General features: G+C 44.0%; 1 protein-coding gene and 1 long non-coding RNA gene across 3 annotated transcripts; one reads left to right on the top strand and one right to left on the bottom strand.

Annotated features, from left to right (window-relative positions):
- Window positions 1–22,247: 22,247 nt before the first annotated feature.
- Window positions 22,248–23,990, bottom strand: LOC310826347. 2 transcript variants are annotated; one of them, XR_014555775.1, is made up of 3 exons: window positions 23,680–23,990; window positions 22,359–23,606; window positions 22,248–22,282 (listed from the first exon to the last, which is right to left on the bottom strand). It is a non-coding gene; the product is annotated as an uncharacterized lncRNA (long non-coding RNA). The 2 variants fall into 2 exon arrangements; XR_014555776.1 differs by having other exon boundaries at window positions 22,258–22,282; window positions 22,365–23,606.
- A 3,115-nt stretch (window positions 23,991–27,105) lies between these two features.
- Window positions 27,106–45,683, top strand: MTPN (myotrophin). Its single transcript, XM_083700994.1, has 4 exons — window positions 27,106–27,761; window positions 35,717–35,830; window positions 37,188–37,271; window positions 42,759–45,683. The coding sequence occupies exons 1-4, from the start codon at window positions 27,465–27,467 to the stop codon at window positions 42,843–42,845; spliced, it is 582 nt and encodes a 193-aa protein (XP_083557120.1). The 5' UTR covers window positions 27,106–27,464; the 3' UTR covers window positions 42,846–45,683.
- Window positions 45,684–72,089: the final 26,406 nt, after the last annotated feature.

Raw genomic sequence — 72,089 nt, 5'->3', positions numbered from 1 at the left:
AACTCTGGATGGCATCCACCCAAGACGACTCATATGTGAAATTGCTTCTTCTCAGAAAAGATGCAGCTTGTCACTAAAACCAGCTTCTGTGCTGGAGGATTGGAAAGTAGCCAATGTGGTGCTGATCTCTTAACACGATGCTGATTTCTTTATATAGGTATTCAGGGAAGTGTGGCGTCAAGAATGTAGGGGTCACTTAGCTTAACATCAATTATGTTTAAATCAGTGGACGTTATTGTTATTAAATTCATCAAACGTAGAAGAACAAGGTGTGCTGAGGAATGCTCAGCATGGCTTCCACAAATTCTGGCTAAACTTACCAACCTTGTGGGCTTTGTTGGATGTGTCAACAGATATGTGGATAAGAATGTTTTGATAGATGAGGAGTAGGGAGTCTTTGGCCCTTCAGATATTGCTGGACTACAACTCCCATCAATCCTAGCAAGCATGGCCAGTAGCCAGGGATGAGAGGAGTTCTAGCTCAGCAACATCTGGAAGACCAAAGGTTTCCCATACCTGTGGTAGATGATATATACTTAAGAATTCCCAACAAAGTGCCTCACCTGAGTGGGTAAACACAGCAATTTAAACTTGGTGCCTGCATAAAGTTAGCAATCGTGGAGCAAGAAAAAAAGTCGTATAATAATAATAATAATAATAATAATAATAATAATAATAATACCCCACCCATCTGACTGCATTCCCCAACCACTCTGGGTGGCTTACAGCATATATAAAACATAATCAAACATTAAAAACTTCCCAATACAGGGATGCCTTCAGATGTCTTCTAAAAATTATGTAGTTCTTTATCTCCTTGACATCTGAAGGGAGGGTGCTCCACTACCAAGAAGGCCTCCTGCCTGGATTAGAAACTAGATACAGGAAGCAGAATGTAGGATATTTGGACAATTTTCACAATGAGGGGAATCAATTTCCATTTTTATATATTGGGACTAGAGATGAACCAACCTATTAATCTGCTTGTACACCGTCTTTGTAGCTCTTTAACCTCCTGACTTGCTGACACACAGTTGATCTTCCACACAATCCCCATGCTAATGACAAACACTATTGACCTGGAAATCCTTCTGCCTGATCCCAGATAGTTGCAGATGCTGAGGGGGGAGGGGCAAGGTTGTTAGGGGATCCCCTCAGAGAGCTAGAATTTCCAACACCCTTAACAAATTACAGTTCCCAAGATTCTTTGGGGGAAGCCATGACTGTTAAATGGGGGTAAGAGTATTTTAAGTGTACTGAGCCTCTTGGGCTTGCCAGTCGGAAGGTTGGTAGTTTGAATCCCCACAATGGGGTAAGCTCCCATTGCACGGTCCCAGCTCCTGCCAACCTAGCAGTTCGAAAGCACACCAGTGCAAGTAGATAAATAGGTACCACTGTGGCGGGAAGGTAAACAGCATTTCCATGCGCTGCTCTGGTTTCACCAGAAGCAGCTTAGTCATGCTGGCCACATGACCCGGAAGCTGTATGCTGGCTCCCTTGGCCAATAAAGCGAGATGAGCGCTACAACCCCAGAGTAGTCGCGACTGGACTTAACTGACAGGGGTCCTTTACCTTTACCGTAAATAAGAGACTTGCACTTAGAATGCTTTGCCTGCGCTGGTGTTATTGATGTCTTGGCTACAGAGCATTTGTGATGCACGGTGTGGAATCTAAGCTAGCAATTGAAAAGATCAAAGATCAAAACCATATACAAAATACTGCACAGGAATTGTAGAACCTGTCAAATCCAAAGGGCTTTATGCAAATAGCTCTTCCTTAAAAGCCTTGGCATTTCCCACTCTCATCTGAAATTCTCGGCCTTTCTTCTGTTGTGAAAGCATGCCTTCCAGCCACAATTCATGAAATCATGAAGGAAAAGCACTCTGAAATATAAAATTCAGCAAGGAAGTTTTGTTTCGGAGTAGTTAATGTGGTACCTTCCAGATGTCGTTGGACTACAATGCCAATCATCTCTGACCATTGGCCATGCTGGCTTGGACAGATGGGAATTGGAGTTCAGCAACCTGCAGAGTACACTGCATTGATTATCCCATTGCAGAATCATGAGAGAAGCAAGAAATAAAGATTCTTGAGATCTAACCTTTATTTATGCAGGTTAACAGCATTTGGGAAAATATTTATTCACCCTAATTTCTCATTTCACCTCACCACGAGCTGAACTGTGAGTTCCAAGTATATTTTTGTACTTTTACTTCTCCCTCTCTGGAAGAGTGAAGGATATTGAACATCATTGTCTAGCTTCCGGCAATCATTCATTGAGAAACAACATATTATTCCTACTTGTAGCTCAAATTCATTCCATACCTGCCTCCCAAAAGCAGGTACAGTCTCCAGAAAGCTGAAAGTATTTTAAATGTATCCCAACCGACAAAAGGAGATTTTGGAGAAAGCAAGAGTGTTCAGATTTGCACTCGGGCAATGGACCTTGCACCAGCTACTTATTAACTGACTATGAAGAGTTACCTGGGAAACCAAGACAGTAATAATAATAGCAATCCTCATTTAAGGGCCTGTGGCACAGGTTCCTCAAGAGCTAGGCCATTAATTTGGCAAGACATCGCCTGATCTACCAAGATCTAATTCACAGTTTTGTTCGTTTCGTAGCACATTGTGGTTTCTAATGAGAAGACTGTATTTTAACACTTATTTCTATTGGCAAGTCTGAAAGCATAGTTCCTTTTCTCCAAGGCTATGCTCCCGAGCAACCTATTTTTGGCAGACAGCTCACACTTGACGAGCAGGAAAATTGAAATGTACCCATGCTTAGTCCGTGGGCAAGGATGGAGAGCCTGTGGCTCTCCAAAAGTTACACTGTCTCCTATGACTGACCAAGCTGTTTGGGTGTCGTGACCCTTTAGTCCAGCATGGAGTCAGAAGCTGAAGAGGCACCAGCTTAGGGAGTTGGACCAGGTTCAGACCTCTCAGCCTGCTGCTGAAGTTCAGGAGACCCCTCGGCCTGCCAGTTGACAGATAAGCCACAGGACAACCTCCTATAGAACCAAAGTATAGGAGTCATCAAAACCCTCACAGAAGTTTCCCTCTGACTCTGAAGAACCTAGAGCTTCCCACATCATCTCACCAGTTCAATGGTGCAAGGCAGGAGGCCACAGAGTGTAGGAGACATGTAGGGTTTCATCCCAGGAAGTCAGCCCTTTAAAGATCTAATTGTTCCATAAGAGGGTAGAACCTGGGAGAGGATGTGTGGGCAGCTGAGGCTTTAAAAGGTCCAGTCTGCTTTCAAGTTCTGTCAGAGGCAGTTGCTCCCTTGAGGCTTTGCAACTCCTGGCCTGCCTTGCCCTGTAAGATCTGACATCAGACAATAAATCAGAGCTTAAAGGGATGGAAGTCCAACAACATCGGGAGAGGCACTAGTTCCCCATCCCTGATCATATGGATGACACACAAAATAGAAGTAGTCTCCCCCCAACCAGAACAATTTATTGATCTTATCAAATCTCTTGGCTTCCTTTGAAAATTCTTATTCTCCAAGAGGCATATTATCTCAGTTTCTTTCCCATTTCAGTTTAGGTGAAACCTGGTGGCAAACCTAGGAATGCATGAAATCTATTAAAACATTTTAATATTTATGAAATGTTCATTTCATAATCATAAAAATGGGGGATGCATTCAAATGTATCAGGTGTTTTGCCAGAAGAAGGGACCTCCCATTCATTTTTACTTTTGAATGGCAACTCTAGTTTCATTTAAATCTAAATAAAAGCTTCATTTATTTGTCTCAACGGTTTGTATGCCGCTTACAGTTGTCACAGAGAGGCTTAACAATCAATCCTTCTTCACGGTGAACTCTGGGAATTGTAGCCCTGTGAGGAGAACAGGGGTCTCCAAATAACTCTTTGCATCCTTAACAAACTAGAGTTCCCAGGATTCTTTTGTGGAAGCCATTGAAAGTTGTATCACAGTACTTTAAATGTATGGAGTTATTGTGACCAAAGCTGGAATTCTTTCAAACAGGGGAACCCATTTGGCCAATGGATTGGATTTTTACCTTCTCTGCAGGTCATGTGATAGATGGCTGGGCCACCCAACTGTTAATTCCCCCAATGCCACAATGACATCAGGTGACTGCAAGTGTGAGACTTCCTGATAGTCAGAAGGGTTATGACGCCAAAACTAGTCAGAAGTGCAATATGGTAAGACCCAAGGCCAGGCCAGTTGCAGGTAGTTCCAAGGGTGGAACGGGTGATACAGGGGTATACTGTGTGTATGACATCTGTATGGTTGTTGCAGTTACACTGATGACTGCAACACAGTGCATGAATCAGGGGAGGATACTGGAGATTCATTCCTTGTGCCTGCAGTCTTGGGATTGCTGTCTATCACATGATGGTGTATGTTTTCATTCCACAGTGTGGGAACTGACGGAGACAGGATGTTTGTGTTACTGTGTTACTGTGTTCCATGAAATGGGACTATTGTCCTTTGTTCTCTCTCTTAGCTGTCTGATGAAAAAGAGGAAGGAGCTAAGTCAGAATGCTCCAAGTGTTTTATATGTAAATAAATGTAGATTAGCCTAAATGCTGAGGTCTGTTACGCATACTGGAATACTCTGTGGATCTCTGAGTGTGCTGATGTCTGTTGGCATCAGTCACTGTGATGTTCAGGGCAGAAAAACGCTTTTGACGCTCCCAAACTATCGACCAGGAGGGAGAGAACATGCCAGTTGGGCATGTGTCTCTGCCAGGGTCCTACACGAGAGTAGGACAATCCTAACACTGCCTAGTGCTGTTCACAGAAGCCCCAGTGATCAGCTGTCAGGGCTTGCAAAGGCTTCCTTTGTTGTGATTGCTGTGATGCCAGATGGAGAATAGGAGGGTTCCAAGATGTCATCAGGTGTAGGGCAGGTGGGTGTGGCTTGGCCAAAATGAAAAACCAGGTGGGCTAATTAGGTTCAGAGGCCAGAGGTTCCCCACTGCTGCTCTGCAGGACCCAAACCAGCTGAAGCTGAATATTCTCACAGAAAAACTAATGCAGAAACTATACTTTCAATGTACATTTACTCCACTAAAAATGATGGCGGTACATAAACAGAAAAACAAAACAAGCATGGTGCCCTTGCACACAGGATCAGAACATTGTTCCCACCTTTTCCCTAAAACTGCTCAAGACGTCTTAAAATGCAAATGAACATGAAAATGCCAGTTTGTTGGTTTGTTTTAAATCAGCTAATAACAAATAATACAAGCAATGAAAGGTTATGTCCATTTATAAACTCACATGCCAGCAAAGGAAATAAAATCTAGCCAAATGCCTGTTGAAGGAGGAAGGCTTACATTTCCCTCCTTTGTAAAAAGGGGGTACTGGATGGAGGCTTTGAAAGGTTATAGTTTGAGAAGCCATAGAGAACAGACTTTGGATTTGAGGGTTGTTCCCAATTAATGTGGCTGCATTGCCCCTGCATTACATTTAATTTTTCCAGATCAAATATACACAAATGGGTAACAGTTATGCAGAATGATAATTTTAAGGCTATACCGTGGTTTACTTCAAACTGCCAGCAGAGGTCAGATGAGATGGCTTCAGCGAGAAGCATTACATGGTGAACCCATATTGCAAAAGAAGGGAATAATTAGAAGAAAAATCTTACATATTGCTCAGTTGTGAACTATGGCATCTTGCATAAAAACACCTTTTCTTTTTTACTAACACAAAAGCATGTTATTGATGCCTGCTATAGCATTTAATGACAAATCACACTTTATCAGGTAGTGAAAAATGACTGCTGAGCAAAATTGTGGTTGCAAAGAGATTTGTCTATGTAAAATAATAAAGATTGTGGCTCTGCATTTTTCTTTCTTTCCAAAATAGCATACATTGGTAAATACCTTTCAGGGGAAATTTAGGCATTAATCTAAATGAGGTAACTAGAAAGAAAATGGAAAGTTGCAGATAGCTCTTGAACATACTTTTGTTGACCAGGTTTTCATTTATTTACTATGCTGCTTAGTATAATAAAAATCTAAGGGGTTCACATAATAAAAACGTTACATGCAACAAAACTTCATAAAAACTAAGATGCATCTGCACAGCACAAATAAAACTGAGTCATGTGAAAAAATTAAGAGTCAGAGTCCAGGGAACCTTGGGTAAAGAGATACATTATCCAGTGCTGGATTTTGGGTGGTGTGGGTCGTTTTTCCACACAGGGGGTCGAGCAATGCACACAGAAAATAATAATAATAATAATAATAATAATAATAATAATAATAATGCTGAAAAGATCCATACAAATGGAAACTGCACCAATAGGAATTATTGTGAAAATAAATAATATTGGAGAGAGGGGTGTGTGTGCCAAATTTTGTCCTCACTCGGGGCAGTGTATTGTCTGAGGTGGTCAGCTAGCTTTCCTAGTCCCAAGTTGTTTAGATGTCTTAAATCTTAACAACAAAACTTGAAGCTGACTTAGTAGCTATAATAGCATGACAAGCATTAAGGGGGAAAACCATAACAGAATTGGAAGCAACTCCAAGGGCCATCTGGCCCGACCCCTTGCAATGCAGTGGTTTGGGCCCTACCTTCTAGAGCAGAAGAAAACAAGTTGCTTGTGACAGCCCTTAAGATATTTGAGGATGGCTATCATACTGCCTCTCAGTCTTCTCCAGGCTAAACATACCCAACGCCCTCATAAGGCTTGGTTTCCAGACCATTGATCATCTTGGTTGCCCTCCATGGCACACGTTCCAGCTTGTCAACATCCTTCTTAAACAGTGGTACCCAGAACTGGACACTGTATTCCAGGTGTGGACTGACTAAGGCTTGCCAATGTTTTGCTTTTCATTGCAAGCAATTCCAGAGTGAGTTACAAGTTCAAAGATAAATATGCCCACATAAAACAACAATACCAGTAGTAGAGAGGTGGCAGCACTTAATCTGACATTAAACTCCAGCAAAGACCTGGGCAAAAAGCCAGGTCTTTAGCTGATGCAGAAAGCTCAACAGCATCAACACCACTCAAAATTCAGAGGGGATGATGTTCCAGAGCTGGGACACTGAAAAGGCTCTCTTCCATGTTACCATTAAGCAAACCTCAGAAAACAGTGAGGCCATAGTTAGAAAGGTATATCCTGTTTTTCTTTTTGAAAAATAAACTCAAAGTGGTTCACACCATAAAAATTCATACATTAAAAACCCCCAATAAATCTGCAGACAGTGACTCTAAGAGAAGTTTAGAGCAATGTGAGCATGCAAGCAAAATAGAAAAAGTCTATAACTCAAACTAAATGCTAGAAATTGAAACAAAAAGTTTGAAAAAGTTTTAACAGGTCTTTTTTCTTTTGCTCATCTAAGAGAAAGAGACAGTAAAACTGAAAAGCTTCTTCATCTTATTTTTGCAGAGGGATCTCAAATAATTCAGTGTGTTCTCCACCTGGCACCCTAGGGTGAAGGGCTTTTTATTTTTGGATAAAGATGCTCCTTCTCCAAATACAAAATCAGTGATGTCAACACTACACTCAAACTTCTAAAAACAGTAAGAAATGACCTTCAAAAAACAGTAGAAACAGTAAAAATCCTAAAAACAATCCTAAAACTTATAATTTCAGGGTCGCCAGGGGCAGATGTTTCCACCAGCAAATGCCTGGGTAAAAAGGAATGTTTCCCCTAGACGACAATAGTGAGGGAGACTGAGACACTTCACGAGGTTGGGCATTTCACAGATGGGGGACCAATACTGAGAAAGCCTCGTCACAGGTTTCTGCCAACTGGGCAACCCCTAGTGACAGCGCCACCAACAGAGCCTCCCCTGCTGGTCGAAGGCCTGAGATAGTTGATAATAATAATAATAAATGATATTGGGGAAGGTGCTTGTGGTGATCACACAGGGTCCCCGGACGGTCTATTGATCCCTGTGCCACCCCTATGATCACTTCCCCGCTGCCACCAACCCATTTCTCTCGGGTACACACTGAGTCCAGACAGTTGTTAACATTAAAACAAATAATTGGTTTATTTTATAAGCATGAACAAGTTTATGGTTTCAGATAATTTTTCTTGTCAGTTTCTTATCCTTAGTTTCTATACCGGCCTATACCTTCCTAATACTTCTGATTATCCCAACTGTCTATCTGCCTCCTCCTAACAGTTACATTCACTCTCTCACATCAAAACTCGACCAACCCACAGACTTATCCTCCCTCTTCCTTCTCCAACTTCCAACTGACTTCCCAACAACTCCAACTCTAACTCCTCCCCTTGGGTTCCCACTGGCCAATCACGTCACACTCATTTAACCCTTTCCTCCACCTAGGAGGGTAAATGCCACGGTGCTCTTTGTGGAACTTCAGTCCCAGGCCATTTAGGGCCTTGTTTGCTGATACTAGTACAGCACCTTGGCACCTTCAGGTTCACCATGGAAGTCTGGAGGATACATATGATGACACCTTGATCATGCAGGGATCCCACTCACATGGGAGCGCTTAAATACCCCTCAAGGGGTGGGAGCAGTGGTACCGCTCTGCTTTACCTTAGACATGAGAACATTATATGTGAAAGGGTTTTGCATATTAAGCAAGAGAGATATAAATATCAATCTTTCAAAGCTTTATTTAAATAAATAAACAAATAAATAATCCAGGTATGTTTTATGAGATGTGTATGAAATTTCAGTTTTCTATCAGTCAAAGAACCATCCTCTTCACTTTTATTCCCTCTCCCACTTTAATGAGCGGCAGGGTGAGTGTCCTACCTCTTCTCTAGTTAAGAGCTGCCCACTTTCTTGAGCAGTGGGAAAATTCAGGAACAGCCTCTCTTCAGTTTCCTTTGTGAGGCTGGAGAACCACAGCTGTATCGCTAAGGAAGGACAAATATGTCAGTTTCAGTTTCTCCACACTTCTGCAGAAAGTTGTAGGGGTTTCGGGTGTTGCTGTTTAAAGTTCATCAGTACAGTATTGTACTGTGAATTTCTTCAAAAGGCATTTCTTCAAAAGGCATCGTTGTACGCTTGATTGAGTTACATATTTCTGCAAGCGGTTTCCCCTCGTTTCAATGCATATTTGCCATTTGCACCAACATATGCATTTTTGTGCACTCATGTCCCTAATATATACATCCTTATACACACTGCTTGGGTTGTGGAACTGCACTACTAAATATGGAAGTACAAATTGCAAGGATAGCTGTGTTTCTTTCACATATTGGTTTGAGCAGTGTGGATTGGATAGTTTTCCATTAAAATGCAAACAAAACCGTATTTCTCCCCCATCTCCTTGCATGTAAGTGTGTGTGAGAGAGAGAGTGTGGAGAGAGAGAGAGAGAGAGAGAGAAAGAGAGAGAGAGAGAGAGAGAGAGAGAGAGAGAGAGAGAGAGAGAATGGGAAAGCAGGCCAATATGTAGGCACTGCTCATCTTAAGATGAACATTAGGTTTTCCCCAGAGGAAAGTGTTCCCTTAGATGCCCTCAGTCAGCTGCAAAAACTTCTCTCTCCTTCACATTTCCCCCAACCCAGGAGGTAAGACGTAAAACTACCTATGGGCCACCAGCCAGCAATGCTTATTGAGCAAGCATCTCCTAGTCATCTGTACCCTTTGAAAGAAAACATCTTTAGCTGTTAGCTAAACAAGGCCAGAGAAGAGGTCACCTCTTCACTTGACACAACACACACACACACCCCTTTCACAGAATCAGCTCATGCACACAGACAAATGGTTGACCAGAGTTAACACCTTCCGATGAAACAAACCGGAAAGGGGTAAAGATGATTGGCACATTCCTTGCAGAGATTGAGGCAGGTGTCAAACCATGGCGACAAGTGAAATTTGACATTTACCTTTGTCTCTGCTGAGAAACGGTATTGAGTTTGACACAGCACTGCAGTTTCCAGTGGGAAAGGTACCTCGTGGCAAGCACAGCGCTAAGTACATGCTCAGAAACTGGGCATCTGACAATTGGTGTGCTCTTAAGAACTTATTAAAATCAAGAGCAAATCATTCTTGACTCGGAGCAGCATCTGCCTCCAATATTCTGAGAGCAACTCTTTAAAAATTAACTGGGATGAGCGCCAGCATGTTCAAGAAAGGCAGAAGACATGTAGTGAGACATATTGGTTAAAGGATATGCAGCAAGATATGTATATGAACACAGAATATTCAACGGAAGGTTAACACAAGAGGACGTCTGGATTACTTCTGTAGCCTTCAGGGCTGATCTACATTTTCAACAGCACCAGTCTTAAAACATCTCTGCTGCAGCACTAGAAGGGAACTTGTAGGAATAATGCAGTTGCAAAACCCTTGCAAAACCCTAGTTCTGTCCCTCAAAATAACCCAGCATAAAACCTGGTGAGGAACTAGCTATGAAAGTTGAAGTTCTGCTGGGTTAACAGCTCCCTTTCAAGCTAACCATTCTCCTGAAACTCTTTCAGGTGAACCTTGCACAGCAGGTGATAGGCATGTCCCACAGAGGTGTGCTTGTTGGCAGCACATTCCTGCCTGACCTTGTCAATGACAGGTGTATCCATGAGAACGGTCAAGTAAAATATGTATTTTTTATTACTGTGGGGTTTTTTAAGTACAAAAACTTTTTGGCATTACAGAAGCTCAGCATGGCTTCCCTGCGAGTGGTCATATTATATTCCATAGAGAGAGAGAGAGAGAGAGAGAGAGAGAGAGAGAGAGTTTTTTAAAAAACCTAGACACATTCAGCGACACCCAAAAACCTTTTGGAATCAAAGTATCATTGCACTGGGGGCCCTATGAGAACAGTTAAAATGACTTTAAAATATGTGCTACAAAAAACCTCCAAGGGGCTGGATATTGACCACAGGGTGCAGGTGAGTCACCCCTATCCTATGCTAAAGGTATTTTTGGCCATCTGCATACTATCCCTTGCTTTTTCCTGTAGGACTAATTGCAGTTGTTAACAGTCGTCAACAGGTTTACCATACCCATTGAGTCAATCACCCATATCCTACTAGCCTTCTGAGAAAAAACCCACCCCACCCTCCCACTATATATAAGGGTCTGGTGACTTCTGTTTCAGTGTATCTGAAGAAGTGTGCATGCACATGAAAGCTTATACCCAGAACAAACTTAGTTGGTCTCTAAGGTCCTACTGGACAAATTTTTTTATTATTTATTTATTTCGACTGCGTCAGACCAACACGGATACCTACCTGAATCTAGACCCCTGTCCTATGTTCACCTTGTATGTCAGGACTGAGCCATGAACAGCGATCTGAGCTGAGACAGGCACCAAGACTTGTAGGTCCAACCAGGAACAAAGAGCAAGATAGAAAGAGAATATAAACCATGGGTAGGCAAACTAAGGCCCGGGGGCCGGATCCGGCCCAATCGCCTTCTAAATCTGGCCTGCAGATGGTCCGGGAATCAGCATGTTTTTACACAAGTAGAATGTGCCCTTTTATTTCAAATGCACCTCTGGGTTATTTGTGGGGCCTGCCTGTTGTTTTTACATGAGTAGAATGTGTTCGTTTATTTAAAATGTATCTCTGGGTTATTTGTGGGGAATAGGAATTCGTTCCTTCCCCCCCCCAAAAAAAATATAGTCCGGCCCCCCACAAGATCTGAGGGACAGTGGACTGTCTCCCTGCTGAAAAAGTTTGCTGACCCCTGACATAAACAGTGAGGAACGAATCAGGACCAAAAAAACCCCCATTAACTAAGCTTTCAGGCAATTTCCTGGAACTCAGGTAGACCTTGTTGCTCAAGCATGGCTCAGCTGGAACAGGAAGTCTTTTATACTCTTTCTTGTCCAGGACATAACTGTACAGTACTTTATTCAGAAGTTGCCACCTGCAATGCAACTGTCCACCACATGGTGGGGTTGCTTGCAGAGCCAGTAGCTCCTTACACACTGCCTGACGCTATCAAAAACATGATCTAGAATGGAGTGTAGATGTACCTAGCCCCGGACCAGCTAAGAAATGTATCCACCTGGGACATCAGAATTATTTTTCAATGTAAGCACAGCATAAAGTCCTAGAAGTGTGCAGGGTTATCAAGGGACAGCTGAAAGTCATTAAAAAACAGCAATAAAAGAAATTTATCAGAATGGTGACATTCACTTCAAAGGATGTAAACACTGAAGCAATGCACGAAGTAGCATTAGCTATTTTCTTGCAGCAACGAATTCTTTAAATACTCCCCCCCCCCCGAATGAATATGGATTCCTCCCCCTTGTCACCATGCTGAGCAATCAATATCCCGGGCTCTGCTGAGAAATTAAAACATGGCATGAATAAATCATTACAGGCATGGGAAAGTAGCATTGGATACCAATTGCTTGGCAGGAGGAGGAAAGAGATAGCAATGATTAACAGTAAGAAGGTATCATGCACCCTGATCAAAAGAGACATTCCCCTATTTGACAATTTTCAAGGCTTAGAAAAAAAGTTAAGAAAGATAAATGACCTGATCAGGGACTCCCTTTTGGCTTTATAAGCTGACAGGACGCAAAAAGAGGCCCTGTATTCTTTCAAGCACTGCAGCAAGGCAAAACTTGTCCTTGCCCCAACCGTGCAGGGATGAGAAACACTTATTAGGTTCCTTTCCGTGCCTTCCGGGAGGCACACGGAGGATAAGGCTATCAATGGCTGCTAGCCATGATGGCTATGCTCTGAAACCCATGGAGTGGGGAGTGCTCTTGTGCTTGGGTCTAGCTTGTGGGTTTCCTACTGACATCTGGTTGGCCACTGTGAGAATAGGATGGTGGACTAGATGGACCACTGGCCTCATCCAGCAGGCTCTTCTAGGTGGGGCAGTAGGAGAAATGTGAATTCTACCTTTCTGCAGTGCAGTCGTACCTTGGTTCTTGAACGGCTTAGTTGCCAAACAAATCAGCTCCCGAACACTGCAAACCCAGAAATAAGTGTTTTGGTTTGCGGAAGTTTTTCAAAAGACGAACGTTCAGTGCGGGTTCCGCTTGGCTGCAGGAAGTGCCTGCAGCCAATCGGAAGCCACACCTTGGTTTTCATACAGTTTCGGGACTCCCAAACAGATTAAGTTCGAGAACCAAGGTACCACTGTAGCTTGCAAATCTGACTTAAGATGTTAGCTGAACTCTAACCTGCACTAAGGCAAACCATTGCTTAACTCCTGGCAGTGTATGGCAGGAAAGGGACAAGTGTCCACAGTTTGAGTCTCATGCACCAACATGGGTGCTCTTTAAACCACAGTTAAGCTTTAATGATGGTCTAAAGTGATGTGCAAATGGGGCCAGCATATGGCAGCCAACTCAAGGCTAAAGCCGTTTTGTTTGACATGGCAGATGCTATAGCTGTGCTTCCTTTTCTTGCCACTCTACCTCTTTTAAATCCTTTTTACCCATCACATCATGCACTAGCAAAGCCAGCTTTGCTGACAAACCAACACCCGACAAGGAGCCACAGACAACCCTTGCTTCCTAATGAACGAACGAACCACCGGTTTGCAAACACAAGCTTGTGCACTTTGTATTTTCAAGTTATCTTCAGGAGTCCCTGGAGTTGTTATTGCTGCTGCTGCTTGTCACTTCTAGGACAATGTTGTGGTGGTTCCTCTTCACATTCCCTCCAGGCTCCTGCAAGCAGCCCAGATTCTCTGACTACCTTTCGGCACTTAAGGTAGTAGCGGGGGTGGGGGGTGGGGTTGGGAATTGCTTATCTTATTCTGTTGCAAAGTGACTTATCTCCCCAGAACAACTATTCAATAACTGCTTCACCATGTAGTCTGCTAAAATCACATGAAATGAACATGTGTATTTTTTTTCTTTCATTCACTCTGGACACCCAGGCACTTTGTTCTACAGAAACGATATACCGGTAGTGTGAAGAAGTCATCCAGGATCATTAGTTGGATGGTCTCAACCAGGAACTTTGCATGGAAGATGTAAAGAACTCCCAAGCATCCATCTCTATGTACTGTAGTCTTGGGATCTAACAGTGGTGGGTTCTATTGACTAAGGATTCGGTATAAGACAGGGTATAAGATATTGCTGAACTTCATGTCCCATCAGCCCTCATTGCCAGACATGCTGGCTGAAACCAATTGCTCTTGGGCCAGAACCATATGGTCTTGTCAGATAATATACCGTACTAGTTTGGACTGATGTCACAAGTGTGGAACTTACCTGTGTGCTTGTTTCTGCACAACCTTTACATTCTGGAAATAGAAAGATCACTGCAAAGACAATGGTCATCTGACTCCAGTGGCAATGCTTTTTATTATTTGAAAAATATTTACTGTGTAGTTAGTCCATTGAGCTCTTCAATCCTTTTCAAGAAGCTGCAGGGTCTATAAGATTATACAGAGACCTACCCTTATGATTTCAGTGAAGATGAGCCTTAACTGTTGTTTCCATACAGAAAAGGCAAGCTCCTCATCAGGATAAATTGCAGTCCCGGGGAGACTGGCGAGCTAAACTGCTGCAGCAGCAAATCTCATAAGTGAAAGGAGGGCAGCTATGCAACTGACCAGCAGCCGAAGTCATTAGCAATCACAGTAAGGCACCTCTTCACATTGCCGCCCCACATGAATTCACATTCTTTGGGAGGCACAGCAGGTGTAATTAAGGCTGCGATATCTGGCTGCAGCATGGCAAGGCTTTCGCAGGGAAAGGAGCAAGAGCAGAGCAATGCAACACTCCCCCCATCTGGATCCGCGTCGAGCTTCTCATCAGACACAATGCAGGAAGCTGCACAAAGCATATTAGGGAAACCAAGATGCACACACTGGGGGTGGAGTGAGATGTACCCTGCTTTGAAACATGGGGGAGGAAAACACAGCCCATACCACACATATATGTATAAATAGCTGTCACTGAAAGGATTGCACCGGCTTGGGCTCTGCATTCAGGGGAAGCAACGAGTTGCCGCATTAATTATCAAGTAATTTAGAAGCTGCTCAAATAAGGAATAGAGCAAAAACATACCCCAAAAAGAGATAAAAATAACAAGGCTAACATATGAAGCAATGCAAAGCCGCTGATTAAAACCTACCACCTGCCACCTAGAGTGGCACCTGGTATTGAGGGGGACCAGAATAGAAGCCTCGTGCTCAGTGTAATAAATGTCACAGCAACGCGCCTGCTCCCACCGCCTGTCTGGGTTATGTAAGACTTGTGGCACATGTGAACAGAAGCAGCTTCTGAATATATATATGAGAGAATATGGAGGTTTGGGTGAAAACATCACCCTGAAATTAAAAAAAAAACTGTGCTAGATTAAACAAAACACGGCAATCTAACAAGAGTAAAGTGCTGAAATGAAATATGTTATCAATGCAGAAATGTAGACAGCCACTCTGCACATGTGGAGAGTATAGGAGCTGGGCTTTCCTCAGGGGCAGCAGCAACACAGGAAGCTGCCTTATTCCAGGTCAAGCTATTTGTGTGTTTGGCCCAATATTGCCTACACTAGTAGTGGGGAAACTATTTCAGCCTGAGGGCCACATTTTTTTCCTGGATGACCTTCCAGGGGCCACGCACCAGTAGTGGACAGGGCCAGAAGCAAAAGTGGCAGAGCAACTTTTGTACCTTTGTACAACACTACATTCCAGACAAGTCATATTTGAGAGAGGAAAACACACAAAAATACACAAGCACTTGAGGAAGATATGGTGAGATTTACACTTTCAGCATCAAGAAAGTCAGAGAACGAGAGGAAAAGCAATCAAGCATGGGCTAGATTCTTCTCTCCTTTTCTTTCCTAGTGTTCCTACTTCAAACTAGCTGTTTAAATGTTGTTGTTGTTTTTGCCAGCCTAGTTGTTTTTTTGAAAGCCTATCTGCATTTCTAATGGAAAACTAAAGGTTGCAATTCAGCAGGCTGAAGAGCTTTTGTTAACCTTCCACCTGTTGTACATCTCAAACTTGTACAGTCAGAAGAAGCACTGAGTTCAATGGAGCTTACTCCCCAATACTTGATGAACAAAAGCACAGACAATGAATCTAATTAAACTGGGTATAATGCTGTATATTGCTGCTCTGTTTATGTGTGTTTTAATGGATCAGCACATCTGCCTGAATTTTTGGACTTTCCTTGGAGGCATGCTTAAGGACTTTAGGGGCTACAATGATGAGTTCTCGTACTTCAAAATTTACTCCATGATTACAGTATTCAATACAAAGGTAATATCTTCTTTTTCTCCCAGCATGAGCTCTAGAAAATGTGTTCCACAAATTGGCAGCGTGATTCATTCTTAACCAAAGAAGAGCTGGCTATGAAGGGCACTGGTTGGCTATTCCATTACATCATCTACAATCCCCAAGAGCATCTTTTAAACACGTTTGTGGGTTTGTTCTTTACTAAGATGAAGGATGAAAGTATAAATGAATAAATCTTCACGTGCCTGACTGAAGCAAGGGGTGCGGGTTAAACCCAGTGGCTGAACCATTGTACTAGCACATATGCTTCTTATGCAAATTTTGCAGAGGGTCTCATGCAAGGGTGAAGAATCCGCTGTGACCGCTCCTTAAATATTGCATCTGTCTTCACTAGTACAAAAAAGGATTAGAAAAAGTCATGGTGGATAGGTCTATCAAGGGCTATTAGTCATGACAGTTAAGTGTGACAAATGGATTAATGAAACAAAACAAAGACGACGAAGGAGGGGCAAGAAAGAGGGTTTATAAATTTATGAACTGTGTGGAGAGAGAAACTGCTTCTCTCTCTCTCTCTCTCTCTCTCTCTCACACACACACACACACAATAGAAGTCAGTGAAAGTAATCAGCAGTAGTTTCTGGACAGAAAAGAAAATTCTTCATGAAATGTATAATAACCTTACAGGATGTATTACAAGATGTAGGGATGACATAGATGTGCAGTTAGACAACTGTAGACTCCTGCTTGTATCCAGCTACCTACTACTCAGAGGTAGACCCATTGAAGTGAATGGATCTACGTTAGCCATGTGCATTAACTCCAATATGTCTACTCTTGACTAATATTGCATAAGGTAAATGTTATGTAGTGAAGTTTCACCCTGGGCCAGCAGGGGGATACTGTATATAGTTTTCACTCAGGTCTGTAGATAGTTTTCCCTCAGGTCCGCGTCAGTTATTTTAGGCGGGAACTCTGGGCTGTTGTTGTTACAATGTTGACAGCCGGCTGCCTATAAAAGCAGGCCGGCTGAGCTGTTTGCAGTCAGTTCTATTCCAGCTTACGAAATAAAGAGCTATTTGGAGAAATCGCTGGTCGTCGGCTATGTCAACCCACAACTTAACTTTGGCGACGAAGGTGGGATCGATGGACATCAGAGCACAGCCAGATGCGGCCAGCCTCTGAACTGAGCTGAATCACTGAGCTGAATCACAGAGCGAAATCACTGAGCGAAATCACTGGACAGAACCAATTCAGAGCTGACTGTTCTGGCTAGAGCACTGTGTTCCATCCATCGCCCTTCACGCCGGCATCGGAATCATGGCTTCACTTGTGCCTCTACCGCCGTTTGCGCCAGCCTCTGAATCATGGGATTCCTACCTCGCTCGGTTCGACTGCTACCTCCAAGCCAACGAGCTGACAGCAGTATCAAAGGATCGTAAGTGGGGCCTATTCCTCAGCCTCTGTGGGCCTGAGGTGTTTGAGACGGCCCAAGCATTGGTTGCGCCCGAAGCAGTCCAGGCAACACCATGGGACACGATCCAAGAGAAGCTCCGCAACCACTACACACCAAAGCCGTCCAAGATTGCTGCCCGCCATGCGTTCTACCACCGGAACCAGGCAGAGGGGGAGTCAATCAACAACTACACCACCGCCCTGCGACAGGCTGCAATGCACTGTGAGTTCCAAGACTTAGACGATGCCCTGATGCATCGAATCGTCTGCGGGGTCCGGGACATCCATCTGCAACGGCGTCTCCTCGCCAAGCCAGACCTCACGCTGCAGAAAGCCATTGAGGAGGCTGTGGCCTTAGAAGCTGCTAAACGCTCCGCCCAGGAGATCCGCAAGTCCAGCAGCCAGCGTCTTGCTAGGGAGCCAGTTCCGGTGCATCATGAAGAGGCCAGCAGTGATGAGGCATCCTCCAGTGAAGGCGATGACGTGCACCAGACAAAGCGGGAGCACAGGAAGTTCCAACAGAAGTCCAAGGGCCAACCGGAATGTGCCGGCTGCGGAGGCAACCATTCCCGTGCCAAGTGTCGATTCAGAGACGCCATCTGTAGGAAGTGTTCCAGAAGGGGCCACATCGCTAAGGTCTGCCGATCGGCTCCGTCTGACACCCCCCCTTCATTGACTCGCAAGTCCAAGCCTTCACTCCAGTCTGCCAAGGAAAGTTGTTTCGCTCTCACCAACTGCCGCTGCCCGTCTGGAACCACGATTGGCCAAACCGACTCGCCTACACGACGCAAGCTGAATGTCACGGTGCTCATTGAAGGAGCTCCATGTGACATGGAGATCGACACCGGGTCTGCCCTGTCCATCGTGTCGTGGAGCACCATCAAAAGACTGGTACCCAGAGTGTCCAAAAGGCAACTCGACTCTCACCGCATACACCTGAGAGACTACCAGGGAAACGACATTCCCGTGGTAGGCGTTGGCCGGTTCCGGATTGCCTTCAAGGATTTTTCGGGCCTGCTCCGGTTGGTGGTGGTCGAAGGTCAGCGGCCAAGCCTCCTAGGGCTAGACTGGTTTGATGCCCTCGGCCTGGAAGTCACCGGCATCAACTGCATCTCTAACGCAAAGACTGAGGGTCTGGTCAAAGACTTTGCCGAGGTTTTTGACGGCACCTTGGGGCAATATACAGGTACGCCCATCTCCTTTAGCCTTGATCCACAAGTCGCCCCCATCAAGCTAAAGCCACGCCGGGTTCCCTTTGCTCTCAAGGCTAAGGTGGACGAACAACTGGACAAACTGATCGCCCAAGGAGTTTTGGAGCCGGTTGACCACGCCAAGTGGGAAACCCCCATCGTCACGCCTGTCAAGCCAGATGGGTCGGTGAGAATCTGTGCTGACTACAAGTGCACGATCAACAAGGCACTTCAGCAGCACGCTTATCCGGTTCCTGTTGTCCAACACCTGCTGCATTCCCTGGGTGAGAGTAAGGTCTTCGCTAAGCTGGACCTTGCCCAAGCCTATCAACAACTGCCAGTCGATGATGTCACTGCTGAAGCCCAGACGATCGTCACCCACCGGGGGGCATTCCGTTGCCGCCGGTTGCAGTTCGGGGTGAGTGTGGCTCCTGGCATCTTCCAAAGCCTTATGGAGCGTCTCCTGCAAGGGCTTCCGGGCGTGGTACCATATTTTGATGACGTCTTAGTGTCTGCAGACTCACACCAGCAGCTGTTCGAGTGCCTCCGTGCCGTGCTGACCAGGTTCCAAGAGGCCGGGCTCAAGGTAAAGAGGGAGAAGTGCCAGATCGCCGTTCCACAGGTAGAGTTCCTGGGCTATCTTATCGATGCCTCCGGCCTTCACCCGACCACATCCAAGATCCGCGCTATCCAGCAGGCCCCCACCCCAAAGAACAAGATGGAGTTGCAGGCATTCCTGGGGCTGCTGAACTTTTATAACATGTTCCTGCCCCACAAAGCCACAGTGGCTGAGCCTCTTCACCGACTCCTTAGTACAAAGACGCCTTGGGCCTGGGGTCATCGGGAGACGGCGGCCTTCAACGCGGTCAAGGCTCTCCTTTCATCAGACAGTGTGCTGGTACAGTACAGTGAATCCAGGCCGCTGGTCCTTGCCTGCGATGCCTCACCTTTTGGCATCGGTGCTGTCCTTAGTCACCGTTTTCCAGATGGAAGAGAAGCACCACTCGCCTACTTTTCCAGGACACTATCTCCGACGGAATGGAATTACAGCCAGCTTGACAAGGAGGCATTGGCACTTGTGGCTGGAGTGAAGAGGTTCCATGAATACCTCTATGGCAGGACTTTTGACCTCATCACTGACCACAAGCCACTCCTGGGCCTCCTCGCCGGTGATCGTCCAACTCCACCGGTCCTCTCGCCACGCATGCTGCGATGGACTGTTTTCCTGGCTGCCTACCACTACCGGCTCATCCATCGCCCGGGGAAATCGATGGGCCATGCCGACGCCCTCAGCCGTTGCCCTCTTCCAGCATTTGTGGAAGACCCGGCTCCAGCTTCATCGCTCCTTCTGATTGAGGATCTTCCGGCAGCGCCTGTATCAGCTGCCACTGTGGCCTCCGCGTCTGCCCAGGATCGCACCATGAGCCGGGTGCTCAACTGGGTGTGGAGGGGGTGGCCACAAGGGCCTTTTGCATCGGAGTTCCAGCCCTTCGCAACCAGACAACATGAACTCTCAGCTCATCGCGGCCGTCTGCTGTGGGGAGACCGCGTCGTGATTCCCCAGGGACTCCGTCAGCGCGTCCTGGAGGCTCTGCACGTTGGCCACCCGGGAATTGTCAAAATGAAGGCGTTGGCTCGGTGTTACGTCTGGTGGCCTAATATGAACGATGCCATCACTGCCTGGGTGTCCGCCTGTCAAGCGTGCCAAGAGTCGAGGCCTGCACCACCGGCAGCTAAGGGACACACCTGGGAGACGCCAAAGACACCCTGGTCGAGGGTGCACATTGATCTGGCTGGCCCCTTTCACGGCCGGACCTTTATGGTAGTGGTGGACGCCTATTCCAAATGGCTGGAGGTCGCCCTGATGCCCTCCACCACTACCGAAGCTGTCATCCGGGTGCTGCGAGGCCTGTTTGCAACGCATGGGTGTCCTGATGTCCTTGTCTCTGACAATGGACCAAAGTTCACGTCAGGCACGTTTGAGAGGTATCTTTTGGGACTGGGCATCCGCCATGCCCTAACGGCACCCTTTCATCCATCCAGCAACGGGCAAGCGGAAAGTGGTGCGCTCGGCAAAAGAGGCACTGGCGCGCCTGGACCGGGGAGACTGGCATGAGCGGGTCGCCGAATACTTGTTCGTGCAACACATCACCCCTCATGCGGCCACAGGGAGGAGTCCTGCTGAACTGCTTATGGGCCGCCGCCTCAGGTCACCGCTCGACCGGCTACACCCGGACTTTGCCGTGGCTGAACCCCCAGGCTGTGCCAACGCGCCACGGTCATTTGTCCCAGGAAACCAGGTCTTTGCCCGGAACTATGTGGGGGACATTCCTTGGGTGCCAGCCACAGTAGTGGGAGTCACTGGACCTCGCTCGTACCAGGTGGCACTCGAAGACGGACGCTTGTGGCGACGGCACATAGACCAGCTTAGGCGCAGGGTTGGGGACTTGGACACTACCGAGGTGCCCCCAACTGCGCTTGCGGCTCCAGAAGAGACACGTACAGATGGTGAGGCCCCACCTACACCTCCCTCGCAAACTGCCAGCGTGGAGCCAAACCAAGCCGCTTCAGAGGGTCTGCCAGACTTACCACAGACTCAGACCACTCCACTTGCGGAGGCTCCACCCACAGCAGCGGATCCAGGGGATTTTGTTCCAACGCCACCTAGGGTCGCACCACAGCCTCAGCAAGAACTGTGTGGCCCTCCGGACTTGGCTACCAGTCCCCGGCGGTCTGGCAGAGTTTCCAAGCGCCCAACTTATTTAAAGGACTATGTCGTTGGACATGTATCACTGTTGGTCTAAGTATGGGAAATGTAACCAATATGCTTTTGTGCCTAATTGAACCATTACGCGTAGTGCTGTATATGAGGAAACCTTTACGATTGTAACTAACGCCTTATCTCGGTGGGGAGGGGTGTTATGTAGTGAAGTTTCACCCTGGGCCAGCAGGGGGATACTGTATATAGTTTTCACTCAGGTCTGTAGATAGTTTTCCCTCAGGTCCGCGTCAGTTATTTTAGGCGGGAACTCTGGGCTGTTGTTGTTACAATGTTGACAGCCGGCTGCCTATAAAAGCAGGCCGGCTGAGCAGTTTGCAGTCAGTTCTATTCCAGCTTACGAAATAAAGAGCTATTTGGAGAAATCGCTGGTCGTCGGCTATGTCAACCCACAACTTAACATTAAAGGTAAAGGGACCCCTGACCATTAGGTTCAGTCATGGCCGACTCTGGGGTTGCGGCGCTCATCTCGCTTTATTGGCCGAGGGAGCTGGCATACAGCTTCTGGGTCATGTGGCCAGCATGACTAAGCCGCTTCTGGTGAACCAAAGCAGCACACAGAAACGCCGTTTACCTTCCCACCGGAGCGGTACCTATTTATCTACTAGCACTTTGACGTGCTTTTGAACTGCTAGGTTGGCTGGAGCAGGGACTGAGCTACGGGAGCTCACCCCATTGCGGGGATTCGAACCGCCGATCTTCTGATTGGGAAGTCCTAGGCTCTGTGGTTTAACCTACAGTGCCACCCGCATCCAACCCTCTAAATATAATGGGGGGAGAGCTCTCTAAATGCAAATGTGTATTACTTCAAAATGTGCTACTGGAAGGAATTTTTTTGTTTTGACTATGGCAGACCAACACGGCTACCTATCTGTAATTCAAAATGTAGTAAGTCAACCCTGCTGCATTTCCCTGCTCCAAAGACCTTCCACTAACAGCTTTCCCAAGAATTTGGACTACAAGTTTCATCATCCCTGACCATGGGTCATAGTGACTAGGGCTGATGAGGGATGCAGTCCAACAACTTCTGGCAGGCATCAGGTTGGGGAAGGTTGCTATATGGTTATATTTTAAAGACAATCCTTCTATGGGATTTTTTTTAAAAAAAATGAAAGCCTGTAAGTACAGCGCAATGAAAGATGCAAATAACAATGCATCCAAGTTATTTAGCTGTGAATTTACATGATTTTTAGGGGTTGGATCCAAAACTGAGCTCACTTCCATTCCATAATGGCACTGGGCCCGATGAAACTTCCTACCCACCTTCTGCCCTGGCTACCATCTCTGGCCAAGCTGCAGATGTGGAAGTCTCCCCTGTACTCCATAAAGCCCCACTGGGCTGGGTGGATGGGAGTCATGATTGTGCCCTTCTTTATTTGGAAGATTTTTTTACCTTGCCTTTTAGCTCAAAAACATTCCAGAGCAGCTTACAAAAATCAGAAGTGAAACATATTCAGATATCTTGTACAGTTTTTGACAGATCCTACTCAGAAGAAAAACATCTGCTACTTCCTGTCTCAATTCTGCAAGTGGACAAGCCCCGTTTGCTCACTGGCAAAAGATTTTGCCGCTGTCAGCACAGTCAAAGTCAGTAATGGTATGAAAGTGCACACTGGATTTGAGTCAGAGCTATTCAGCAGCAGAAGCAGCACCCAAGTTGAGATTGCCCTGGTGCTTATCAACTGCACTGCAAACATAGCAATATTAATACATTAGACAGGGACATTAGCTGCATCGTGTTTGATGCCTGCTAAAAAGTTTTGTTAGACAACCCTATACCCAAACCAGTAATTTTATTCTATTTCATTGTTTTTAGAACTGTTGATTTTATTGGTAAATTCTTATGAAAGTTCTAGATTATTTTATGCAAATCGCTGAGCGGATTCTTTTTAATTATGCAGTATAACATTTTGCTAAATAAAACAAATATTTCCTATCCACCGGACAATATGTTTGTGCTGTCTTTCTGATACACAGTAGTATTCAAGGCAGCTCATGCAAAGAAAAACCATTTTCAAACAAAAACAAAAATGACCATCACCAGATTAGGAACAATGTCTCAAAAAGAGCAATAAAAGCAATACAAAAAGCTGTTCCAGCATAAGCAAACTGCTTCTCTCTCTCTCTCTCTCTCTCTCTCTCTCTCTCTCACACACACACACACACACACACACACACACACAATAGAAGTCAGATATGCCCTCTAAGTAATGCAGAACAGAGTAATCAAAAAGTTAACTACTGCTAAAGGCAGTGCTTTAGATGCTAAAAGGACCCCTTTTGGAAGGGTGTTTCATAACAGAGGTGCAGCCACCGAGAAGGCCCTCCGCAGTTATAACTCTTGAATGTAAGGCATTTAGAGAGAAGCCATAGTTCTTGCGTAGATAACAGGATCTGTCATCAGGAGGTTTTGTCCTGATTTATGTGATGGATTAGGACAACAGGAAGTTATATAAGGCCAGGGGGCTCTAGGGGTTAAATGCAATCCTAGCGTCCTCCCGAAAACAGGGGTGGTGATCCCGCAGCACAAACCAGGCCTATCAAGATGCTTGAAGTTGCTTAGGCCCATGGCAAAATTGGTTGTGCCTCCTCCTTGCACAAGTCACCTCAGCTTGCAAAGCACCATTGAAAGGAAACATTAGAGCTCAGGAAAGGAGCACTACCTCCTATTTCCTGAGTGTTCTGACCTCCTAGCAATGGGAGATGTGCTGAAAATACGCCCCTTTTAAGCACGGTTTTGATTCTATTGCCACTTTTATGTATTAATGATGCTTCGCTGTGTTTGCATGGCTCTTAGATCTTCTGCATTTTGGCTCTCTGTTTGCTTCTATATTTGTAAGCCGCTTTGGGTGAACCTACATCAAGGGGGAAAGTAGCATGTCATTTATTTATTTATTTTTTAAAATCAGTATTATTCCAATGCCTCTGGGATATTTGTACGTTGATAAGCATATACAAATATATAGGATCAGGGTGCCAGACTCAAACATTAACCATATTTGAGAGGTTATGCCTCATAGGTTTTTTAAAAAAAAGTTTTTTCTTTTCTTTTTGCTTTTTTCTTAAGCGAAAAAGGGGTAAGACTGCAGAAAAATATTGTATTGCTCACCTCTCCATTTACTAGTGAAATCAGTCATTATTCAGGCCAAAATGTTCCCAGATTTTTGTTTTCTTGGAAGCAACATCCTTTGCTAGTCCTATTAATTTTAATGAGCACTTAACCCCTGTCAGGAGTTTTTGTTTCAAAAATTCTTGAAGCTCTTTACATTTTCAAGGTTCAGCAGTACAAAGGCGAAAGGATAAAGTCACTGAAATAAAACCCAAGGATCCTCTAACATGCTTACCTTCCATTAATGAGGCATCGCTGGCAGGTCTCTCTATATTAATGGTGCCTTTTCATAATCATGCAGCTGTACCGAACTGTATTAATTTTTGAGATTCATAATAGGTCGCACAGCTTCAATAGTATTTAAAATCTAATACTTTCATTTTACTTTCCTTGGAAGGTGGAAAATATACTTTTTTTGGTTGTCATGGAACAGCACCACTTGAATGAAAGTGACTGTCATGGAACAGCCCCACTGTTGCTGCTACAAACTGTTAAAAATGATGCCACAAAAGACTGAAAAGTGGAAAAAAATGTTCAGCACTATACAACTCCGACTTCCCATAAGCATTTGGTTGGCCACTGTAAGATTAGAATGGAGGAATAGAATAGATGGACCAGTGGCCTGATCCAGCAAGGCTCTTATTATATATACTCTGATGACTAAACTTGGCTCCAATTCCTGCTGCCCTAGCTTTAAGTTCTTTGCTGGCACTCCCCCAGAAACCTTCCTTCGTTCACCTACTCACAAAACATTTTGTTTCCTACCACTGTTACTTAGAAGACACTTTAAAGAGGTTATACATCCTAGAGATAACCCACCTTCTATACAACACCAATACTGTATGTAGCAAACCAGCTAGCAGATCCCTGGTAGATGTTTCAAGGAGACTCTGCCGATTGATTGTCACTTGATGACAACAGGGAAGCAGACCTTCTTGGTGACAGCACCAAGCTATGGAATGCCCTTAAGCAATTTGTAAGGCAGAAACAGTAATCACCTTTAATTGCCGCTTAGAAACATTTATGTCTACCAAATATTTCCTAGACTGGCACATAATTTTCAGTGCTGTTCAGCTTTCTTTGTGCTATATAGTTTTGTTTCCATCTCATTTTAAAGGAAACATTATTGAAAATTGTTGCATTTTTATTGCTTTTATGCAAACTGCTTGGGTTTTTATTATGCAATATATAAATTTATAAATAAGCAATGTACTTGAAGGCTTCTGTGAGCAGAGGCTGTCCTGTCCAATGGTAACAAATGTACTACATGCACACAATAAATTATAGCAACATTATCAACTGACTCATGTGCCTCCTCCCTCTCCAACCCTTATTCCTTTTGTGTCATGCCTGTTAAGACTGTAACCTTTTTTTGTTTGGTACTGACCTGTTAAGATACAGGGAGCCTGTTTGGATGAAAAGTGGGATCCTGTTGATTTCAATGAGACTTAAACCCAAGTAAGTGAACACACAAATTATTTTATTAGGTATTATCTTACCTTTCCTCCAACAAGCTGGCAATGGCATACATCCTGCTCCCTATTTTATCCTCTCAATAATCCATTGAGGTACGGTAGGCTAAGCTGAAAGATGCTGATTGGTGCAAGGTCACCTAGTGAGCTTCATGCCTGAGTGGGTATTTGAACCCTGGACTTGAAAAATATTTGCTGACTGCCCTTCATGAGGAAAAAAAAATCAGACAAAGCCTGAATAAGAACTAATTCATGCAAAACACAGGTACAATTTAAAATCAGCCAAAAAAGGAGAGATAAAAACAAATCAAAGCCCAAACAACAAAAGAGTAAACCAGAACCAACAGCAATCTTCCCCAAATGGAAAATGTTAAAATGCCTGGGAGAACAGAGGGATCTCTACCTGGTGCCAACTGTGTCTTCTTAGTCGGAAATACTCAGGCAAAAGAAGAAACTAAATGCACCTCTACTAAAGAGGGTAACAGGAGCAGAAATGTTAAGAAAATATTCCCACCTCCTTTTTTCCTTGAAGTTTTGGCATTTGTTCTACGATCTCAAGAGCTATAAATTCAAGAGCTTGATTACCCATCAGCAGCCTTGTATAGGATTGTCCTGTCACAGCATGTCTACTCAAAAGTCTGTCCCACTGAGTGTCAAAGGAGTACGGCTGTAATCCTAACCCCACTTTCCCGAGAGTAAACCCCATTGAACTCAACAGGCCCTACTTCTGAGCAGGTATCGTTAGGACTGAGCTACTGGCGTGTACAGGGTTGCAGCCTAAAGCGGCACTTACCTGAGAGTAAGCCTTGCTGAACTCAATGGGACCTAGTTCTAAGTAGGACGTGCACGTATACTTAGGGGAGCAAGCCCCGTTGAAATCTGGGGGGTGTTACTTCAGAGTAAACCCTGAGAGCATCGAGCTGCTTTCGAGACCTTAAATTATTGGTAAATCGGAACCACCCATCACAGACAAAACCATCTACGCATGCGCGAACATGAAAATTACCCAAGATTTAGCCGGTTTAAATTTGAACGAGCTAACCTGGAGGGATTAAGACGCATGCGGGCTGCTTTTTTTTTTTTAATCCGCCGGTCCATTCTCGTTTCCATGAGCGACTTGGACGCTCCTCCTTGCGCATGCTCCGCAGCCCGTCCCTTCCTTACGGCGCAGAAGGCAGAGGGAAAAAAGGCGGCTAAAGCGGCTGAGGACCGGATACCGCCCCCACTGCGCATGCGCGCTTCCGCGGGCTTGTCTCACTTTTCTTTTTTCTGTGGGGGCGGGGCGAGCGAGAGCGGTGTGAGGAGAGATGCGAAAGAGTTTTTTTTTGTTGTTATTGTTATTTTAAAAGCACACTTCGTTTAAAGTATAAACTACTCGAAACGTTAATGGCGGACGCGAAGTTTCCCCCTCGTCCGGCCTCTCCGCGAGCGCCGTTGGCGTGGCAACGGCCGTCACCGCCGCGAGAGGCAGCAGCCCAACCGCCGCCACCAACGCCGCGCCCGCTTCCGGTCCAGCCCCGCCCATCTCCTCCTCTTCCTCTTCCCCCGCCCCTCGTCGCGCGAACGCTGCCAGGCCCTCTCGCCGTGTCCCCTGTCAGGGCGGCAGCCGCTATGTCCGACAAGGAGTTCATGTGGGCCCTCAAGAACGGAGACCTGGACGAGGTGAAGGACTACGTGGCCAAGGTAAGGCCGCCGGGGGCGGGGAGGCAGGCAGGGAGGGCGGGAGAGCCTGCGCGCCGCTTCCTGGCCTTGAGGCGGGGCTCCCCCTTCTTCCTCCCAGGACCCGCCGTCATCTGCTTCGCAAAACTAAAGGTGCTGGGGCTCAGGCCCGAGCTCTTCCCCTGCTACTTTCTGGAGACTGTGTGTGTGTTGTGTGTGTGTGTCGGTGTCGCAATCCACACATGCTCAGGGGTGCTCTTGCCTCACTCCAGGGCACCGGAAATGATTTGGATGGTGGGTCACCCCCTCCCCGCTCGCCCCCCTTCGTCGTGGAGCTGCATCTTTCTTGACGCCGTGATGGAAGCTGAAGGGAAGGCTTTGCCTCTTCCTCCTGTTAGAGGCCTAGTCTCCGCCCACCCTTATGCTTGAGCTTGCTTGTGGAGAGCGTGCTATCGTCCCTCGTCAGTTTTATAGAGGTTCGAGCATCCTCCCTCTTTCCCCAGATCGCTCTTTCTGAACCCTTTCCCCCCCTAAAGGGTTAGAGGGCAGAATTGCCCCACTCCAAAATTATATTGGGTGAATTGTATGCTGCAAACGTAAAGCCACACCCTTTCTTCAATGTGTGGTCCTTACCTGCTGTATCTGTACTTGTATTTTATTTTATTTTATTTAGCAGGGAAATAAAATATAATATAATCGCTGCATGATAAGTGTGTGAAGGAAATGAGATAGCTGTCTCAACATCCTGCTGGGATTTTAATTGAGCAAATGGTGATGAACTAAAATAGCAATGGAAACATTGAATGGAAGACCTTAGTACCCACTAGGTTTTTATTGAGCCAAAAGTGATAAAATAAAGTAGCACTGGAAAAACTAAGTGGGGAGGATTAGTATTCTTTAGCCAGTCTAGTTGAGAGTGTATAACAAGTTGTGTTAAGAACTAATTAATCCATCGCATAAGAACTGGAGAAGCATGCATGAGATGCACCTTTTGCCATTCAGTTATATATTCTCTCTTATTCAAACTTTTATTAAAAAGTTGGCATGACAGCCTCTTGTGCTGTTCTGTGCAAGGGTGGAAGTAAGAGTTGGTTAGCAAAAGGATTTCATGTTTCTGGTAGCCAAATAAACAAAGAGCTAATCTGCAGAGCCTTCTGCCTCCAGGGCTAGTGGTATAACTGATATCAGAAACAGGGTAGGCAGATTTATAAGAGAGCCAGTTTGGTTTCGTGGTTGGTGTTAAACCAGTGCCTGAGAGACCAGGGTTCAAATCATTGCTCAGCCATGAAACTAAGTGAGTGACGCTGGTAAGTCACAGTCTCTTAGCCTAGCCTGCCTCACAGGGTTGTTGTGAGGATAAAATGGAGGTAACGAGAACCATGTATACCAAATTGAGCTTCTTGGAGTAAAGATGGGATAGAAATGGTGGCTTTCAACTACCAAAGCCTGGCTGTAAAATTGGGTGTTCTTGGACAAGGTGCAGTTTCCTGGAAATGGAAGACAGTGGAGTTTGGGTATAAGTTGGGTCGAAAAAAGATGTTAGGGCAATTTCACATTTAATCATGTAGAAAGAAGTGAGAACACTGAAGCCCACTGGGGCTCTTGTGTTCAGGCATGTTTGCAGCTAAGGCTACTTAAAGGTAAAGGGACCCCTGACCATTAGGTCCAGTCATGACCGACTCTGGGGTTGCGGCGCTCATCTCGCTTTATTGGCCGAGGGAGCCGGCATACAGCTTCTGGGTCATGTAGCCAGCATGACTAAGCCGCTTCTGGTGAACCAGAGCAGCGCACGGAAACGCTGTTTACCTTCCCGCTTGAGTGGTACCGATTTATCTACTTGCACTTTGACGTTCTTTTGAACTGCTAGGTTGGCAGGAGCAGGGACCAAGCAACGGGAGCTCACCCCGTCGCGGGGATTCGAACCGCCAATCTTCTGATCGGCAAGTCCTAGGCTCTGTGGTTTAACCCACAGCGCCAGGAGGAAACCACTTGAGGATAGAAGCTGCAGGCAGGAAAGTTCTGCCCTCCTCATCAGTGTTCCCCTTTTGCTTTTAAATTACATAGACTTGCCCAACTCATTCACTAAATAGTTGGGACACTCCACAATTTAAATCCATGAAACTACTGCCTTCCTGTGTAACAACTTTGGAAAGTACCCAAGTATGGTTGCTTTCAAAGTATGCTGTTTAGCTGGGTAGACCTTTGGTCTGATTAGTGTTGTTGGTTTATATACTATAGAAGTAGGTTATTCTACTTCACAAAAGTCTTATAGGATGAATGGATGTAGGCTTCATAAATCCTGAATGTCGGGGAAGAGGGAAAGTAAGTGTATCTAGAACAAAATCACTTCACCCAGCTTGTAGCTATAGATTTGTGTAGGCTCTGGCAAACAATTTTGAACAAGGTGCCTGCTGTAGACTGATACCTGTACTGAAGAATACTTGGTGAAGAATTTAGGCAGCCTATGTAGGACATTTGTAAATGATGTACAAATTCCAGGATAGACATATATCACTTTAAAAATTTGATTTGTATACAATATCCTTATTGTGTTAGGGTTTGGTGGTGGTCATGTTAATCAATTTATATATTAACAACACTTCTATTTTTTTAAGGTGCCCTGGGTACTCTATGTAGAAAAGCAGGTATTAAATACTGTACTAAATAACAATAGCAATAGCAATAGCTACAACTGTGGGGTTCTTTCCAGCTTGAAATAGCATGCAAACAGAGAGATGCAGTCATCTACGTTTCCATCCTCCTCCTCTAGGCTAATAAAAGAAAGAAAGCTGCCTTCCCTAGGGTGCAATTAGTAATATGGAATGCGTCTTTGTCTGATCCTATGGTGTATATGGTACAACAGGACATTATAGTGGTGATCATATTTGTGTGAAGTAGTCACAAACATATGTTCAGCCTCTTCTGTTGAGTTCTGAAGGCATGAATCTGCTGGTTCTAGGTTCCATTTTTTGTATTTGAATTGCACAGATGTCTACTTAGCACATTACTTAACATCAGGGATAACTTTCTGACTTAAGAGCTGTTTGACAGTGGAACAGACTGCCTCGGGAGGTTTTTAAACAGGTTTCTAAACAGAGGTTGGATGGCCATCTGTCTTGGATGCTTTAGTTGAAATTCCTTTGGGGTCCCTTCCAACTCTGTGATTCTATGATAAACCTATGTGACAAGAGATGCTAATCAGCTTGCCATGCATGTACAATTGACTGCAGTTAGGCACAAATACTTTAAACACGTGAATGGGCTTATAATGGGGTTTGATTTGACAGGTCTTGATTCATAATAAATTAATCAATAGTCAGACTTCATCTTGAGTACTGTTTCGAATTCCTCGGTGCTGCACTATCAGAAGAATGTGAACAAGTTCAAACAAGGTTCAGAGGAGAGCAACAAAGATGGTCACTGGTATGAAAAACAAGTGAAGAAAGTTTCAAGGAACCAGGTTTGTTGAGCTTGAAGAGGAGAAGAAGTTTAAGAAGGGGCACTTTTCAAATATTTGGAACGCTGTTGTGTAGAAAGGGACAAAGCCTTGTTCTCTGTTGCCTGGAGGCAGTAATGAGTGTAACAGTATGACAATGGAGCCAGTTACCTAGGGTTTTGATGAGCTCCTCCCTGGAATTCTTCAAGCATAGGATGGATAGCCATCTGTTAGGGATGCTCTAGCTCTGGATTCACTGCAACAAATGGGTAGGTCTAGAGCACAACTCAGGTCAAGTAGGATTCTATGAAAACCTATTGCCTGAACTCAATTTTCTCAGTGTGAAAGTCTCATCAGCTCTAATTGAGTCATGAGTATATTCAACTATCCCGATAAATACTGTAGTAGTATCCCTTTGTGTCTTGTAGCCCATGCATTTCTGGTGCTATCTGCTGTACTCAAAGATGTGTTGGACTGCACTACAGTAGATCCTTTCTGTTTCTGCTTGATCTGCGTCAGCTCCTGATAGCAGCCTCTGCTGGTTTCATGTTCAAATTTTTCTAGTGCTCACTTTAAATATTTTTCTTCCAACTGTCCCTTTCTCCTCCACCCCAAACATTATTTCCAGACTTCCTGTTTAGAGACTTTGGTTAGACCAGGGATAGGAAACCTGTGGTCCTTCAGGTGTTGGACTACAACTCCATTCATCCTTGACCATTGGCTATGCTGGCTGGGACAGATGGGACTAGATGTTCAACAATATGTAGAAGGCCACATTTTATATTACGTTTTTGTTAACAAGATTTATATGCTGCTTCATTGTAGCAAAGCCTAAGCAGTTTATAAGAAATATTACCATTATAAATAAAACAGTTAAAAATAGGTAATTCAAACATTTGTTTAAAAAGCAGTTACAATCAGCAGTAAACACATTAACATCTACTTGTCTGAATAGCTTCCCTAAACAAAAATATTTTAAACAGGTGCCAAAAAGAATACAGTGGTACCTCCAGTTATGAACTTAATTCGTTCTGGAGGTCCATTCTTAACTAGAGGCCTCTTGCTGCTGGTGCGCTGCCAGCACACGATTTCCGTTTTCATCCTGGGGCAAAGTTCTCTATTCAAGGTAACTCTTCCAGGTTAGCAGAGTTTGTAACCTGAGGCGTTTATAACTTGAGGTACCATGGTACAATAAAAGAGCCTGATGCCAATTCAATAGACAGGGAGACTTTTGTTTTTGCCTGCTCATATAGCACATCAGCTTCCTTTTTTTCTGGCAGATTTGACAAAGAGATTAAGGGTTGGAGAGTCTGAAGCAAAGAACTGAAAAACTAATTAAAACCAAGGCCCAATTCAGACAACTCTTCTCCCTTCTATTGGGCCTGTACTTGTGTTGGATTAATGTACCTGTTTGCTGTGAACATTTCAGTATCAAAATGATTATATCGTGGTTCTAAGATTCTTGTAATCTGACATACAGAAAGGAGCGCACTGACATACAGAAAGGCTCAACCATGTCGCCAGCTATTCCTGGATGAGATGTTCTTGCTTCCAGAACTAAGGAGGCCTGGTCCAGAGTTCACATTTCCTCATTGGCTGCCTCTCTTGTTTAGAAAGCTAGATGGGGCAGTATACACAACACTTAATCAGTTCTCCCTTGTTTACCACTCACCACAGGAATTTAGCAAATTTGATGTCCTAGATCTTAAATTTGCCTTAAATCAGATAATTTGTCAGTTTCATCAAGGTAACCACAGTTCTTGGGTTGAGTTCTGTTAACTTCCACCAGCGCATTTAATTTTAAACATCGTAACATTCCTCGAGTTTTCGAAGCTTTGAAAAAACTCAAATCTATGTCTTGTATTTCTCTGGGCAAATTTATGCTTCTCACCTGATAATTTAGTTGCTCTTTTCTCTACTTTCTGTGGTTCCTTTTCTTTGACATAAAGAAACAGGAGCAAATAGGTGTTCTAAAAATCAGCCTGCTGTAGATCAGAGTGGGCAATCTTTTTCCTTCTTTCTTTTTCTGTTGAGGCCTGCATTCTTTCGGAAGTAATGTCTTGGGCACATGCCAATTGTGAGAAGGGCTGACTTGAAGGACTGGACTGGGACAGAGCCAAAAGAAGACCCCCCCCCCCCTTCTCTCTCTCTCTCTCTCTCTCTCTCTCTCTTTCTCCTTCCCTCCTGCTTTCTACCCAGCAGGAGAAGATCACTTGCAGAGGACTTTTGAAATTTGTCTTGAGTTCTTTGTGTGATATGAGGACTTTAGATTTATATTTTATAGGGGTTTGTTACTTTGTGTCTTCTCAGTTCCTTTCCGAATAATGTTGGTCTTAAGAAAGCCAAGTTGCTGACTTCTGAGAGCTTGCTGCTTTCATCTTCAAGATCTTTTTCCTAAGTAACTGCAGCCAACCCAGAACCTTTTAGTGTGTGAGAGAATTATTCCACTATCTGATGGTTTACATTCACCGTGAAGAAATATAAGACTTCTGGGATACGTTTTCAGTCTTGAGACACTTCAAAAACTTTAATTGGAATCTAGACTTTCATTTTTACTTCTTCTTGAAGGGATATACTATAAGAATCCTTTTCTTAGAATGAATAAATAGGTTTTCTTATACTGACACATATTTCCCTTAGGTTATGCATTACATGTATGAATAGAGGAGGTAATATTGACCTGAAAAGAGCCTTTAAGTGCTTATTAGTTAGAAGCTGAGAAGAAGGTACATGAAGTGGATTTTTATATTGCTGTTCAGGATAGGAGTTGGTATTATCAGAACAAGAGGTGCATTCAGTGGTCTCAAGTGATTAGGGCATTAGTGCTGATGAGCATTCTGTAACAGTTTGACTGAGTTCGGTATTCAAAGAAATAATCTTTTAGTGTAACAAAAGGGAAATGCAAAAGACAGGCAAAAGCAAAGATAGTTGGCTTGGCTTAATAATCAGAAGGAAAAGCAATGAACATTTTAAATTATAAACTTAGAGTTGCACAATTAAAAGATTTATCACTAAATTTATTCATTGTGCTTTTTAAATGTTCTGATGTCATGGTGCATCAAATGAGTAAAGACAATAAAAATTTAATTCCGTTTTATAATTTGAGATGCAAATGAATGGAGGAATTTAAATGATTAGACTTTATCAAGAGTCTTATTCAGAGCTGGAAGCACAGTATCTATATGGTCTGGAAGCCTTTGAGTTCTAATAAATGAAAGGGACATTCAGCAGTTCTAAAATTCTGAACCAAAAAAGAAAAGTCGCTACTAGTACTTTAGAAATACTGTTGTAGTGCCAGAAGTATTCCAAAAAGTATATTGTGACAGAGTAAATTGCTACATTCTTGGAAACTTCTAATTATTTGAATTAAGGAATTTATTGGGTCATTGAACTTGGGCCATGATACAATCTTTTAAGATGTTTGTGGTGTGTGGATCCAATTTTTATACAGTGCTTGCTATAAGTACTCTATATAACACTTGAAAGTATAACAAACAAAAGACATGGACAGTACAGTGGAACCTCGGGTTAAGAACTTAATTCGTTCCGGAGATCCGTTCTTAACCTGAAGCACCACTTTAGCTAATGGGGCCTCCTACTGCTGCTGCACCGCCAGAGCACGATTTCTGTTCTAATCCTGAAGGAAAGTTATTAACCCAAGGTACTATTTCTGGGTTAGTGGAGTCTGTAACCTGAAGCGTATGTAACCCGAGGTTACATACAAATTCTGTATACAGAATTTGGTAGTAGCTTTTACTCTAATCAAGAAAAACAATAAATACTGTATTGTGGATATTATGTCTGTTAATAGTTGTGTAGAACCTCTAGGTTCAAAATCACTGTACTGTACCAGGGAATACCAGTTGCCTTTATGGACTTCTTGGTTGCTTCACAAAGCATCTTGTGCCCTATGGAAGAAACATGATGTAGAACAGGGGTCAACAAACTATTTCAGCAGGGGGCCGGTCCACTGTCCCTCAGGCCTTGTGGGGGGCCGGACTATACAGTGGTACCTCTGGATGCGAACGGGATATGTTCTGGAGCCCTGTTCACATCCTGAAGTGAACGCAGCCCGTGCATGTGCGGGTCACGATTCGTCATGTCTTCGCATGCCACTGAGATGTCATGCTTCCAAAACATCTACTTCTTAAATAACTTCTAATAGTATTAGTAAGATTTCACTGCTACGTTTATACCACCTGTTGTACATTTATTGGTCCTAATAATGGTGAACCTTCAAGCTATGAACAGATCTAAGTTTGGGAAAGTTAAAGGAGGTGTAGAGGGATGAATGGAACAGTAAAAACAAATTTCTTTGCAACAAACAGTATGGATATAAATTTTTTGACACTCCTGGTTCTTGAAATGAGGCATTGCTTTGCAGACTACCTTCCCCATATTGCTGTAATGTCTTGAACAAGTGTTTTGAGCAAGAGTTTTAAGCAAGTGTTGTCTGCTATGTTTGAGTAATGACCATAGTTAGATCTCAGAGATAAATTTGGTGTAGAATTATATAAAATTATTAACTTTTTTAATTCTGAAGGGTGAAGATGTTAATCGGACACTGGAAGGTGGGAGGAAACCTCTTCACTATGCTGCAGACTGTGGACAGCTTGAGATCCTGGAGTTCCTTCTACTAAAAGGAGCCGATATGAATGTATGTATGTTGATTAAAACTTTGTCTAGTTCTCATTTAGTTCCGTCTTTGACTGATGACAAATGATAGTTTTCTGTGCATTTCAAAACAATGATGTAGAGGCATAGTTGTCCTTGGATGTATGTGCATATTATTATTAGTAGTAGTAGTAGCAGCAGCAGCAGCAGCAATATTTGCTCCACCGTTGCCTCTTGTTCAAACAGGTTTTGCATGTATTTTAAACAATACAAAAACAGACTATTCATTAGAATACCTGACATTCAGAAGACATCTTAAGGCAGCCCTGTTCAGGGAAGTTTTTAACGTGTGATATTTTACTGTATTTTTGGTTTTTATGGAAGCCACCCAGAGTGGCTGGGGAGGCCCAGCCAGATGGGCGGGGTATAAATAATAAATTATTATTATAAATTGTTATAGAAGGGATCATGAGATGCATCCATAAGTAAAATGCCTCTTATGCTACATTCAGCTCTGTGAAAACTAATATGTCTCCAGTCTTCAGTAACTGGCCGATAATTAAAAATAACTAATCTGGTTAATCTGAATGGCTCAGACATTTGAATGATTCAACAGTTCACTACACAATTTGTATGAAGTGAGTTTTTACACTTCCATTTTATTTGATGCAATGCAATTTCTGTCTGGTTCATATTAGACCTATGAGAGGATAAATCTGCTTCATTATTAGTATTCTTGTAAGATAATAGTAGTTGGTATTATCTTAGAAACTTCTGTCTGCAGTAACTGTCTTCTATTCAGGTTAAAGTTTGCCAGTTTTTTAATGTGTTTTGTATACTAAGTTTTTATGTAAATATTTTCACCCCATTCTTCAACTAAAAAATATCCTAGATGAATCAGTAACAAACAGGGCAACATCTACCCTTAGCCTTGCAGTCTAAAAGCCATGAAACAAAAGGGGGAAAGAGTCTTTAGGAAAGAGGAAATCAAGAAAATCCATGCCCAAATTCTTAAATGTATGAAGTTCCTATGATGACTAGCTGAGATGAAACACTTCAGGGAGAATAGGAGACTAAAGGAGCTACTCTTTTGGAATGGCCTTGCCTACCATCCTTCCCCCTGCTGTAGCCTGATGTAATTCCATTTGGTAACCAATTCCAATAATTAACAGCATTTATAAACCATTTCAGGAAAACTAGGAACATGCTTTTGCAGAAGTAAAGTGTAGGTCTGGACTTGCTTTCATTTAGCAACATTGCAGCTGGCTAAATTTGTGCTGTGTACAACAGTACCCTTCTTGGCAGATACCCACCTGCCAAGAATGTGATATCTGAGCATTATTAGATATAGTATATTGTAGATGGAATTTATTGTGTAACTTCATTTCTCTTTCTTACAGGCTCCAGACAAACACAATATCACTCCACTCCTTTCAGCAGTTTATGAAGGCCATGTGTCTTGTGTGAAGTTACTCCTGTCAAAGGTAAGAAGCAGAGACCTGCCTGGTGGTATGTTAATCATTCAGCAACTTAACAAATTCCACACTGCCTTCAAGCATTTCATCATTATTATTTTTTTAAAAAAGCCTAATATTCATTGGGTGGAATCCAGCTAAGTCATGCTGGGAGTAGACACACTGAAATAAATGGACTTACTTTGGTTATGACTTAGCAGGTGAGAGGTAACGATGCTTAACCTTTCTTGTGTCTGCTATTTCTTCCCTGCAATTTTCTCCTCTCTGTTAAGTTGCTTATTGATCTCAGTGGCTCTTTCATATTACTTGTGGTTCGAGGCCAAGGAGGGGCTGGCACCGCAGCATATAGGCTGCTGTACACGCCCCCTTGGAGACACCTGGTTGGGTGCCTGCCAATGGGCATGGGCGCCAGCCAGGTGAGTGGAAGGCAGGGAGCTAACGCCCCCTGCTAGAGGTGGAACTCAGGTTCCCGCCCACAACCACTCCCCTCTCCTCCAGGAGGAGAGTCTTTAGGAAATAGTATTACCCAGTGGGCACTATAGAAAAATGGAAATCCGCGCCCATAGGCTTACAATATTAAAATAGACAAGAGACAGAAGAAGAGAAGCTAAGGACAAGGCTTTTAACATAACTTGGGGAAAACTAAGCATACAGTCAACAGCGTCTTCCTTTTTGCTATGATTTAGTCTTGAAAGTCCCCTATCTTCTGAGCTGTTCTGATGTTATAGAATGCTAAATGCAACTGCAGTGAGAAGGATAGTCAGATTCAATGTGACTACAAAGTAGAGGCTAGTCCAGCAAGGAGAGAAACTTCCTACAGGAAGTTTTAGAAGAGCCACATATTTAGTAGATAACAGCTTGTTCTAAGTGAGAGCTTGTCACACCATTGTACTGCACAGAACAGATGAATCTTCTTGGTGACTGGCTCTTCATGGTTTCTTTCCCAATGAAATTACATAGATGAAGATGCTGGTGAGTCAGCCTTCAGCCTCCTACATACAAAGGATGTGCTCTGTTACAAAGTTTGGGCTATATGTTTTCTAGCACACTGGATAGACAATCTGGAATGTGGCCGAATTTGGCTGAAACCATTTCACAGACCACACACTTCACCTCTGGTCAGAATCAGAACACTGCTTTGGAAAATCTGAAACTTGGTGCCCCCAGTGACTATAATGGGGAAATCAACAAATAGCTATAGTTCTGCTCTCTGACATAATGAGATAAAACTTGTAGACATAATAGTCTCTTCTATAGGACCAAATTTTCCATATTTCACACTGACAGGTGTAATGAGGAGTTGTGTTGGGCAGCCTGACAGTTTAAGGGGAACTTAAAAAGAGATTTGCTTCCTCCGTGTGGTTTTGTGGGCAATTGGTATGAAAACGGCTACATGATATGACAGAGACGCCTCTAGTTACGTAAGCTGTAAGATTCAAGAAGAATAAGTACAGGGACTAGAAATTATGATAAATGGAGGGGAGGATACTTTTGGGGGTTCAGTTAGCACCAAAGTTTTTCAAAAGCTTTATCTTTGATGGGATGAATAGATGGTACTTTCTGAGATGGTACTTTCTGAATATCTATGTCAAAGTGCCTTCTACATTGTCATGCATACTATACAATACAGACCAATGTGGGGTGTGTTTTGTTTTTTGAAAGAATTCTCTCCCTTCAGTGGTTTTGTATGCAATTTACCGTGTTCTGGGAAGGGAGGTGGAGGAGAGGAGAGCCATGGTGAGGCACAACACACACACACAAAAAAAGTGTGGTGCAAACTATATAACCCTACCTGCTTGTAAAGCCCCCAGAGATCCACCAACACCCTTTTCTTTCAGGCAAAGAGGGTGCATGTGTGTGTACTCTTTTCTCTGTTTCAGAAGTTGGAAGCCCAGATCTCATGACTGGCTCTATAGTAAGAGCATCTGTGCATCTAAAGCTCTTCTGCACACATCCCTCCCCATATTATTTCAGGAGGGGAGGGGAGTATCCTCCTTTTGGAGGGGATGGGAGCCCTGCTCATCACATTGCATTTTCATTATAAGCAGTGACAAAGGAGGCAGCAGAGGTGGCAAGGGTAGCTATCTCCCAGCACCTCCACAAACTCTGGTACCTATATCTTGTTACCCATCATAAGCTTCTGGCAGGCTTATGATGGTTCCAGAAAATGGTGCCTTGCCCTCCTTGTGTCAGCAGCCAGGGAGAAAGCACAGGGAGAGCTTGACTCAAGTTATGGGGACTCAGTGGGACTTCATGTTCCTGTCTGCCTTGGAGACTGGGTGTGAACCATGAATTATTGGTGCTTCTCAGTCCATTATTTGAAGCCTTCAGTACTGCTGGTACTTGACACACAGTCACAAAAAGCAGTGGAAAAACACTGGAAGACTTTCTGATAAGTTCCACGTTGGGTACTGACGGGAAGTTAAAAAAAAGAGCCCTGTAAAATCCTCTGGTTGAGAGCTACAGCTGTCATTCACAAAAGTACACCCCCACTTCCCTGGTATTTTCTTTATAGGGAGAGCATCTAGGGGTACGAGAGTACGAATTTTCAGTGTTTGCATTTGAATAGGTTCTGAAATGTTGGAAACAGACAGAGTTGCCTTGGAACAGTTCAGAAGGAAATTGCTTTGCTTTGGCTGACACCCAAATATATGAAATGTCCCACTTTGGTTCTGGATTTTGGATTTGTCTGAATCAAATGCACACACCCCTAGTATTTGGTTGACTTTAACATTCTCAAACTAAGGAAAATAAAGCCAAATTATTCTGAGAGCTTTTCCCCTTTGGAGGTTGTATATGTGTTGATAGGACACATACCATCTCATGATAACAAAATACTGTGGTTCTCTTGAGTTAATATTGTGTGTGTTTACTTGCTGTTTGTCTGAAAAATATAGAGAGATCTTGCTAGGATTCACTCATACTAAAACTTCAAGCCAGCAGAAGTAGGTTATGAATTGTATTCTTTGTCCTTAAAGTACTTGTGGAGTCAGAAGTCTGTAGATTCATCTTTTGACTTTAAAATAAAGGCTTGGAAGCTAGTTAGTGTCACTTTGTGCTTTTTCAACTCTGGTACTGAGTATATGGGAAGGGTATAAAAGAACAAAGGGAAAATTTGGAGAAGACCTTCAAGGTTATTTTTTTGTCAATGCCAGTAGTTTCTGCCTTTGATTCAGAAAGTATATTTGATCACATCAGTATGAGTTTGCTCTGTCACAAATGAGTTGATAGTGTGGATTACTTTTAAAAAAATGAAGAAAAAGCAAAGCAATTACAATGTTTAGATCTCAGTGGATCCTGGATCACTGAAATGTGGCGGTGGCTTGCTGTGTTAAAACTCCCCTCACCTGCTGATCACTTCCATAAGTTTGCTGCCAAATGTTTTGTTGCTTTAGATCGACCTGCCTTGATTACCCTACACTGAATTGATGGCATCGGTGCATATACATGATTGTATTTCTCCCCCATTTTAACAATCTTTTTAGTCCTATAGTTGAAACATTGTTTGTATTTGAGATTTATTTATTTTTAAGTACTGTTGGTTTTCTTTCTATACTTTTCCTTGTATCTTGACAAAACCTCTTGAGTTTCTAGTTTGAGTAGGAAACATTCCTCAACCCTTTACCCAAAAAGCAAGACACATTATTTCAATCTGCAGGCTGGTTAAAAAGAAATTAAATCTATACCAGCTTCATAATGCAACATAGATGTTTACTAATCTTGTGGAACATTAAGACCCCTGTAGGGTCTTCAGTAAAAAAAACAATTGTTCCTTAATTTTCCCCCTTTCTGCAAGTAGTACAGGAGCACTCAAGCCAAACGTCATTTCTTGCCCCCTTCCCCTTTTGTGTTCTTTTCTCATGCCATTTTCCTCAAATGTACTCCAAATAATGTGGAGACTGACATGCTCAAATTGATTTATTATTTTACCTCAAACTAAGGTTTACTTGGAAAATTTTCGAGTGTGGCGATTTCAAGTGAATGAGTGTTCCCAGACATAGCTGACATACTAATCATAGTGATTGGCTATAGTCTATTACAGCCTTGACTTTGACAGAGTGGAGTCATTAAGTATCTTTGGGCCATACTTCTGTGCTTGTGGTACTTCAGACCCACCTGACATCTTCTTGAAAAGACAGACAAACCCGTGGAAAGTTGACAGTCTAACTTGAAGGAGTAGATCAACCTTTCTTCTAGGCCAAAATCTGCAATAATTAAAGTGCTTTTAACTACCACATTTACTCGAATGTAATACCTTTTTTGACCAAATTACGTTGCGAAAATTAAGGTGTTCATTAGATTCGATGGCACTTTTACATTCAGCAGCAAATACTTCATTTGGTTTCAAGGTTCTGAAAATTGAGGTGTGTGTGAGATTCACTGGTGTATTAGACTCGAAATATGGTAGGTTTTTAACTAGACAGAGTTTCAATCATTTTATCTCTGAAATGACTGCATCTAGGAATAGTAACTGTTGTAGAGTGTAACCTTTTCCAACATTTTGTAGAGGTGCATGTGGGTGTGGAGGAAATGCTCTGCAAGTCTGATATTTATATTCCACTGTACGCCTACATATATGTATGCCTACATGTATATATATACCTGTATGCCTATATATAAAGCTCCAGAAGGTTACTTGTTGGCATACAGGTCAATGTCATCTAGAGTTCTTTAATTTCCTTTTCCTTCAAAAGTTGCAACACTTGGGACCAGATTCAACTAAATTGTTGCACTAGCAGGAACCACCACGAGTCCTGCTAATACAACAGGGCTACCCATCCTCCTCCTCTCACCCAAAACTACTGGGGGGGGGAGGTGTCAGGGGGGGAAACCCCAGACCACCACGTGTGGGGAAGAGAGAGAAGAGCAGTACGTCAGGCAAGCAGAAATGTTTGCACTGACAGAACATTCCCTTTGAATTCCACCCTGGAGCTGTGAGAGGTATTTAGCAGAATGGATCCCAGGCCACTAAAGGTGTATGGTAAAACTCCAGTGTATATGCAAAGCCAGTAAAGGCTTTGGAACAGGATTGAGGCTGTGGCTGTGGCTCTGTATCAGAAAAGGAGTCAAGTAGGCAAGGTTTGGGAACCATGGTTTCACCTGGATTTAATTGGCATTTTGTCTTAAGATAACTAGAACTGAGTCTTTTGATTGAAAACTTAAATGTATATTAATACTTTGAAAATACTATTATTCAAGTGGGCCCAAGAAGCTGAGGTGTCTTCATGGGAGCATGAAGCTTTCTATAACTTAAATGTGCTATTTGGATTGTGAGATTACTTAAAGCCTGTCTTTTTAATGGTGAATGAATTGAAAATGATCTCTCTTGTTTAACGTACACACCCTAGTCAAGCCAATGTGACTCTAGTTGAAGAAATTATATAGACTGTAAAGTAAGAAAACAAACGTACCAGGACCCTCTCACGAGAAACTGCTTCTGGTACATGTAATTCCACCTTTTCTCTAAAAGTGACAGCTCTTCTCATCTCTTTACAGGGTGCTGATAAGACTGTGAGAGGGCCAGATGGTCTAACTGCCTTTGAAGCCACTGACAATCAGGCAATCAAAGCTCTTCTCCAGTGACGGATGGACTGAGATCTAATGTCTCTCCTGTGGCCTCACACTGCTGCCTGTCTGTCACTCTTTGTATCTTCCAGCTTCTTCAGCTAAATATTGGGGAGGGAGGAAAAAAAATCACAGTAAATCAGACTAGTTAGGTACCTCTATCAAAAAGACAACCTGCTTGGAGAAAGTAGAAATCCATATAATTGGTTTCTCCTTAGGACTTTGTTCAGGGTACAATTTTCCCCCCATTTCTAGCAAAATTGAACCTCTGCTGGAGAAGGGGAGAAGAAAGGAGTCTGAAATTTAGTCTGCAAACTTTCCTTGTTCTTCTAAGACTTGCTGGAAGTTTGTCAGACAGAAGCTCCATCCCTGTACTTTCTAACTTGTAAAGGCAGTAGCAGCCCTGTGCTGCTGTGCTGTCATCTCCCAGTCAAGGCACTGGGATAACTGTATCCCTGTGCCTTACGTAGGTTGGGCAATGCTGAAGGCTTTGGTTTATCATTCCCCGGTATTTAACAGTTGGATGCCACACTAATTTTGGCTGCCTATTTTAACATGGAATATACAGTGATAGCAGGAATGCATCTCAAAATGGGGTGCCAAGGGATGATCAAAATCGTGTGGGGTTTTTTCCACCATCCAAACATTTTGTGAAGAACCAGCCAGATGATAGACAGTGCTTAGTTCTGGGTAAGAGTTGCTCTTCAAAGACTTCCAGTTGGAACTTCCTCACCCCAGCACATCATAATATTAACTGGAAGAAAGTGACAGCTCCAGACCTATTGGTGCTAGAGGATGATGACTTTGCCCTTCAAGATTTAGACTCAAAGTATCTTAATTACTAAAGAAGGAATGGCTCTCAGTTTAAGTTAATTTCATTCTTTTAAAGAAGGCAGGAGCTTCCTTTGCCCTAGTTTCATCCTCAACACATTGATCTTGTAAAATGCATATGTCTCTGAAATAAGATTTGAGTCACTGCTATGGCATTGTCTATGAAAAATGTAATTTGACAGATTAAATAGTCATGTTTCCAAAGGAAACCCTGCCTTTATTGCTGCCCAATAAAGGATGCTTATTTCTATGTGACATTTCACAAATACTCAAGATGACATTTTTAAAGAACATTCAGGCATAAGGTTTTGTAATATGCTAATGTGTTGATTAGAAGATGCTGGGGCAAATAGCACTTGGATATTCTTCCTCAGAAACTATGGATAAATTTTGTATCATGTTAAAAATTTCCCACTGAGGCTTCTACTGACTTTGCATCAAGATGTGCAATACAATGTCTTCATTGTCATCCAGGTAACTGGCGTGTGCTTTTGTATACACATTTCATAGTATTGAATGTACCTTTTTCAATTTTGAAAGCATTTCATTTAAATGAGAAAACCCTCTGTATACCCTAGTAAAACAGAATTAGGAATACGGCCTCTATAGACAATGCAAAATTGCAGGCTAGCATTACATCTTAAATTGCCATTTATTTGTCCCTTATGAGCACTGATACCACCCCCAACATTCAAATATTCAGCAGCAAAGGGGGAAAGAAACTAGATTCTTTAAAGGCTTTGTTAAAAGTAGAACCATGTTAATCTGGTTTTGTTTTTTGTTTTTTTGTATTGGTGCAGGAATGTGATATAGAAATAGCAAGCTTTGCATGCAGAGTCTGTGTAGTCACATGTTCACCTTCCTATGCAACACGAAAGGCGTTGCTTATGAAGATGCTAATTCAGTAAATTAACATGTTCAGATTAATTTTAAATCAAACGTTCTTAGTCATAGTAAGCATGATCCACTTAATATCTCCTGAAGTCAAATGAAAGATCTGATGGATCAAGTGAAGGAGAAATTGAAATTGTGCTTCATGACTGGCTATTTCATAACCCTGTGTCCATTCGCCTTCAATCCTCCTTAGATAGTATTAGATCACTTTGAGCCTCTTTCGTGCAGTTTGTTGCCCAAACATTTGAGGCTCTGCCTGCTTGCCTTTTCTTTAAAAACTATCATGTTGGCGTTTTGCACAGTTCTTTTTTTCTGGCACATCTTTATTTGCAACTAGAGATGGATTCTGATGTGTGGCTGTAATAAAGTATATTCTAGTCACTTGGGTCAGAATATGTAAGTGTTTGCTCTAAGCCAAACTAATGTTTCTGAATTTGCTATGGCATAAAAGGTCCACCCACTGTTTTCTGTCTTAGAAATTAAGAAGTCAAACCCAACTTTAGATCTTTGTGTGAACAGATCATGTGCTATTCATATCATATCCTGCTTTTCAGAAGAAAAATGATGGCTACCAATGTCTCATGCTAGCTCTTAGATAGTGAAAACTCTTGGAGTAAATTCTTTTTCCAGGTAGGAAACTTAAGAGAAGTCAAAGCTAGCACTCTAGAAATCAAATTCTAGCACCAATATCCTTCCTTTCCTTTCAGATTTCAGATTTCAATTTAAAATAATGACTTGCGGTCTTAAAGCTTTCTGCTCCTCTTTGTATAGGCATTGCTTTCTTAACTTAGTTCTTTAATGCAGTACTAAATGGGTTAATTGATGGATAGAAGAAGCTGGTAAGAGTGGAATGTCCTAGTTGAGCAGTTGCAGTGTTGCATGCTAAATCTCAAACTGAACAGTCTTATATTTTATAAATGGGGAAAACAATCACATCTTTCTACCCAATTGATGGAAGAAAAATAGTGCTTTGTGCATTTTGATATTTGACCTTTTTCCACAATGTAACTATTTTGACACAGTTTGGTTTATCATTATCATGGTTCATAGACATTGGATTGCTAAATGATACTGTGTTAAGTTTGTGTTGCAAGAATGAATGGAATAAACTTGAATTGTGCTATAGAAAAATCTGAAGCTTTATCTGCCTCTGTATACTTCCCACGCTGTTCTCCCTCGACTGCCAACCTTATAGAATTATAGCTCTACTATAATCCTCTGCATCTAGCACTTTGCAACTTCATTAAAATCCTTTGTAAAACCCGTTTTGTGTACCCCACTCTTACTCTGATATTAAGGTAGTTAAAATGACAAACCTCATATTTTGGGCAAGGCATATCTTGATTAAGTACTTTGAAGCTCCCAGCTGAAAATTATAATCCTGCTGCCTCTGATTTTATGTTCGATTCTTCTCGCATAGTTAGATGAGGATGCATAACATGTCCCTTAATACACATTACCTAGATCAGCAAACCTACAATTTTGGGGGATGCTCAGAACTCTACATTACAACTCTTAATTTTCTGAAAGAAACATTCCCATATTAGAGGGATGTGTGAATACAGAATACATGCATGCATATGCCTCACTGAAATTGCAATTACTTGATTACCCAATGCCTGGGCAGGTTCAGGCATTCAACCCAGCAATAAATTTATGTTTTTGAAGAGTATGCCTGAGCACTGAGGATTAATGCATCTGGTGTTGAGTTGAGTGTAGTTATTTGCATATATGAATGTATCTGCAATTAACCTGACTCTCTTGTCACACACACCCCACGCAAAAAAAAGAAGAAATTATGGTTTTAGCAAGTGGTGAAGTTAGGCAGTGTTTTTGTTGTAAACCTACTCTAAAAGAAATTCCAGGGCCCAGAGCTCCCTCTCTGGGAAACACACAGGGCTCCTTTTGGTCTGCGAATTATAATAGTTTCTTCATAGTTTTTCCAGTTAAGCTACCATAGCCTCCATCTCTGCAGTGTATAATGATTCACAGCAGGGCCTTTAAAAAGACATGTTGCACTGTGTCCAGTTTTCCTTCTAAATTATTTCACTGACAGAACTGAGATTCTTTCAATTTCCCATATTATTTACACACATCATTTGAAAAGCATAGATTTTACACTCTGTTCCAACTATCCCTTTACAGGAAACTCCCATCAACAACCCATGAAGCTCACCATAAGTAGCTCTTACGAAGGGTTGTGCCTCTAAAAATGGTACAGTATAGCTCACTGAAGAGTACAAGATGTGGCTCTAACTTGGTGACTGAGTCTGTGGGAAAGTGCAGCTTCCAGAGAATTGCACGTTTTATTGATTAGTATGCAGCACAATTCAAAAACCAATGTGGGTTTGAGAAGTATCAAATGGTTGCCCCTGGAAGTGTGGTTCGGTGGGGATACAGAATGTGAAGTTGGCCGTAATGCAGCTCCCCCAGGATGTCGCCACTTATTTTTCAAAAAAAGAGGCTTCTAGTCCTCATGGCTGCAAAGTCACGCTGAAGAGAGTGTGGGCAATACTTTCTCTGGTAAGAGAGGCAGTGAAATGTCTCCAGTAGTTGGTGTGCTGGGTTTCAGCAACCTGAACTTGCCTCTTCTCATGATTTGTGTAGCCCAAACGAATCGTGCAAAGCAGCAAATTGCAAATTCAATTGTGCAAATGTGCATAATTTATACAAAAATTAAAGAATTCTGGTTTCTTGTGTGCAGTTCTCTCTTTTTTTATGAAGAAGAAAAACGTGTGGCCCTGCCTTTTGAATAAAGTAATGGGAGTGGTCTGTAAACACTTTAGGAAGGGTAGAGTTGAGACCGGAAGAGATCTGAGGTTCTGAGGACCACAAGCAAAGTTACGCTTGTGCAAAGGGGACTTTCCTGAATCCTTCCCACTGCAACATCTTTACACTCCCAGAAAAGCAGTTCCTGGGAGCTGAGGGCCCTCTTCAGATGACAGGTATAGGGAGATTAGCTGAAATTGGGGAGATAGGCACACGTCTCTTCTGTTGTTAGCAAATGGCTTTGTGGAGCCATTCAAATCAGGACTTGGAAAAAACACTTGTGTGATGTTCGTGGAGAAATTTAATTGGAATGATTCATAACAAGCACCAACATTAGCACATGGTTGCCAATATTGCATTTAGACTTGTCCCGACAGAACTCTTGACTTTTAATTAAATTTGGACCGGGGGGGGGGGGATTTTTCCAAACCAAGTTTCTTATCATTCACCCAGCTTACATTTAATACCGTTGCCCTTCTGTGAGAAAAGACAGCTCACTCTTAATTCGCAGTGCAGAGATATGACAAAGCTATGGCATATTGCAGGTTTTGTACCTTTACCTTGTGATGGGGAGTAGAAAGTATATCATCATGTCCTTTTGTAATAGGCTGATGAGTTCCTTGTAATTAACCCAACTTGCCCTCAAGCACATGCAGGAACAATGGCACTGATTTCTCTCGTTATGACCCTTAGCACTTAGCTGCAGGGAAGCTTGTTTTTAATCTTTTGTTGGCCATATTGTCCCCAAAAAACAATGGAAGAGGATACAAAAGTCTTGGAATAATGATTTCACAATTGGTATTTCCAGTTGAAATTAGAGTTCGGAGTGAACACATCTAGGGCTTTTATAATGTTGGAAAGATGGTGATGTACAGAGAAGTTGGCAAAGGTCGGAGGAAAACAGTATAGATACCAGCTCACAAGTTTTGGGGAATAACGTTGCCCTTGGCACGACCCCAGATAGCACCCCAAATTTCACTTTGGGTGGTAGCACCCTTGAGTGTTGCTTTGAAGTTCACTTTAAAGGCATTTATACCTTGCCCTTTAGTAAAGAAAAGGCTCTCGGAGCAGCTTATGAAAAGCAGTAATGAGGCAGTCCCTGCCCTTAGGTGCACATGACACACAAGGAAAAAGAGAATGGGAGGGAAGAGGTGAAAGCAACCTTACGAACAAGTTCTTGAAGGTATAGTTCAGGGGTCAGCAAACTTTTTCAGCAGGGGGCCAGTCCACTGTCCCTCAGACCTTGTAGGGGGCTGGACTATATGTTGCCATGATTATGACCCGCATTTTTGACAAAAACCCTTCTTGGGACCAACCCCAACATTGCTCAAATGTGATTTTTTTTTGGGGGGGGGGTTCCCTCATACACCCATGCTGCTTCCTTCACGTTTTACGCGTTGACAGTTATTATTTCTCTCGTAAGGTGGTGTGGGGGGCTGAGGTAAGCGTGCCATTCCTGTCAGCCCTGGAGAGCATGTGCACATGCGTGGGTGAAGTGAAAAGCCGTTGGCCACGCTAAGTCAGGCCAGCACTGCTGAAGCAAAAACTTTCTTTTCCCCGCGTGAGAGAAGACGAGGCGGCAGCTATTTACCTTTCCATGACTCACACCGTGTAACTAATAAGCGGCCTCCCCAGCAGAGCGCAGAACTGCTTTAAAGTGCAGCCGCCCAGGCACTCTCCACTTCCTCTGGTGGGGAGCAGCGCTGCCACAGACACAGTCAGTCATCGCTCCCGAGGCACCTCCATGCCCCTGCCACCACAACTGTCCTTCCTGAGGTCAGTCACCCGCAGCTCCATGGTGGAAATCCAAACTGTGGCTCCTTTTCCCTCTTCCCCACCCCCCACCCTGGAAGAAAAGATTGCTGTGCATGCACGTGACAGATGGAGAAGGGGCGTATCTTGGGCCTCCCTTTTTACCCTCAAGCCTGGCTGAGTCGCAAAAACCATTGCATGCGTGCGCTATGCCACCTGCCTGGATTCCCGGACTGTCTGCAGGCTGGATCTAAAAGGCAATTGGGCCTGATCCAGCCTGCGGGCCTTAGTTTGCCGACCCATGGTATAGTTCGTATAACGCAGTTACAGAGTTCTGTCTGTGCAGATTGGGCTGGCCTTCTAAAATAGCAGCAACTCATCACCAATGTCCGTGGCAGATTGGGCTGTTGGAACAACCATCTTTTTCCAGAAGCATTTACCCCCGCTCCCCCCGATCAGATCCAGGAGCAGAGCTGATGACCAAGTCCAAACCAGGAAGACAGAGCAGCTCCTGCCACACAGTTCTTCCATCAGACAGGTGTCTTGATGGCTGTTAGAGTCCTCATTGGAGGGTGCTTGATGGAGCTCTTCATCCTTGTTGCCATTGTCAGTGACTGACCTGGTTCTCCATTTCAGAAAGCTTGGACAGAGGCTTTCTCTTTTGGGTTGACTCTCCCCTTAGGACTCTGCAGAAGACAGCTGGGTATTTTTGAACTTGCCTATTGAATGAGAAGTCCTAGCTACAGGGCATGGTCGGCCAATTGGTGCCAAAGAAGGATAGAACTTTCTTTATGTATGCTACAACAACAGCAAGAATACTCATTGCAAAGTACTGGAAGACACAGGATCTACCCACTCTGGAAGAATTGCAGATGAAGGTGATAGACTATATGGGATTGGCAGAAATGACTGGCAGAATCTGAGACCAGGGAGAAGAGTCGGCGGAAGAAGATTGGAAGAAATTAAAAGACTATTTACAGAAATATTGCAAAATTAATGAATTTTAGAATGATGTTGGATAGAAATTAAGGGGTTTCCAGCTGTAACGTTTTAAGAGAATATGGGGGAAAAAGGTCTAGAAGCAGGTTAAAATTTATTGATAAGGATTTGCTGAACTAACAATCTGAATTGGAATACAAAAAAGGAAGGTACGAGGAGGTCTGGGAAATAAGTTAATGGAAAATAAGTAATGGAAACTTTGTGTATTTTTAATTATCTTTATTTTTGTATTTTTGTTATTTTTTCTTTTTTTCTTTTTGATTTTTATTGTATTAATATTGAAAACTTTAATAAATATCTTTTTTTAAAAAAAGAGAAGTCCTAGCTACAGATAAATTGCCGACATGGCTTCTGGAAAGGTAAGTCCCGCCTCGCTAACCTTTTCAAGTTCTTCAAAAGTGTCAACAAGCATTTGGTAAGGATATTGCAACAGGCATGATATACTTGGGCATTTGAAAATCTCTGAAGAAAGGTTTGTGAGGAAACAGCCATCATACGATAAGAGAACAGATCTCTTGCAGCAGAGTTGGGGAACCTCAGGGCCAAGGTACCCTTCTAGCCTCCTCTGTCTGGCCTTCAAAACTCAAGACTGCACGCCTAACCAGTCATTAATATTTTTGTCTAGCTGGAATATGGTGTGGAATTTTGAAAATGCCTCTTGCTTCCCTGGGTGGAGGGTGGAGAGGAATGGATGAGGATGTGTACATTCATTGCTTCATTAAGTCCAGAGTCTAAGATTAGGGATGGGTTATCTGTGGCCTTCCATATGTTCTTGGATCACAACTCCCATCAGCCCCAGTCAGCATGGGATAGTCCAGCTACATCTGAAGGGGCCACAGATTCCACTTACCCTTGCTCTAGAAAATTTCAGAAGTGGTCTCCAATTTAGCTGACTGCTGGAACGTGGCTAGAGGCTTCATATTTATATCTCTATTACATCACAGTCTTGAGATCAGCAGCAAGCCTGCGGTGGAGAACTCTCCAGCTGCTTGGCCTGTATAAATAATGAGGATTTGCCAAACAGTTGGCTCACAAATTGGTTCTTCTCTCTTGTCTATTAAGGAAATTCAGCGCTCACTTAACAGACAGTTGCTTGGGGAGCAGGGAGCTCTCTCGTTCCCGCTTTGCAGAGCTCAAAAGGTTTTTCTGTCAGAGGTGCTTCGCCAAAAGAGGGGCAGGTAGCACAATGCGCTGCAAATTAATGTCAAAGATTTCCCTGTGCGCTTCCCAGAGATGAGATTCTGTCAACTGCATCCTTTCTTTGCGTTCCTGGGTTGACCTGTAGCGTTCACACTGTTCCTCACTTGCCGCCGCCTCCTCTCTCTTTTTTCATTTCTGCAGCATTCAAAACTTTACTTTATCCCATCTGGGGTTTTTCCTTCCCTTTCTAGAGAGGTTGAAAAACAGCTGCCTTTGGAAGTTATTGTTAGTATGCAAAGCTACTGCATTGTACCTGCTGTGAACAACTATCCCGCTACAATCTGTGTCTCACCTGGAAGCGGGTCGGGAGATTCTTTGACTTAAATGGAGGAGAAAAGAGGTTTCTGAGAACAAAAGGAATTGCATTAGATACACAGAATGCAGTTCCGTTATCTTTTGACACAGTGACAGATTGCAGCCCGGCTTGTTTTTTGTTTTTGTTTTTTAAAAAACCAACCACAAGCCTGAAGTGACAATCATAAAATCAAAGAATCTGGAGAATGAGGGAGATGTTTATGATCTTTGGTGGTAGTCAAAGGCTGCTTATGGAGATTTCTCTTGAAATGCAATTCTTTTAATGCTTTTGATTAATGTTGCTCTCTGGAGCCCCGGTCTCTGTCCCAAATGTCTATAGGACTTGATTTTTTTAGAATTTGTTTGTCCTCTGAGGTACTGTACTGTGATGGTCCCAGAGGGTGACAAATACTCAATCTAGCTACAGGAATTCTGCCTTTCTTTTTCTCCTGGTAGGAGGACCACTTATGCAGCACGCAAAATGAGGAAATGCACTGCCCAAAAGGAGGGCAAAAGAGGGTGCAGATTTGCATAATATTTAAATATACTGATGTGTATACTTAGATGGAGAGTTAGACGGGTGTCAGTGTACTTTTAAACAGAATACATCTCACCATCGTGGGGAAGACTGTGATCAGGTGGTCTGTGTCACATCTCAACCTATTGTCCAGGCCCTAACTATAGATTGATCATTTCAATGGCTCTGTTGCTCTCCCTCCTTGAAGTTCTTTAGCTTTGGACCAGACAGCCCTTAAAATAGAAACTTTCAAATAGAGGACTCTCCTCTGTAAAGTACAATACACGGCCACCAACGTCCAGTCTTACCCCTCGCACAAGAAGGCCAGAGGTGCAGTGATTTTCACTCATGTAATAATAATAATTATTACTTATGGCCTGCCCATCTGGCCACTCTGGGTTGCTCCCAACAGAATATTAAAAACACGATAAAACATCAAACATTAAAAGCTTCCCTAAACAGGGCTGCCACTGATGTCTTCTAAAAGTCAGATAGTTGCTTATTTCCTTGACATCTGATGGGAGGGTGTTCCACAGGGAGGGCGCCACTATCGAGAAGGCCCTCTGCCTGGTTCCCTGTAACTTCACTTCTCGCAGGGAGGGAACCGCCAGAAGGCCCTCGGTGCTGGACCTCAGTGTCTGGGCTGAACGGTGCAGGTGGAGACACTCCTTCAGGTATACAGCACAGATATCAGGCATCTGTTTGGCCACTGTGAGAACAGGATGCTGGTCTAGATGGGGCATTGACCTGAAGAAGAAGAAGAGGAGGAGGAGGAGGAGGAGGAGGAGTTTGGATTTGATATCCCGCTTTATCACTACCCGAAGGATAGTGGCTAACAATCTCCTTTTCCCATCCTCCCCCACAACAAACACTCTGTGAGGTGAGTGAGGCTGAGACTTCAAAGAAGTGTGACTAGCCCTAGATTGAACCTTCTGCATGCAAAGAAGAAGAAGAGTTTGGGCTTGATATCCTGCCTTTCACTACCCTTTAAGGAGTCTCAAAGCGGCTAACAATCTCCTTTCCCTTCCTCCCCCACAACAAACACTCTGTGAGGTGAGTGGGGCTGAGAGACTTCAGAGAGGTGTGACTGGCCCAAGGTCACCCAGCAACTGCATATAGAGGAGCGGGGAAGCGAACCCGGTTCACCAGATTACGAGTCCACCGCTCTTAACCACTACACCACACTGGCCTGATCCAGCAGGCTTTTCTTTCGTTGTTAAGTTCTTAGTTCTGTCCCCATCTTCCTTCCTTCTGTTTTCTACAAGCAGGGATGAAGCATGTGGGTTGCCAGAGGGGGCGTGACCCCAGGCACACAATTTTTGAGTGGCAGCGAACCAAGCACCCTCACAGAGGTGCCCCCAGTGCAGCCTGACCTAGTGTTCCTCTCTGCCAACCAAGGGCCATGTCGGCCTGCCAGGCTCCTCCCTCCCTATGTTGGGCAGGCAGACAACTCAGTGCAGGCCCACTTTGCTCCAGTTGGGGTGAGGTCCCTCCGGCCTCAGCAGGGGCTGGGCTAAGGTCCTGCCCCCCAGTGTGTGCGCCCCCTCTGCTTGTGCAACCACCTGCCCAACAACTGATGCTATATGGCTGTCTACAAGGGCAAAATAAATTTTAAAAATTGTCCAGTAGCACCTTAGAGACCAAATAAATTTGTTCTGTGGGATGTGGGTGGCGCTGTGGGTTAAATCACAGAGCCTAGGGCTCACTGATCAGAAGGTCGGCGGTTCGAATCCCCACAACAGGGTGAGCTCCCGTTGCTTGGTCCCTGCTTCTGCCAACCTAGCAGTTTGAAAGCACGTCAAAGTGCAAGTAGATAAATAAGTACTGCTCCGGTGGGAAGGTAAACGGCGTTTCCGTGCGCTGCTCTGGTTCGCCAGAAGCGGCTTAGTCATGCTGGCCACATGACCCGGAAGCTGTACGCCAGCTCCCTCGGCCAATAAAGCGAGATGAGCGCCGCAACCCCAGAGTCATCCGCGACTGGACCTAATGGTCAGGGGTCCCTTTACCATTTACCTTTAAGTTTGTTCTTGGTATGAGCTTTCGTGTGCAAGAACAAACGTAGTTGGTCACTAAGGTGCTACTGGACATTTTTATTTATTTTTTTAATATGTTTCTACTGCATCAGACCAACAGGGCTACCTACCTGAATCTAGATATAAGAGCAAAAGTGAGACTTAAAGGAAGCTGACAGCTGGGCCCCCACCCCCTGGACTTGTTGTGAGCATGAAGGCAGACTGGATGGGGGCAGGCTGAGGTTTGTGGGTCTGCCCACCATTTGCCCTGATGGACCTGCCTCCCCTGGACTGGCTCAATATAAAAGAGAGGGCTTTTTGTAATGCAAGTTTACTTTTCAGTACACAACAAACTCTGCAAACTTGGAAACCATGTACAGGAGATACCAGTTTCGCAGCTGCTGCAAAGCACCTGCTGCTCAGGTGGAACAAAGGCCCGGAGATCTTCTTTCCATTCTTTCCCCGAACAAAAGAGGATGTCATTCCTCTAGCAGCAATGGAGTCATCACTTGTCAGCTTCTTTTCACAATCAACTTTAATGTCACATTAAAACAGATTGAGTCTGCTGGAAAGCCTGTCCTGCTCCCCCCTCCCTTTTTTTTTTTTTTTTTTTTTTTGCTTTTTAATTGACATCCTGCACTGGAACGTAGTGCAGGTGTAAAACAAAGTTTGCACTTCCACGCTGATGTCTCCTGGGGCAGCTGTCCATAAGGAAACTTTGCAGAGAAGTGCAAAGGAAAGCCTTTGCAGGAAGGGGGAAAAATCCAATCTGTTCCCACACATAATGACTGGACCTTTCATTGTGGCTTTTTTATATTTCGTATTACATTTATAGACAGCCTCAGATAAATTGCTCACAAGGTCATTTGATGCTCTGAGTATCGCTTAGTTGGATACAACCCAATAACATACCCTCCAACATTTCTGCAATGAAAATAGGAATGTCCTATTCATTTATTATTATTATTATTATTATTATTATTATTATTATTATTCCCCTCCCATCTGACTGGGTGGCTCCAGCCACTCTGGGTGACTTCCAATGTATATAAAAACATAATAAAACATTAAACATTAAAAAAAACTTCCCTATACAGGGCTGCCTTCAGATGTCTTCTAAAGGTTGTATAGTTACTTATCTCCTTGGCTCAGGGGTCGCAAAACTCCATACCCTCCAATATTTCTCCAAAGAAGATAAGGACTTCCTAAGGAAAACTGGGACATTCTCAGATCAAATCAGAAACTTCTTCTGTAAATCCGGGACTGTTCCTGGAAAATGGGGACACTTGGAGGGTCTGCAATAAGGAAATGAATTAATGTGAAGTGCCTGACATTATATGGAATACCATTGTTTCTAAATCCCCAGTTGCTGGAAACCACCGGAAGGGAGAGTGCTCTTGTGCTTGGGTCCTTCTTGCTGCTTTCCCAGAGGCATCTGAGTGGTCATTGTGAGAACAGGACGCTGCATTAGATGGGCCATTGGCCTGATCCAATAGACTCTTGTTATATTCTTAAGTGAGACTTTGCTGTTTAGATGTTTAGTGATACAAGTAAAAAACAACAACAACTGCTTCTTTTCCCTTATGGGGTACCCAAGAACCCATATAGAGTCTTTTTGTAGGTTCTCTATCAGTAGGAGAAAATAACAGAGACCAACCAGAGAATCTTGAGAAGCAAAGCAGCTAGTAAGCCTGATCTTTATTAACTGTTGCAACAGGGTCCTCACCCACCACACACAGGAGGGAGGAGGGACCCAGAACAATGGTGTGCAAGCCCTTATATAAACATTTTAAATTGCCCGCCCTGGAGTCCAAGACCACCCCCAGAAACATCATACATACATCACAGAAGGGGTGTAGCCCAAGACCACCCCCCAGATACATCATATCTACATCACAGAAGAGGCGGTCTACAACAGAAATCTGAGTCCGTTGTTTATCTCCTGTCTGGCAAGTTAGGTAAAGGTAAAGGTACCCCTGCCCGTACGGGCCAGTCTTGACAGACTCTGGGGTTGTGCGCCCATCTCACTCAAGAGGCCAGGGGCCAGCACTGTCCGGAGACACTTCCGGGTCACGTGGCCAGCATGACATCGCTGCTCTGGCAAGCCAGAGCCGCACACGGAAATGCCGTTTACCTTCCCGCTGGTAAGCGGTCCCTATTTATCTACTTGCACCCGGAGGTGCTTTCGAACTGCTAGGTTGGCAGGCGCTGGGACCGAGGAGCAGGAGCGCACCCCGCCGCAGGGATTCGAACCGCCGACCTTTCGATCGGCAAGTCCTAAGCGCTGAGGCTTTAACCCACAGCGCCACCTGCGTCCCACGTCTGGCAAGTTACCTGATTGCATTATCTGGGTTTTGGCCACTCTTTTGTTATTATAACTACTTAATTCCTGAATCTAGGTCACAGGTCACAGGCCCACATACTGTTCATATATTGAATGTGCACTTAAGACAGGATTTGTGAGGACAGGATTTTTGAGGAAAGAGACAATGGGGAGGGTTCCCACTTTGACCTAGAAATTCTTATAACATAAGCAAGCCTAATCGCTTTTCAACTATTGAAGTTGAATACAGTAGTACCCTGGAAGTTGAACGGAATCCGCTCTGGAAGTCCGTTTGACTTCCAAAGCATTTGAAAACCAAATCGCAGCTTCTGATTGGCTGCAGGAAGTTCCTGCAGCCAATCAGAAGCCCTATCAGACATTTGGGTTCCAAAAGAACATTCCCAAACCGGAACAGTCACTTCTGGGTTCGCAGCATTTGGGAGCCAAAATGTCCGAGTTCCAGGGCATTTGGGATCCAAGGTACGACTGTACTTTAGTTCATGCATATCCCTGAGTGCATGAGCACCAATCATGGAATTCGTTTCTTGCAAACTTTCCAAAGAACCGGTTTTGATGCAGAAATTGGGAGGGCCCTATAAATTCTGAGGTGGCTGTTGTGGGCTGAGTGTCTCTCCTGCAGAGGACAGCTATGTGACAGAATGTAAATTTCCAGATGGCATTTTTCCCAGGAGCAGCGGTGAGAACCAATTAATAATTTCATGGTCATTTAGGCAGAAAACCATCACCTAAAAAATCCAATAACCACGCACAACTTGGTGGTTCTTAGCTTCAGAGAGTTGTGGCTTACAGGGTGAGCAAATACCATCTAGAAAGAATTCAACAAAGCTTGAAATAGAGAGTGCAGAGGAAAACAATGTTAGATCTTCTTCCGAGGAAATTCTCCCGAGCACCGAAAGGTTATGCGCAATGTGTCACAAAGCTCGACAGCTCTTTCTCTGCATGGCTAGTCTGTTTTTCCTCTCTGACTTCATCTTTATACGTGTGTGTGTGTGTGGTTAACCATCGCAGCTGCTGGATGTGAATTTAATCCAGTCAATTTAACGATACAAATCTGAACAATTCAACTTTTTTCTTTCCTTTAGAGTACAAGCACAATGCTCCAGGGTTCCTAAAACATGGTCTACACATCACCAGTGGTCTACATGTGGCCCATGCTGTGCCTGTGGATTTGTGGTTGAAGACAGGAGATGGCACTTTCATGCATTAAATAGTCAAATTGATTTTTAATTTTTAATTTGTTTGCCTCTTTTGTTTCGCACATTGCATTTTGTTGCATTACAGTTTGAATTCGTAAAATACGAAATATAAGAAAGCAATAAAAAAAAATTAAATGATGCAGCATCTAGCACAGTGCATTACAATGGCTACAACAGGCGGAAAAATAATTAAGCAGTCTGCCAAGACGCTCAGCGATTTTCAAGTCGTCCGGGAGGGGCGGGGGGGGGGAACACTGACAGAGCTGTTCTTAATGTAATTTCCAGTGGCAGATCTGTGCTCAGTCTGGTCCTCTGGGTTTACTCAAAAGTAAACCCCACTGAGTTCAATGCTCTCAAGCAAGCATGTAAGATTACAGTCACAGGGATGTCATTTAACTGTGAAATGTATTATGGAAATGTGAAAAAAGTTAATGCAACTTACCTAAGCTGGCCAAGTTGGTCCTACAAGGGCCAGCAAGGAGACCAGGGAAGAATTTAAATGTGGGGTCCCAGAAACGGTTTCTTCATAGAAGACGAAAGGGAAAAGGAAATAGAGGATTAAGCTAATTCAAATTGAAGGCCAGGCGGAATAGCTCTGTCTTACAGGCCCTGCAGAGGGGGGGGAGTTGATCAGTTTGAGCAAACTGTCCCTCCCCTTGCAGCCAATTGGATGGGAAGGAAAAGAGAGAAAGGGATATCAGAAAGAGAGAAAATAGAATAGCAGTGCCTACTTTGGGCTCTGGTCCCACCTACCACAGAGAGCCAGTGTGGTGTAGTGGTTAAGAGTGGTGACTCGTAATCTGGTGAACCAGGTTTGCGTCTCCGCTCCTCCACATGCAGGGTAACCTTGGGCTAGTCACACTTCTCTGAAGTCTCTCTGCCTCACTCACCTCACAGAGTGTTTCTTGTGGGGGAGGAAGGGAAAGGAGAATGTTAGCCGCTTTGAGACTCCTTAAGGTAGTGATAAAGTGGGATATCAAATCCAAACTCTTCTTCTTCAGGTTGCCCCTGAGTTAATGCAGCAGTCAGCCCAAAGAGGAAGATTCTACGCATCAGGCCAATGGCCCATCTAATTTAGCATCCTGTTCTCACAGTGGCCAACCAGTGGCCTGGGGAAAATCTGCAAGCAGCATTTGAGCACTCTCTTATCCTGTGTTTCCAACCAGCTGGTATTCAGAAGCTTTCCTGCCTTGCAGGCAGAGCATAGCCCCTGTGGATAGGAGCCATGGAAAGCTCTCTCCTCCATGAATTTGTCTAATTCTCTTTTAAAGCCATCCAAGTTGGCGGCCACCTCCTGAGTTCTATAGTTTGATTATGCGCTGCAGGAAGAAGTACCATTGGCTGGATCCAGCAGGGCTCTGTCGTTCTCGCATTCCTCTACAAAGCAGCTGATAATCATTGGTGAAAACATGCATATAAAATGACAGAATGTGGAACAGCTAAACAATGAATCGGCCTAAAAAGTAGGGTACGGAAACAGAATATATGACACAATGCAGATATTGGAATAGTATAAAAACCAACAAGAACTGAAAATAAACAGACTGATTTGGAAAGGCTTGGAAGGGAGGGAAAGTATGTCAAAAACAGAACTAAGCTGAGACTCCCTTCACTTCTATGCAGACACAATTCCGGAGAACTGGTGCCACAATGCTGAGTTCACAGCAGGCTCAGTTCACAGCACAGGGGTGTGTGGCCAATCGACAAATCTTCATCCACAGTGGAGGGAGAGGTGGCTTCTCAGAAACCCTGGCCCAGAACCATACAGGGCTTTACTACCAGTAGTAAAAACCTTGTATCCAGCTTGGTAGTAGCCACTGGCAGCCACTTTCAAACAGAGGGGCTCTCCTGCTGCTGATAGGTGGCCCCAGGAGATCAACCACGCCGCCGGAATCTCCCACCGACACCACTTTAGCTTCCAGATCAAGTTCAAGGGCAGCCCCACATGAAGCACATTGCGGTGGTCAAGTCTAGAGGTTACCAATGGATGGATCACAGTCAGCACGTTAGAGCACAACAATCTCTGGGGAACCACAGATTCTCTATCCCTGATGTAGACAATATTGAATTAGGTGGACCACTAGCCCGACTCAGTATGTTCCTATATTCCTATAGTACCCCTTCATGGATCACTTCCTTGCCGTGGCGAAGGGGCTTGAATAACTTAGAGAAGCTATGAGCTATGCCGTGCAGGGCCACCCAAGATGGACAGGTCATAGTGGAGAGTTTTGATTAAATGTGATCCACCTGGAGCAAGAACCAGCAAGCCACTCCAGTATCCCTGCCAAGAAAACTCCATGGACAAAGACAACAAAGGAAATCAGCCCTAAGTGCTCACTGGAAGGACAGATTGTGAAGCTGAGGCTCCAATACTCTGGCCACCTCATGAGAAGAGAAGACTCCCTGGAAAAGGTCCTGAAGTTGGGAAAGATGGAGGGCACAAGGAGAAGGGGACAACAGAGGACAAGATGGTTGGACAGTGTTCTCGAAGCTACCAGCATGAGTTTGACCAAACTGCGGGAGGCAAAGGAAGACAGGAGTGCCTGGCGTGCTCTGGTCCATGGGGTCACAAAGAGTCGGACACGACTAAATGACTAAGCAACAACAACAACAACTGTAGTACCCACTAGCTCCTCTCTCTCTCCCTCCCTCTCTCTCCCTCTCTCCCTCTCTCTCTCTCCCTCCCCCCCTCTCTTTCTTGAGATCAGCTTTAAATTCTGATCGCAATAAGCCTTTCCACCAAAGGGTTTTTGCCATCTTCTGCTCCGTCTCGGCTCACATACCCAGATCAGCCTTTAATATAAGCGCTGCAGTTCATTATAGCAAAATGATTGCCGTATGGCCCAATGATCCATCCATACAGTGCTAATATTCTGTGTGTTTACAGGAGGGGGCAGGCTGGAGAGGGGGAAATCATAAAGCTCTAGCGATATTGAATTGATAACAATTAAGCTGCTGTAAAAAGGAAAGAAAGAAAGAAAGAAAGAAAGAAAGAAAGAAAGAAAGAAAGAAAGAAAGAAAGAAAGATTTGCAGGTTCTGTCACACTGAAAAGCTATCCATTTAACTCTTCTATTCATATATAGCACTCAACGGAAAAAGTATGTATGGAAATGGAAAGCTGAGGGCCCCCAGTCCTCTCCACTACAGTGCCCTTGCTAATGAACTTCGGTTTACACTGCCAGGCAGGTTCTGCACCAAAGGACTTTAACTAGTTTGCTATAATGTGACAACTGCACTTGAGAGGCTGTTTGTGCTGCTACTCGAGAGAGACGGACAGACAAATGAGCTTATGCTCGAGAACTTTAATTAAAAAAGAAAGAAAAACCCCACAGTTTCATATTATCATTTAAGTGAACAATATTTTTCATTCGGCTTTAACACATTAATTTCTCTCACACTTGAGGTTTTGAAATGTACCAGTTAAATACTAATGTAAACATTTTTATATTTATTTTTCTAAAAAAAAATCAGGTTCTGGAATGTGTGGCTTTGGAAAACTTTGGCTGCAGCTTTGAGCTGTTTTTGTCTGTTCATTTTTTAATGCCTGCCTCGCATCGCATGAGATTTTAGTGGCATCTTTCAACACATCATCTTGCTGCAGGAAATGTCATCTTGGAACACTGCTGAAAGTGTGGTAGCAGCGGCAGCATTTAGCAGACACAGAGTGATGACAGACAGACAGAACGGTTTGGTCTTTCAAGTTCATCTCAGTTTTTTTTAAAAAAAGAATGGGGCATAAATTTAGTTCAGTTCCCATTTTCAGGCGAATCTGCCTAATTTGCATTTTCTAAAACCAGATGCGAACTGAGACAGAGCTAGCCTTTAAAATCCACAACTTTCCAAATTTTGTGACGCAGTTTTTCAAACAAAACATGTGTGCAAAAATGAGTATATCAGGAGACGCGTGCATAAACACATATATTATGATAAAAACATGCAAAAATGCTTTAAAAATGCAAAAAAAAAATGCTTGCAAAACTGTGTAGGTTGGTAGAAATTGCTTGCAAAAGATACATATGGTAGGAGGAAGGCACACGAAAATGCTGGTGAATTTTTGTGAAGACTTTTTAAAAGTTGCAAGCTGTTGTGGAAGTGTCACAAACAACTAAAGTTTCGAAAAACGGGAAACTGAAATTGACAGAATCGGGTGGTGTTTTTCAGGTGTCTCATGGTAATAGCACCCTCCCCTGACTAAATTCTGGGAGGCACCTGTCGCTGAAGCCGCCAAAGGTCTTAACCGCGATTTCCTGGTGATTGCGGTTGGTGGGTTGTTTCTGTTCTGTTTTGCGGAAGAGTTGCAGAATCAATGTATCGAGTGGTGTCCCCAGTGGTGTCTTTCATTTTCACATGATTGCTGCTTTTTATTTTTTCATGTTCGCTGCTCCCCTCCTTAAAAGCCCAACAACTTTGAGCTGCCCCTCTTAAAAAAGCTCAAAAACTTTGACTCCCCCCCCAAAAAAAATTCGGGGGCACTGTGCGGATCTTTGCACCCCAGCGCCACATATGCTAAAGACAGCCCTGGGACCAGTCAGTGGGCAGGGGGTGGCATCTTCCCCTTTGGCCTCAGGTGGCGAGATGGGATGGTTGTCCACTGAGCCAGATACACACCTTATTCATCTCCTACGGAGCAGATTGGAGGGCAGGCATGCAGAGAGAGGATAGAAAAGGAAAGTCTCACTGAGCAGGTGGATACATGAAGTGTTTGATACAATACCAAGGAGATTGTTCCCAGGTTAGTAGGGTTAGGATTGCAACCTAAATCATTCTCTGCAGACACGTCAATGTTTATTCTTAAAGTTACCCATCATCCTGTGGTTCCACTAGTGGAAGTGTCGTGTCAGAGGAGTTCCACTCATGGGATGCATCCATAAGTGGATGGGGTACCAAAGCATTTGGGTTTTGTTTTGTTTTTTTACTAGTTTCCCCTTCCCTTGCTACCTTTTCCCTCCTCAAAAAAAATATTCTCTGTCTTCCAAGACAATAATGCCCACTTACACCACAAAGAACTCATAACCCACCTACTTTCAGCAGCTAGAAGCATCACAGCCAGACACTGGAGAGACCTGTCAGGAGTAAGCATAGACCAATGGTACCAAATAGTATGGGAAACAGCCCTACTAGAAAAATTAACCAATAAACTGAAACTGACACGGGGACAAATAGAAGAAGACGTCTTCATCCCGGTATGGCTCCCCTTTATCACACACACAGCCCAACAAGACAACGACAAAAATCCACCAACAGCATACAAATCAATATGGCTAACCTGATCCAAAGCACCCACCCACCCAACTCACACACGAAAACAAAGACCACCACAGCCAACCACAAATGAACAACCACACCCTAGGCCAACTCCAACCTCTTTCACCACCAAAGGAACACAAGTGAACAGCAGAGAACCTGTGCAAGAGACGCTGACACAAACCCTCACATATATTAAGTAAAATAGAAATATCACCACCCGACCCCACCCCCACTCACCTTTCCTCCTCCACCTCTTCCCCCCATTTCTTCCTAATGTCTCAACAAATGAAACTGATTTGTAAAAATGTTACATGGAAAAAATAATAATAATAGGAGAGAGACATTGCACACACCTTTGTAAATCGAGAAAAATTTTAATTAAAAAAAAATCTTCTCTGGAGAGTTGGAGGACCCTCCAGAGCAGCATAGGGGGCTGCGTGGGGGGGGGGGGGTAGGGTTAGGGTTGCACTCCAGCAAGACCACCCCCTGGATCCCACTTCTCCTCATGAATGGAAGGTGGCCCTCCAATTCACAGAGAGTTTGTTAGGATCCAAGCTGTAGTGTAAGCATAACAAAATAAATGCAATAAAAGGTGGTTGTTGTTGTGCACAGAACCTTGGTTTCCAACACTCCACTTCTGATTTTTCCATAGCTTTAGCTGTAGCTCTTCCAGGAATGTTTTGCTAGCTGGAAAATTTTACTCCCCCCCCCCTCCCGGCACCAGAGTAGTTCACAAACAACAGGGAAAGCAGATACCTCATGCCAGGAATCGATGCATGTGTGAGTAAATAGCTGCTTAATGATAAAATGAATGCTAATGGGATGCTGCTTTGGAGATCACAGTTTGTAAATAAAATTAAGGCTTAATGAGAGAGGTTGTTTAATGAGACGGAAGGGGATGAATGTTGGAGAAGGAAATAGATGAAGGTCCAACTCCCTTGGCATTCTTTATCTGACTTTCTGCCTTGGTCTATTCCCCTGTGTTGGAAGTGGGACTTGGTGTTCTCAGCAGGGAAGCAAGCAACATTGGCCCACATACCATTCGTTCCACCTCGGGCCTGCTTCTTGTCCCACCCTCCCAGCCAACCTCCACCTGCACAGCCTTGCTTTTTCACACAGCAGCCCAATAATTTGGTAAGAAACTTGGCAAGCACTTCTTCTTTGCTAGTTTCAAGATTTAGGCCGCACATTGTGGTGTAGTGGTTAGAGCGCCAAACTAGGACCAGAGAGACCAGAGTTAAAATCCTCACTCAAATCCCCATGAAGGTCACTGGGAGACCATGGGCCAGTCACAGCCTCGTAGGGCTTTTGCCAGGATCGAATGGAGAGGTAGAGAACCATATGCCACACCTTGAGCTCCTTGGAGAATAGGTGGTGTTATGCACTGAGCTGAATCCTAGAACAATAGGATCCAGAATGCAGCAGTCTGATTGGTCTGCAGAAGCCACCCAGTCCAGCTCCAGGTGGAAGTGAATCAGCAACCTGATTGGCCTGCAGGAGCAGCCAATCAGGCATCTGGAGGAAGTGAATCCGCAACCTGATTGGCCTACAGGAGCAGCCCGGAATTAGCCAATCACACGGGGCCCGTTGTGTAAATAATGTACATATAGCTAGACGTTTTGGGGAAAGTTTCATTCATTGCTACTACGAGCTGAATAAAGAGCATGAAATCCACACTCGACTCTGAGTATACTTCAGGTGAGCTATAAATACAGCAGAGGACCAAGAAAAGGTGTCAGCTACCCCAGTCATTGGTGATGGTGCAGAAGAAGCCTAAATTAGCCACCAGCTCAATCACTCACTAAGGAAAGCTCTTTGTGTCTCTCCTTTGTTCAGATTGGAAGGGAGGGGGAGAGTCCAATCCTGGCAATCAAGGACATCCACAGACCACAGCCATCTCCTTAACTGCCCCTGTTACAAACTCTCTTCGAGTGTGTTTCCCTGGCTGGCAGGAAACTTTGATAGTACCTCTGGCTTGCCTGGACAGAGAGAGGTATGTACCTGTATAGAATACTTTTCTGACTTTTGTGAATTTGAAAGGTAAAGGTAAAGGGACCCCTGACCGTTAGGTCCAGTTACGGATGACTCTGGGGTTGCTCGCTCTATAGGCCAAGGGAGCCGGCATTTGTCCGCAGACAGCATCCGGGTCATGTGGCCAGCATGACTAAGCTGCTTCTGGCAAACCAGTGCAGCACATGGAAACGCTGTTTACCTTCCCGCCGGAGTGGTACCTATTTATCTACTTGCACTTTGACATGTTTCGAACTGCTAGGTAGGCAGGAGCAGGAACCGAGCAACGGGAGCCCCCCCCTTGTGGGGATTTGAACCGCCAACCTTCTGATCAGCAAGCCCTAGGTTCTGTGGTTTAGACCACAGTGCCACCCTGTAAATTACTTCCATTGCTCCACCCACTTCCTCCCTGGCCCCGCCCACCACCGGAATGTGGCTCCCAGAAGAGGGAAGGTCGAAAAAGTTTCCACGTTCTCGTTTAAAGCATCCTGAGAATGAGGCTGGAAAAACAAGCCTCTTTCACGGGCAGAGGAACACTTTCAAGATGCTGAGGGACAGGTTTCATCACGGTCCATGTTATGTGCACACAACTTTCTTATCGCTTCTCTGCGGGTGTCAGAGACGCACGCCTAAGCAGAGGGGAAACCCATAGAAAGTAGACCCAGTAGGGTTGTACGAATCATCACTCCAAGAAGAGAGGTCACTTCCCAATCCGTCCTGGCTTCCTACAACAGGCTGTTTCATGCTTGGCTCATTTTGCATGCTCTGCAATCTAATGACCAGCAGAAACCTGTCATTGCCTGACCTCTCTCTTCCCTAACAGGAGGATTTGCAGATGATCAGAGCAGGCGAACAGTGCTCCCCCAACCCCAATTCCAACCCCAACTTCCTTTTCAGCAAAAAAGTGATCCCCTCTCCTGAGTGGTAATTTTGGCTATGCTACACTGGTTTGACATCACCATCCCTACAACGGGGGACGACGACAACAACAGCACAAGCTTGCTGCTGCCTTATCCTGTAGCTTAAAATTCCACCTGCTCACCCCTCTCTGCAGCAACTTGATTGCTTCATCAGCCACTTTTGCCCTGTATCTGGGGGTGTCAGGGACACCTCTAAATTACATAGGAGAGGAGGAGGAATTATATATATATATATATATATATATGCTTTCGTAGATTTTCACGGGTACAGGAATGCAGGTTTTGGTGTCCTCGGGTGTCTTCCCGTGTAAAAGTTGGGGTGTCTAGGCGACGTTTCGACGAGGTCTCACTCGTCATCTTCAGGCTGGTGCTTTCGGCTTCTTGTTACTGGAACAGAGCGGGATCTCAATGTTTGAGTTCCTATAAATACTGTAGAGGGGGTGTGGTGTCTAGCCTCCAATGTTCTGGGCAGAGAGGAAGTTCCCAGGCTAGTGTGCCTTTTCTTCTTTTGTTCCTTAATTACTTGAGAGATACCTTGAGTGATTTCTTGAGTGATATCCTGAGTACCACTTAGGTGGGTCTGATGTCACCTAAGTGGTACTCAGGAGATCACTCAAGAAATCACTCAAGGTATCTCTCAAGTAATTAAGGAACAAAAGAAGAAAAGGCACACTAGCCTGGGAACTTCCTCTCTGCCCAGAACATTGGAGGCTAGACACCACACCCCCTCTACAGTATTTATAGGAACTCAAACATTGAGATCCCGCTCTGTTCCAGTAACAAGAAGCCGAAAGCACCAGCCTGAAGATGACGAGTGAGACCTCGTCGAAACGTCGCCTAGACACCCCAACTTTTACACGGGAAGACACCCGAGGACACCAAAACCTGCATATATATATATATATATATATATATATATATATATATATATATATGGTTTGGACAACAAGATTGGGTAATCCATCAACAGGAGTATCCCTGCTGGAAATATTGCTCTTCCAGACAAAGGAAGTATCCTGCTGATACTGAATACTAAAAGGTTCTTGAGTTCTCTGTGCTCACCCTGAAGGCAGAAGAGATTGTTTTGTTTCCTTTTGCAGGACATGGTCTGGTGAATTTTGCTTGCAACTTTGTACAAGTAAATGGGAAGAAAGTTGCACTGCTTTTTTTGTTTTTAACTGCAGAGATGATAAGTTAAAAAAAGGTAAAGGACCCCTGGACGGTGAAGTCCAGTCAAATGTGACTATGGGGTTGCGGTGCTAATTTCGCTTCAGGCCAAGGGAGCCAGCGTTTGTCCACAGACAGCTTCCTGGGTCATGTGGCCAGCATGACTAAACCGCTTCTGGTGCAACGGAACACCAAGATGGAAGCCAGAGTGGATGGAAATGCTGTTTACCTTCCTACCACAGCGGTACCTATTTATCTACTTGCACTGGCGTGCTTTCAAACTGCTAGGTTGGCAAGAGCTGGACCAGAGCAACAGCAGGACACCCCGTTGTGGGGATTTGAACAGCCGACCTTCTGACTAGCAAGCCCAAGAGGCTCAGTGGTTTAGACTACAGTGCCACCTATGTCCCTTGTAACAGGGATGATACAGCTTCCTTGGCACATCAGAAAGTGGCTTGAAGAGGCCCTGTCTGCACTGTACAGATTTAAAGCCATGCCATACCACTTTAGACACCCATGGCTTCTTCCCCCAAAGAATCCTGAAGTTAAGGATGCTGAGAGTTGTTAGGAAACTCCTGTTTCCCTCACAGAGAGCTACAGTTCCCAGGGAAGAGGGATGGACAGTTAAACCACTCTGGGAATTGTATCTCTGTGAGGAGAACAGAAGTTTCCTTACCATTCTTGGCACCCTTTAAAAAAATCACACTTCCCAGGGTTCTTTGGGAGAAGCCGTGACTGTTTAAAGTACAGTGGTACCTCGGGTTAAGTGCTTAATTCGTTCCGGAGGTCCGTTCTTAACCTGAAACTGTTCTTAACCTGAAGCACCACTTTAGCTAATGGGGCCTCCTGCCGCCGCCGCACCACCAGAGCACGATTTCTGTTCTCATCCTGAAGCAAAGTTCTTAACCTGAAGCACTATTTCTGGGTTAGCAGGGTCTGTAACCTGAAGCGTATGTAGCCTGAAGCGTATGTAACCCAAGGTACCACTGTAGCATGACATGGCTTTAAATGTATAGTGTACATGCAATGTTATAAACAGATTGCCAGTACAGTTACCATAAGGTGAAGTGACATCTGGCAAAAGGCTTAGGACAGGTGATCTGTGCTCATGGTGATGCTACTGGCTTGTGTTTTAGACAGCTTGCCTCCATTTTTATCACTGTGACATTTTTATACACTTGCTTTTTTTATATGTACTCGTATTTCTTTCTGTTGCAAAGCTGCCTCTGAGTGCGGTCTGAGGGTGCAAATCATAAACTGATTGGCTGGAGAACAGAAATCACTTCCTAGGAAGAAGGGCCATAAGTCAGTGAGTGGTAGAGCACCTGCTTCACTTGCTGGAGGTCCTAGGCTTCATTCCTGGCATCTCCAAAGAAAAAAGATCGAGAAAATGGGAAAGGCCAGAGAGCTGCTTCCAGTCAGAGTGTGCAACACTAGGCTAGAATTGGACACATGTTTTCAGGAAAGACCCACAGCTCAGTGGTGGAGCACCAGCTTTGCATGCAGAAAACCCCAGGATCTATCCCCAACATCTCCAGGTGAGGCTGGGAGAGAACTCTGTCTGAGAACTTTGAGAGATGCTGCCAGTCAGTGTAGACAATACTGAGCTAAACAGGCCAGTGACCTGCCTTGGTATAAAGCAGCTTCCTGTGTTTCTCTGATCTGACAGCTAGTTGCCCTGGGACTGTGGAACTAAAGGGAAGCATGTTATGAACATCAGAAGAGACTGCTGACTCCCCTTATGTTTTGACCCCATCCATCAAAGGACTAAAGGCTGCAAGTGCGCTCTCTCTCTCTCTCTGTGTGTGTGTGTGTGAGAGAGAGAGAGAGAGAGAGAGAGAGAGAATTCCTTCCCCTCATCCCATTATTACAACCTGCTGTATTGTAAGCCACACTGAAAACCGTTTCAGTTGAAAGGCAGGGTATACAAAATGAATAAGTAAAGCCTGGGTTTGAACTTCTTGGCTCACAATTCACATTCTTAGACAGTGGCAGAACAGTTCAGCCTTCCAGGACACCCTGGAGCCAAGATACTTCAAAGGGAGACTGTACCATGAAAGTGCCGAATTACAATACATCAAGGGTTTTGAAGCTATGACTTCTGGAGTGAACCTAACAAAGGATTTTTAGCACCTTATCTGTGTCAATAGGCTTACCAATGCCGACATGTAACGTTTCCTCAAAAACTGTTTTGTGCTTTGCATGTAGCCCTCCATGCCTGCAATTTTCTGCATTTTACTTTTGACAGCCCCCATCGCCCGACCACATGGATTGCTATAACACTTCACGCACCTGAGGACTGGGGCTCAAGCCCACCAAACCTTGTCTATAATACATGATCAAATGGTTGGTTCTTAGTTCCTTTTGCTGCCCAAGACTAAGATGGCACCTTCTCTGGAAACATGTAGACAATCCTTCTGACAGTAAGAGCTGTTTGACAATGGAACAGTCTCCCTTGGAAGGTGATGGAACTTCTTTCATTTGAGGTTTCTAAGCAGAGCTTGGATGGCCACCTGTCATGGATGCTTTAGCTGAGATTCTTGCATTGCAGAGGGTTGGACTAGAAGACCCTCAGGATCCTTCCAACTCTACAACTCTATGATTCCACGACACTGAACTAGTCCTCAAAAGTGTCCCCTAAAAGTTGAATGCTCTTTCCCAATATTTCTGCATCAACCCATACTCCTTTGTCACAGCTGTTAGAGCAAGCATCAAGAAGAGAAGCCTGGCTTTGCACTTGCCATCCTTGAAAGCAATTTGTGGACATTAGGGCTACTTTGGAGAGATGTAATTTGAAGGTTTGGGGGCTGGCTATCTGAAGTGATTTGCGATTGGCCAGGGCTGGCTAGCAGACTCTGATAGCTGCTTCAGAAACGACAGCAGCCAAAAAAGAAGGTCGTTCACAACTGGAAACTCAGTTTTGTCCCTTATCACAGTGCCTTTTGTTTAGAGAGGCAGAGTGTCTCACAAAGAGGCTCGGAGTCAACTTCTTAATGTGCATTTCAGTGATGAGAACTGGCTGCGCCCCACATGAATAAACTGGGACCAAGTGCCGCAGATGGCAAAGAACAAGTCTGCTGCTGGAAGATAGTCTCACGTGGACCAAGGCGAAGTGACCTTGCAGTGACAGGAGAGATCTGCAGGCAAACATCATGCACAAGCAGCTAAAAGTCTAGACTAGACTACACAAAGGAATCGCTTGTTGATTTGTTCTAATTACATTCAAAGTGGGGAGGGAAGGAACCTCCACAAAATGCAGGTTCCTTAAACTTTTAAATCACACTATTCCTTCTAAATTCCTTCCTTCTTTCTTCCTCTGTCCCATTTCAGAGTAGTGGGGAGGACTCATTTAGATTTAGGGGGGCAGTAAAGATTCACAGCACAAGTTTGAAGCCAGAAGGTGGGGGTGCTGGGAGTTGGGGTCCAGCAGCTTCTAGAGTGCCATGGGGCCTCATCCTGCATCCCTCCTTCAATGGAAGCTCCTCCTCCCTTGTGCCCACCCAGATTTGAGACCCAAGCAGTGCTGCTTTTCCAGAAAAATAGGTGCCGGAAATCATCATGAAGTTGCTACAGTAAACTGTTGGGAGACTCAGGGCAGCCCCAAACAGATTCCGGTTTGACAACAGCCACGTTCACCTCTCACTGAAAACTAAAGCAAGCTGTCTCCCTAGCTGGTTTGGGGGTCATCCCTGGTTCTGGTGCAGGTCAAAAAAATGGGCCCCCACCTCCCTCATTCTCTTAGACTCAAGTGGATGGCTAGGACAGCTTTTGCACAAACGCATGCACATGCAATGGGAGAGGCCTGTCTTGAAAGCTTAAAACCTGCCACCACTACGGGGGAGATGGAATGAAGAAAAGGAAATACAAATCGCCCTTGCCCGAAAATTTATGGAAGATCAATTGGAAATTCACAAACTGTTACATGATTAGAGAGAACTTTCAAAAAATGCAACATCGATGGTATCTAACACCATGGAAACTTTCAAAAATGTATAAAAATGTGTCAAGTAATTGTTGGAGATGCGGAGACTCAGGAACATTCTACCATATGTGGTGGACATGTAGGAAAATACAGGTATTCTGGGAGAGTATACATGCAGAACTGCAAAAAATGCTAAAGATCTCTTTCAATAAAAAACCAGAGGCCTACCTCCTGGGAATAACAGATTTGGATATTCCACAAAAGAGGAAAGGTATCTTTTTATATGTGACGGCGGCAGCAAGAGTTTTGATCGCAGCAAAATGGAAGAGTAATGAAATCCCCTCTATACAAGATTGGATCCAAAAGCTAACAGAATATGCCGAATTAGATGGTTTATCAGAAAAAATAAAGAATAAATCAAAACAGGAATTTGTTTCTAAATGGGAGGTTTTCAAAGAATATCTGAAAAATAAATATAGTAGTTTAAATTCTGTTGCAGCATTCGAGGAACTTCAGTAATAGTTGCTAGGTAGATAGAAGAAATTAGATTTATTGAGAATAAGTTTAATTATGAAAAAATGTGTATTGGCAATAAGTAATATGAATTTGAAATATGGAATAGATGGGAAGTTGGGTCTTTAGTGTTAAGACCAATAGATGTTTTATTGTTTGCCAAGAAAATTATGTGTCTATGGTTATTTTTGTAATTTGTGTGTAATTTGGTATTTGTGTTTTTGTGTGTCTTTTTTTCCTTGTTGTATAAATAAATAAAAAGTTTTTTTAAAAAAAAATGCCCTTGCCCCATAGCTTGACCAATCACAACTAGGAACAGCTAGAAGCTAAGTGGAGTCATAGCTCTAAAAGAAAGTGTAGACAGGCGCACGCTGGCTAGCTGCTGTTTTGACTTGAAAAGTTCATTTTGGGCAGCTCAGAAGTACGTAAAGGCAGGAAGCAGGTGGGGAGAGCAAAGGCCCACAACGGCACCCACCTGAGAGGTGCCAGAACTGCGCTCCGGCTGAAAAAACACACCAGGCCCAAGTATTCCATGTCCTTGCTCTTTGCATCACTTTATTCTGTGGCATTGTAAGGAGGGGGGAGCCCCATTGAACAGAGATTAGAAGAAGCGTTAGCTGAATATATTGGCAAGTCCCACATTTGAAGAGGTTGTTCATCTTACTACCCCTTGG

The sequence above is a fragment of the Podarcis gaigeae genome (assembly GCF_964106915.1).
Source record: "Podarcis gaigeae genome assembly, chromosome: 10".
NCBI classification, from domain to species: Eukaryota; Metazoa; Chordata; class Lepidosauria; order Squamata; family Lacertidae; genus Podarcis; species Podarcis gaigeae.
This window is presented reverse-complemented; position numbering and strand designations above follow the sequence as displayed.

Excerpts from the sequence above, each read along its gene's own strand:
- MTPN (XM_083700994.1), top strand. The coding sequence starts at position 27,465 with ATGGCGGACGCGAAGTTTCCCCCTCGTCCGGCCTCTCCGCGAGCGCCG. Across the intron at positions 27,762-35,716 it reads TGAAGGACTACGTGGCCAAG|GGTGAAGATGTTAATCGGAC; the intron begins GTAAGGCCGCCG and ends TTAATTCTGAAG. Across the intron at positions 37,272-42,758 it reads TGAAGTTACTCCTGTCAAAG|GGTGCTGATAAGACTGTGAG; the intron begins GTAAGAAGCAGA and ends ATCTCTTTACAG.